Here is a 72,089-nt window from a genome sequence, read left to right on the forward strand (position 1 = left end):
CTTAAACAACTTGGGTTTCCAGAGCCTTTTATACTTAAAACTTTGAAAGGTTCATGTTCAAATTGAGAGGGATTCATTGCCTTTTTAACACCTACTTCTTTGGAAAATGGAAATACTATCGATGCAAGGCACCAAATAAAGGCACTCTTCCCATAATGCACATAATTCCTATCTGGGAATCCATTGACATGAAATTATTCTTCATAAAAAAAAACCACACAGCATTTTTAAACAAAACCAGTTTCCAATAAGTGTGATATAATATATTGAAATTCAATGAAACCGTGTAATTCAGAAACATAACTCACTCTTTTTGATCCCCTACCCCCAATGGCATAATATATATCTGAGTGTAAAAGAATAAGACAGTCAGCTGAACAGCAACAGATAATTTCAACTCCCTCTAACTGCTTCAGCAATGGATTATCCTTATGTTAAAAAAAGAAAAAGAAAAAACCCAACTCTAAAAATGAAGACGTGAGTGCTGATGAGCATGTTTTTCCTCTTTCAGGATTCTTTTTTTTTTTTTAAATTGCACAGAGTTTTAGGAAGCAAAGTGAAAAGTGGTTTTAAGTGACAAGTGCAGTGTTTCATTTTCTGTGGCAAATTGTACATTTGTTTTTTTTCCTCATCTAGTACAGTACAGGCTTTTAGGGAAGAAGTAAACAGATAAATGGAGGTGCAGTCCAAAGGGAATTGCAAGAGAAGCAATTTTATTTTGTCTGTATGGTTCCTTTAGCTCTGTGTTGTTTATTATTGTCTTGATGTTGTTAATTACTTGCACTTTCTTGGCTCTTATCTTCTAATTGATATCAAAACCTCTTTAGATTGTTTCTAAAAGCTTTTTAAAATGATAGATCAACAAAAGGGATTTATACACTTAGATTTCACAATGGTAACCTTTCATGATTCACTAATAAAAATTAAAGTAAATTTGTTATTTAATTATGAAATATGTAACCTCATTTTATCTTTCAGTGACATGAAACCATTGACGCTGACACTTCAATTGCGTCTGCTCATGGGTTGATGAGCTCTGAGAATTAAGCACAAGCAACTATTAAAGCATAAAAAGAACAGGAGGACTTGTGGCACCCTTAGAGACTAACACATTTATTTGAGCATAAGCTTTCGTGAGCTACAGCTCACTTCATCGGATGCATTCAAGCATAGGCATCTTCCCAGGTTCCCCATACCTAATTACTACAAGTTAAAAGTTTCCTCCTGAGAGGGACCACTTTCATTCTCTATCTGACAGGTAGAAATTAGTTGCCTAATGGAATGGAATAGTTCTGCAAATTGAAGGAATTAAGTGAGCTTTTGTTTAATTTAGACTCTTTCTAAATTTGATTTTAATTTGGATTCAAATGTGAAGAGGTTGATGGTATGAAGCAGCTTAGTTTGGCCCATTTCCAATAATTTTATATTGCCCTTTTCCAGATTTCATGTGTCTCTTATTTCCACTGGCCTTTACGTAGTAGTGAAAGCTATCATGCCTAAATCAAGGAACAATTATTGAACTAGCTGATTGCATCATTGTGGAATAAGGCTAAAAGTATTGCCTTTTCCCCTGCCAAGGAATAGTAGAGTCAAGAGATGTCAGAGATGGAACACAAATAACAGAACAGCTGACTTCTTTTCCTGGTTGTCTAAAGCTGTGAGACAGGAACTGAGTGTGTGGACATAGAATCATCTAGAATGTGCACATTTGATTGGGGCATGCAAATACTAGCATATACATGTGTGACTGCACATGTTCTAGGTGAACAATTCAGTGTCCACTCTGAAAATTCAAATTTTGAATCTCTCTTGCGCCTTCTGGGCAACTGTGATTTCTAGAAATCCCTTTGCAGACAGTTTAGTAGCCTGCTGGAAGAGCCCCTGAATGAAACGGGCTGTATATTCTTGTGCTACCCTTGGAAAGCAGGATTACCTTGAGAGAAAGGACAGAGAAGAAGGAGAAAAACAGGAAAAAAATAGTTCTAGTATTTTCAGACACATGATCTGATATGGACTTGGATCAAGTCTGATAGATGGTGTGTCCTTGAGACAGGGAAAAGAAAAATCTTTGACTTTCCAAACAAAGCAAACAAGAGAGGGTTTCTCCTGAATCTTTAAGAAAAAGAAAATCAGGAAATTGGAAGGCTGAGTCAGAGTTTGCTATCCAGCAATACCTTTTGTAATTCTGAGGACATCCTTTTAAGTAAGGAACTAAACTACAAATGAAGTGTAACTTTGATGACTTCTGAATCCAGAGAATGTGGAAATAGAACATTTTACCACAGAGGGTTCTAAAAGAAACAGTACAATTCATGGGGAGAAAGGGGGTGTGTGTGGTGGGGAGAGACAATCTCACATTATAAGGCTAAGACACTTGAGGTTAAGCAAAGAAAAGCTGTAAAGTGCCCTGAGGAGGTTTATACTCAAAAGAAAAACACATCCATGAAAGGAGAAAATGAGGTCAGGCAAAAAAAGATATTTGATCTCATGGTTCATGATTTAAGGCTCACTGACATAAAGGAACAGACACTAAAGGGACATTGCCATCAGAAGAAATGTTAATTCCAACTCAGACAAGAGAGACAAAATACTGCAACCTCTCCAGACAACACTCAAATCTGCTAATAAATTATTGTCAGGTCTGTGGCTCACTGTACAGCAACAAATGCAATATATAATCTACTGTGTCAACTGGGGAGGGCCCAAAACAGGTAGTCATCTGTCTTTTCCCTTTCACCCAGCATGAGAAAAATCCTTCACCTCATCTCAAATCTTAGAGAAATCTAAAAACTGGAGGGGAAAAATACAGCTTAAAATAATGATTTTGCTGGGGTATGGTAAAGGGAAAATAGGAGATCGCCTTTTGGGGTGGTAATGAATTATATATATTTCTTGTGGGAGTGGGGGAAGTTTTTAGGAATCAAACAGATTCAACTTCTGTTATAAGAAGGCTATTTATTTATTAATAATGGTCTCTGGTCACAGCAATAAAACCGCAACAGTGACACTTGAAGGCTTTATGAATTCTCCAGAAGACTGAGCTCAGATGACAGCTTTTCAATGTGCACTTTGCATAGAAGTTATTTCAATAGAACACTTGGAGTAATCAAAAAGAAAAAGAGACTTGCTGCTTCAGACCTTCTGCTCCTTCCACTGGGGAAGCACAGCGAGTCTGTCACAGATATTATGACATCAAAGTATTCTAGAGTAACTGAAATTCTTTTGAAAAATGAAGTGGTTTGGATGTGATTTCTTATATTTTTCAGCAGGGACATTGTGAATGAAATGCCATACAAGAGTAAAACTTTGGAGTTTGTAATACTCAAATCTCCCTCTTCCCTATATCTAGACACATGCATGTGTGTGTATGGAACACGGAATGAGAGAGTATGAAGTTTTTGTCAGCACGACAGCAAGTGCCCATGAAAACCTTTTGCCACTCCACACATTTTATTACACAAAACATACCAGTGGAACTTTTAGTATTTTTGTTTGTTTGTTTTTCATTCCTCCAACTGTAAAGCGATGTGTTAGTTACCATAAGTCTCATTGTACAACTCTCAAAAGGAACTATAAAAGACCTCTAAAAATGACGTAAAATACCTTGTCTATACAGAATGTCACACTTTTCAGTTCCAGTATCTTGGGATCCCACAGCAAGTGCAGTGTGGTCCACTGCAAAGGAAAGCTGGGAAGCTTCCCTTCCCAGTGATGTGAAGCTTCTGTGTCTAACCTTGCTGGGTCAAATACCGCTGCCACTGATCTACATCTGAATATTGCCTATCCTAGGCCTTCATATAGCAATGGAGTGAGTGGGTGGGACAGAAGAAGTGATTTGGAGAAGCAAGATGGAAATATTTTGGTGACAGGTTGACTTAAAACAGTGGTTTTCAACTTTTTAGGCTGTGTACTCCTTTCCAAATAATGTAGTCTACTGCATACTCCCATCTGAGATAGGGTCATACTATAACTATGAAAACAGAAAAATAGCCCTGTAAGACAATATGTTGTCTGCCATTGCAGGATTTTTCTTGCATATCCCCTGACGAGAACTCATGTACGTCTAGCTGTACACATATTCCAGTTTGAAAACCACTGACTTAAAAGAAAACAGCTGCTACTTGAAGCTGCTTAGAGATTTGAAATATTGGAGTAAGTTCCAGAACCAGGTTTATTAGTAGACCTGTGGGGGAACTTTTCATTTTGGTGAAGGTTTCATTATTTTGAAATTTTTTCTGTTTTGGAATTAAATGAAAACAACAACAAAAAGACATTTTCCATGAACCAAAATTCTGAACAAATTGCATGTCAGGTCAGTTGAAATGTTTAGTTTTGACAAAAATTAAAACATTGTCAGTTTTATATTGTCATGTTATATGTATTTTATAACAAAATACCATTGAAATGGAAAATCAGCATCCAATTCTGAAACAGTCAAAATGGATGCTTTTCTTTTTCTCAATTTTCCTTTTGAAATGAATTTTTATCAGAGGCAATACATTTCAGTGAAATGTTTCACTTTTCATAAATCAGCATTTTCTGATGGAAAAAAAATATTTCATCAGAAAATCTTCAACCAGCTCTATTTACACTCTAGTCTATTTGACAGAAGTGCTGAAAGGCGCCTGATCAACAAATGTACCACACGGCCAAAATTTTCAAATTTGGGTACCTAATGATAGGTTGCTAAATCCATACATAGATGCCTTAATTTTTTAAGTACCTAAGTATAATTTAAGGAGCCTAATTTTAAGCTTGAAATTTATTGCATATATACACATACATTTCTTTCTGCCTCTAGAAACAAGAACCAGAAACATTTAAAATATATAACTGATTTGCCATCTTAACTGTTCCTTTAGAAAAAGCCTTACATTTCTCCATGAATAATTATTATTTTGTGGATCCATATCATTCTCTAGTATACTGGATTTGTTTTGCTTTCCTTTTCTTCTCTTTTTATAAATGTATGATTTAATAGTTAGTGAAATACGATTTTTTTTAAAGCGTAAAGAAACTACACAATAACTTTTAACTAAAAGGATATCAGAGTACAGCCCAAAGGACCTAAAGTTATTGGTATGATTATTTCTGAGTTACTTCTTGTGTTTCCATCCCACCACCCATCAAGCTGCCTTGAGCTTGATGTTATTGAGCTAATAACTGTCATGAAATTATATTGTAATTTAACCACTGAAACACCTTCTCCTTTTTCTGTTTGCTTTTTCAAACAAACACATTCATCCAAAATATACACAAAGGAGAATTTAGGGCAAAGACTGCTTTATTGCAATATTGCAATGTCATGCAAATCCATAAAACACAGCACAGGAAAAATGTGTATAAAGCTATGCATTCTAATTATACTCAATCTATTATTAGAGTTCAGTGTTTTTTATATTAGTGATCCTGCTATTCTGGAACTATTCAAACACCTAAATAAAAATGTGATCAAGAAACAATTTTACTTCACCAGTCACATCATGGGAATGTCTCCGTTTCTTTTCTCCACAGGATCCTAACATGTTCAGTGGCTCTATATTTTCTGTTCTTCAAATGGTGGCATAACGGGGGGCGGGGAGGGGGGAGTCCAATATACACAGAGTGTCTGAGAGCAGCTGGTTAAAACCATTTCCCCTTCAGAGACTCTTCAGCGAGTGGCTGGCAGATCTGTTCTCCCTATTCTGAACAAGGGGTGTGCAAGACAGGCTTGCTTCTCACTAAATCCCTTTTGGGACAAGAAACCAGCCTATCCTGCCATCCTCTAGTAACGTGCATGGAATGACTCATGTTCCATCTGTTTCTGCTGCTCAACTTATCGTTTGTCTCTGGGTCTGAGATGCTCAGCATGCTTTGGGGCCAGAGGAAATTCCCATTCTCTGACATGAAAATGGGGATTTCCTAAGAGGCAATACCCTTCTCTAATGTGTTTCTGATCCAAAGTTAGAAGTCTAGCTGAGCAGCTGCAATAACAAAGGCAGGAGGGTACGACTCCTAACGTTTCAAGTCAGGGGTCAAGATACCTCATTCCAGAAGACACACTGTGGTAGAGGGGGACAGATTCAAGACAGGAAGAATAGACCTTCCAGCCAAGAATTAGAAAATGGCACGTGAAGTTGCTACTACAGATATCGGAAGAAAAAGACAGAAAGTGAACCCCACTGGCTACCTATCCTCAGAGCACTCATGGGTCAGTGGGCTGGGGAGCCTGTGTGATATAAAGGTCCTGTATTTTTTTGTCAGGAAAGAGATTTTAAGAACTTCTTGCGGGTAAACCCATGCACCTACACAGAGTCCTTCTGAAGTCAAAGGACACTGCTCAGTATAGGATGGAGAGCTAAACGTTTGAGTGCAAGACTGGGCATCATTGTTTTCATTGAGATACTGTAGTATGAAAGTTTGTGACTGATTGTAAAATCTCAGACTACACACTTGTTACCCTAACTGAGGAATATAATTGTAGGTCTCTCATCTCATGACAATATAAAGCAGAGAAATTTATTTTTTTAAGTGAGAATTTAAACGTCTCATTAAAATAATCTGCAAAACCCTTCACAACAAGAGTGAAATACTTGTGTGAAGAGTGAGACGTGTTTTTAAATTCCTCTAAAATGAGTGAGTTTCTTGTCATCTCTGCAGTTGTTCTGGAGGTCGGTGAATTACATAATTTGGGGGTGGGAGAGATTGTATAGTGCAAAGTAGGATTTTTTTTTAAAAAAAATACCTTTAAGACATTTATTGAAAGCATTATAAATTTTCAGTTATTTATACCTGATTGATAGGTTAGCACCTTAGATATCAGGTTTAAAACAACAATGGCCTTTAAAAAAAATCCCCTGACCCTATTCTCCTAATCAGTCTCACATATATAGCGTGATACCCATAATAGTCTTCTTCAAGATAATGCTATGCATCTCTCTCCTCATGTGCTCCTCCCATGGCAAAAGGCTTATTTGGGTCCCCTCCACATACAGATGTGCAACCAAAGACAAATAGTTAGCAGTGCTGAACAGACATCTACCAGAGAGCAAGCTGAATTCTATTAATAGAATCAAAGAAGATTAGGGTTGGAAGAGACCTCAGGAGGTCATCTAGTCCAACTCCCTGCTCAAAGCAGGACCAACCCCAGCTAAATCATCCCAGCCAGGGCTTTGTCAAGCCAGGCTTTAAAAACTTCTAAGGATGGAGATTCCACTACCTCCCTAGGTAACCCATTCAAGAGCTTCACCACCCTCCTAGTGAAATAGTGTTTCCTAATATCCAACCTAGACCTCGCCCACTGCAACTTGAGACCATTGCTCCTTATTCTGTCATCTGCCACCGAGAACAGCCTAGTTCCATCCTCTTTGGACCTCCCACCCCCCGCCCTTCAGGTAATTGAAGGCTGCCATCAAATCTCCCCGCACTTTTCTCTTCTGCAGACTAAATAAGCCCAGTTCCCTCAGCCTGTCCTCATAAATCATGTGCCTCAGCCCCCTAATTATTTTCGTTGCCCTCCACTAGACTCTCTCCAATTTGTCCACATTCTTTCTGTAGCGGGGCCCCCAAAACTGGACACAGTACTCCAGATGTGGCCTCACCAGTGCCGAATAGAGGACAATCATTTCCCTCGATCTGCTGGCAATATTCCTACTAATGCAGTCAAATATGCCGTTAGCCTTCTTGGCAACAAGGGCACACTGTTGACTCATATCCAGCTTCTCATCCACTGTAACCCATAGGTCCTTTTCTGCAGAATTGCTGCTTAGCCAGTCAGTCCCTAGCCTGTAGCAGTGCATGGGATTCTTCTGTCATAAGTGCAGGACTCTGCACTTGTCCTTGTTGAACCTCAGATTTCTTTTTGCCCAATCCTACAGTTTGTCTAGGTCCCTCTGGACCCTATCCCTACCTTCCAGCATATCTACCTCTCCCCCCAGCTTAGTGTCATCCATGTCTTCTGACTCACGTACTCCCAAAACAATTGTTACATACTCTATATTCCAGTGACAGAATCTATCATTGGTGAGTATGTAAGCCTGAAAGAGCCGAGCTCGACTCTCAGATCTCAGGCTGGGTTTGCATAGATGGCACTTACAAAACACTTTTTCTTCTTTTCTTTTTCTTAATTTACTTCCAAACAGAGAAATATTGATCTGGAAGCTGCTACAAACATTTTACCATTGCTTCTACCTAATGCCATTTTTATAGTTATTGAAGAATAAAAGAAGAGGAAAAAGATTTTTTTAAGGGGGGGAGGAGATATTTCTGATCTTTTGCTTGTTGATATCATCATATCCTTCCTTGTAACCTAAATCTTGTAGCCTTTTACGACCAGTTTTGATTTTCTGGGGGGGCGGGGGAGAAGCGGGGTGTAACCATTCACCTCCTGTTTCACTTTCTTAATCTATTTTAGGCAACTTTTAAAAATTAATATTTTATACTCCAGGATTTTTTTTTTCTTAAATGTCCATGTATTTAAGCAGTTCTTTAAAAATTATGTTTTGTTGCTGATGTTTTGGGACACTGTCCCAGTAACGTTTATGAACTCCACTGTAATTATTAGCTGAAGAGGTGTACTAGCTGTAAAAATAATTCTCATGAAAACTCAGAGAATAAACTTACAGAGCACACAAATGAAAAGTTTTAAGCTACTCAACCTCAACTGATTTTATTTTTCAAGTACTAAAAGTGATTAGTGAAAAATATTATGGAAAAATCATTTCTACATTTTTTTCATTGGTAGCACGTTCAGATTAAGAGTTCAAAAGCAAAATTAGTGAACTCCATGTTTTATACATCTTAAAATGGGTAAGGGTATTGCTAACAAAAATTAATTCCTATCTAGAGGCCTGATTTTGTAAACACTTATCCACATTAGTGCCATTGATTTAAATGTAACTACATACAGATAAGTGATTGCAGGGTTGGTCCTAGATCTAGACTAAGCTTGTCTACAAGAAGATATTGACTGGCTATTCCAGAATAACTGGAATAATATTCCACTACAGCTATTCTGGAATAACTGCCTGTATGGACACACTTTTATTCCAGAATAAAATCCATTTTGAAATAAATTACTCTGCTTTGGAAGTGGACTAATTATTATGGAATAGAACAATTTATTCGGGAATAGAATGTGCACACAGAGGAGTTATTCCAGAAAAGCATTGTGATGGGTGCCCAGAAGAGTAGGGGCACTGTTAATGCTTTGCAGACAATTTTGAAAAGCTCACTGTATTATTCACACAATGGATTCTCCTTTATACAGCTTAAGGAATCCAAACAGGAAGCAGTAACTATGCAAATAAATATATATATCAAATACTCAAACTAATCACTTCGCAAACACACTATAGGTTGAATTTGTTTGAAGAAAGTGTTCATCCAAAAGTTGCTAATAATCAACAAATTAAAAAAAATCATTACCTCTTTGTTGTGAATTTGCAAAGAGAAAAAAGATTAAATGTAATAAAAATGTATTGGTTATGAACAATTTGATCAACCCTCATCCTGACATTACTAGCTGAGTTCCTGCCCAGAGTAAAATTTTATGGCCAAGTTAAACATCTGAAAATAGGGGTTTATAAATGGTAGCATCATCAGAGCCTTCACTCTAGTAGTGTAAAGAGCTTTGCTAGAATACATTTTATGGATTTTAAGTGAAACATGTACTGTATCACATCCTACTATTATATTACCAGATGGCTGTCCATAGAGCTGTACAACTGCAAGCAGATCATGGAGGGTGGGGGAACAGAATTCTATGTCCAGCCAAAAACGCTTACTTGCTTACTTGATATTTGTATTTGTTTTGAATACAAACATACATTCTTCTCATATACAATAAACCTGATTCAGATCAAAATTCAATCATAATTAATGCTCAAAATTCTCCAATAATTATGCTGACGGCAGCACACGCACACAGTGATAAAGGAACTGTGGATTAAGCTGTGCATAAATTCACTAATAAGAGAAAAGGTCACGGACTGATATTACTGAAATTTGATTAGACTCAGGATCTATGTGCTAGAAATCAATGTTTTCTTGGCTTTGGCATTTCTGCTCTGGAGTTAGCCAATCTCTAGGGGCCCTGCATCTAATCGCCGGATGTACCAGTGTTACATCCTCTCCTGAGCACAAAGACAGCAAGAAATTAGAAAGGATTTACAGGTCAGAACAGATAGGCTTTGCAATTCCTACAGCTGAGTAGCTTGGGAAGCTGAAGAGGAAAAGCTGCAGCTGTGACAGTGAAGCTGAAGTAACTGTCATGTTGGTCAATGCCCACAGGAAAGGTAAGCCCAATGTTGGGGATTTTACAGCTTTTTCATAGCTTCCAAGAACAATCTAATCAAACAAGGATGAGTCCACAAACGGTTCTGCACATAAACATTGCTGCAAAGTGGTTACAAAAATGGGAGTTACAACAGTAATTTAATCCCAAATAAAAAATAAAAAAGGCCCCCAAAGCAGGATTTAAATATACGCTGCTTCTATAATATGAAACCTGACAGATAAGGGGAAATAATGAAAGTTTCCTAACTCTCTCTTGATCCATATGTTGTTCTCGGCTTGAACGTTAGGCTGAACTCCTGCTGCATGATTTGGTTTGCCTCTGCATGTTCACCAAGCAATTAAACTGACTGTCAAATGTAAAATATTGCAGTAGCAGTTTTTCATGAGGAGGAAGAAGAGAAACAGTGATTCCTGAAACTAATAAAAATATAGAGAATATAAATATAGGGCCTGATTCTTCTCCCTCACTGGCATAAAACAGGAGTAACTCCACTGACATCAGTAGAGTTACACAGGCGTAAATGAGAGGAGAATCAGGCCTGCACGGCCAAAATTAAAATGATCAGTAACAGAACAATAGCTAACAATAATCAAGATAGCATCTGCCCCAGCTCTGCTGGCTGTTAGAAAGGTGAATGATCTTATTGACTAAATCAAATGGAAGCCCCAGACCTAAAAGGCTTATGGGGGGGGGGTGGGGGAGGAGAGGGGAACACTCTTCTTCCCGTATAGGAAAAACAAAACAACACAAGAGCTAGATCTGCCAGTTTAATTGACATCAGCTATAATTCTACTCCACTTTGTGCAGTATTTTATGTTGTATTGTTTGGAGTCTGTGCTCTGGATTTGGAAAGGATACTATATGGTGCATGTAAATGTATCTAAGAAAGGGGGGAAAAACTGAAAAGTTATTACGGGGGAGAGAGAGTGCTGATAGGTAATGGACTGAAATTGGGTAAAGAGCTCAAATTCAACAAAGGGAGAGAACAGGCTCTCTCCAGATGTCTTGTTTTGTACTGGGTTTCTTTCACAGATATTCTGAACCCTGTCTAGAGCTCACTGGACCAAGCAGCTGCTCAATCTGGTGGATATGACTTTGTGGAACCCACTATGGAACTGGACTGGAAAAGTGCAAAGTGGAGTGGGACCTGGTGGTGTGATATTTGGTGGACTGGAGCAGACAGGGTAAAAGAGCTGCCTCCTGATGACCATGTGACCACCATTGAGTCCAAATGGATTTGAGAGTGAGATTGGAGGTGAATGGGGATTATTGGTGAAGCAGAGTTCTTGTCTTCAACAAGCTGGACAATTATTCACTGGGACCCTCAGATACTGCTTAGGCTTTGCTGGTTTCACTTCTTTATATGGTTATGTTTTTCCCAAATAAAAGATATTGGTGATTTTGTATTGATAAGGAGCCCTGGATGCTTTTGACTGGGGAAGAAATGCCTGTAAAGTTGACCGAAGGGGCTACAACCTGGGAGTGGATGAAGTTTTATAGGATGCCTGAGCCAAAACATTTATCAAAGGACCCATGGATAGCATTGAACCTTTTTATACTGCTGCTAATGCCACCAGGCAATAGGGTTCCACAAACCAAAGAGAATTAAGCACGAATATACCCCCAAATAACGAAAGCCCTCACCATGCTTCAGAGACCACTTTTTCCTCCATACCATATGTATAGCACCATGGAAACCATTTAATTTTCTCTGGATCTTCTTATCCAGACAATAGTGTACCTGTGGCCTCAATATTTCTAGTGATATGAGATACTCAGACCAGTTTGAGATGTGATTAAGATAGGGATGCTCATCCCCACTGTACTAGGGGAATTATGCACGGGAAGCTTTTATTTAAATAAAGCAGCTGTCTTTTCACATCAGGTGAGAGTTATCATTATCCCTACCTTATCAGAATGTTTAGATGGAGCTGCCACTTGACTGGAATGGCTGAACAGAATAAAACTTTTAAACTGTGCTGTGAGCCTTAAAATTATACTCTCCACAAGACTCAGATTTAAATGGAGACTTGTATCATGATATTCTAGATGGGCTCTCATTCCTGGAAACTGTCTCCCCCACTGGTCCATCACAGCCTAAATTTGTTCAGTCTCAAAGGTTGATGTAAGCCACCATGTGTCACACTGTAGTCAGTATGAGTGAGCCACTAGTCAATACAATAAAGGGAAAGAGTAGAAAAAGCATGAAAATATAGAAAAATAATTAAAATCATGTAAGATCCTGTGGGAAGAAAGATAATTCAAACCACAAAAACTCAAACAGTGTCACAGAAAGTATCCCTTTATAAATTCTTTCATGAAAGATAGAAAAACAGTTGCAATCCTTACTATTGTCTCCCAACTCTCCCAACCACCCAGAATAAGCTCCTTGAACTCAAGCAAATTCCACACTAAATAAATCTTTTGGGGGCCAGAGCAGATGTCTGCCTAGGCTAAATTCATGAAGTGAACTCATGGATGGAGAATACTTTCCTGTTCCTTAACTCAACCCCTAGAAGATGTTTTTAGAAAGGATAGAGTTATTTTGGTGAGGCAGTTTTTGTATTAATTTATATAGAATAATTGGACCAAAGATGTTAACATAACCCAGTCACTGTCCCACATGAAGCAGTGATAAACAAGGTTCGGGGTTTGGCATACAGAGACCTTAGCCTGCTTTTATACTTTTATTAAAGATAAAGCAAAGAAGGAAAAACAAACAGTTACAACATTTGAAATGTAAATCAGGCTTTCATTTTAACAGCATCTCTTGTTCGCTTTTCCTTTAGCTGGAGGGAGTTTTTGGAAGGAAAAACTCTTGCTTGACAGTCTCTTAGATGGCATCAAAGATGATAACTGTCCTTTTGGGGAAAAGAGAAAAAGTTAGTTAAGAAGAGCTGGAACTGTTGTTGTTAAAATCTGTTCCCATTTCATCCAGTGTGGTATTAGGGATTCAGCTGGAGCCGGTAGAGGTGGTGATGTCATCTGGCTCCCTTTCTCTGGCCCAATCTGGTCAGGACCTCTCTCAGGATCAGGATGGCAAAAGCCCAGGATCTCAGACAATGTTCCTTTTAATTTTTCCCATCCACGTGTGGAATGAATTTTGCTATGTGCACCAGTATGGAGGTGATGTGTGGCAAGGATGGGGTGGAGGGGTTCGTAGTGTGGGAAGGAGCTCAGGGCTGGAGCAGAGGGTTGTGTTGTGTGGGGGGTGAGGGCTCCAGCTGGGGGTGCAGGCTGCCCTGTGGCTGTGGCAGGGAGAGAGGACTCCCACCAAGCCCTCTCTCCCTGCAGCAGCACCTAAGCTGGGGGAGTGTCTCTCCCTGCCACAGAAGTCTGGGACTGGGGCCTGGGGAGAGGCGCCTCTCCCTGCCACTGCAGCTCCGGGACTAGGGCTGGGGGAGAGGAAAGGCATGTCTCTTTGCTGCACCACAGCCCCAGGGCAGTGGGAGTTAAGTGCTTGGTCCTTTGTGCCCTCCTGTGCAGCTGCACACTTTAGAGGAACTTATGTCTCAGAAGACCATAGGGATGGCAACCACGATGGTGAAGCTCACTCTAGTAGCCATTTTTTTCTCTGAAAGTCTCTTTCTTTAAGAGGGTAGGTGGAACAGCCCATCCCCTCATTATTTTGTCCGCCAATTAGGCCTAGTTTCTGAGACACCAATTTTGGTTCACTGATTTCTGGTGCTATACTTTTGTTGTTCACCAAGCATACTCTGAATACAATCCTGGAATGATATCTGTAGGCCTTTTGTTTGGACTGACTTAGTTTTTCGGTCTCCCTCTCATGACTTTTCCCATCAACATTTGTTGTGACATCTTTTAAACTTGTGCTCATTTATGTCAGTTGAGCTCACAACCAGGGTCAATTTGTATCACAGCATTTCATTTGATATTATTTATGAGTTGTTCGGAGATTTTCTTTATAAAAGACAAAAACAGTAATTAAATAGAACTCATTTGATAATAATCCGATCCAATAGCTGCCTGGAAGATATATTCTCTTTCACAGGTAGCTATCATCCCGCAAGGAACTTCATGAAACTGCAGCTCCCAGGCAAACATGATAAGTGGCATGAGGCCAGCCACAGAGAATGTTTTGAAACACTTCAGGTTTTCTGGTGTTTAATGTCAGAGCGTATTCCAGCCCAAGGAAACCAGGGAATGTAAAAACTTGGAGAATATGTCAGGATACAAGAGTAAGAAATGGCAGGTGTTACAATGATGGCTCTCTCATAATGCATTGGAAAGCAAAAGACCCTAGGCCCAGATCCTCCATTGTTGATGGGCTGCACTTGGCACAAGACAGTAGAGGCAAAGATTATGTCATGTCACAATGAGTCCTGCATCAAAACACACTTGTCTGACTTTTCATAATGTAATTCATCATTGCATATTTTGATGGGTATGAGAAACCTAACAAAATGTGCCCTCCACCTTCATTTTTTCCTAACATTTCTGCCTAAGTGAGAGTGTTGCAACCATGTACATCGGGATACCCAACTAAACTTTAATTTAAATAATACTGGGCCTGACCTTGGGACAAGAACCTACCAAACCTGAAAGTGTTAATGGGGAATTCTTAAACAATCAATAGATCAGGCAACAAATGTACATAAATATATAGGTGCTCTGATTCAGTTTATGCTCATTTTTATATATTTGAAAAAGTTAACGAGGGAGAAAAGTTGTATATGGGAATTATGGCATGTTAATTCTGGAGTGTCCCAGTAAACTTGGAGATTGATGAGGATAAAAAGATTTGCTTTATACAGTGTTCATGGTCCATGTCTTTCTTAGCATCATGCTGAGCAGCCACAGTAGATTAGCACTGTGAAAGCATAATGCTACATTAAGTTGTTGTCTTGACTTCAGAAAAGGCATGTGGAGGACTGTTATTATGACAGTCCTTTGGGTGTTCAACCAAGAGTTCCTATTACTGCGTGCCTGCCTTTTTCCTATATCACAAGCTACCAGCGTAACCTTACCACTGCAATTTCCTACGCCTCATCTTCTCAGCCCAGCAGCACTTACTAGCCAGAAACAAAACTCCCAAACATCATGAAAAAGATGAAATAATAAAACAGAATGTTAATGGATGGGCCTGCTAGTGTGAGCTTCACTCCAATGTGTTCTGTCAAATGAGAGGAGTTTGAAGAGCATTATTTTGCTAGTATACCAATGCTATAGTTGCTACAATTGTTGCTATGTCCAATGCCACTAGAATAATATCCAACAGATAGCTACGGTAATGACTCTGTAGTTAAGGTTTCTACTAGCTCCCCATTATGAGCCTAATTTCAATATGTCCTATCGCCAGCTGAAATTTTTCATGCAAGCGTGAGCCCCAGAGCTAGATGGCTTAGAAGGATGGAACTCTCCATTCCACCTAAGAGAAAAGCCAGCTCTGGCCAGCCTTATTTACATAAACTATAATATTGCTCATCCATAGTTCCACATACTGGGTTTTCTGGATTTAGCTGGAATTTGTCTCTGTTCTGATTGTTACTGTAATTGCACACATGATGCAGCACAGGAATTGTGCAGGATATGCCCTGAAGCAAGTAGGTTACCCTGAATTTACTGGGAGTGGACTCTGATTTGGGAACTGGATTCAGGCTCAAAAGGCAGAGGTTAGAGGATTCCATCCTAGAGCTTTATCCCAAAGAAAAAGGGCTCTTACCAAGAGCCCTGTTTTGCTCTAGATTCCTCACCTAGAAATTCTGAGTCCCTTGTGGGGGGATTCTGTGGAGACTGGATCTCAGGCTGAACTTGGAGAAGAGCTGGCAGAGCTAACTACACAGTAAGGCCTGATCAGACCAGTGACAGTGACACAAAGCAGTGTCCAGAGTGAGGCCTGACTGAACCAGCACCAGTGGTGCAGAACTTGTCACAGAGCTGGACCAGGAGGCAACTGTACATTGGCGTGGGAGTAGGTAGTACAGGACTGGTGGGAGAGAGCAACCATGAATGCGGTTTTAGAAGAGTGAGGATTGTTTTGTAATAGAATTCTGGATTTCACAAGCCAGAGAGTTAATACTTTTGAACTGTGCTGTTGGCCCCACTACTGCTACAATAAAATGAGCCAAACCCAATTAGTGCATGTAAATAATATAGGGTTATTGTGTTTCTTTTCTTTGTTTTTTTCCTCTTGCCCAAACAAAAAAATTATTTGCATTATTTCCACTTGTCCAAGGACCCCGGAGTGACTGGGGAAGAACCACCTGCAAAGGTACAATGGAGGTCCGATTTTAATTTCTCAGAGCCAAGTAGGAAAATGGCTGTGATAGGGGCATGAGCCACAGTTATAGCGATTCCAGAAAAGGACCTCTAGATAGAGTGAACCCAACTGCCACTGACCCCCGGTTTAAGGGCTACATGGGTTTTGTAGACAGGAGAATTCTCTTTCAAAGTTTGAGATTAAGAAAATAAAACCGTTTGGAGTTAAAAAAAAGGGATAAAAGAAACAAATACTGTAAAGATATTCCCTTTTCAGAAAGTCTTGTTTACTTTTTACATCATTAATTTTAATTTTTGGAACATCATCAACAAACAACCTGCTCAGGAAACACCAAATGTTATTTATTCAGCTGTCCACTGTGAAAAGTAGTGCCTTTTAGCAATTTTAGGGAGGTTGGTTGGTTTGTTTTAGACTTAGTGGATATGAAACATTGAATCTTTGGAAACTTTGTCAGCTCACCACCACTTGTTATCCTGCATAGAGACTAGCTACAATCCCAGTCTTTGCATTCCCTGAGTACTGGTGATGGTAGTAGAATTTCTAAGGGCAGGAGAGCAAAGATGAAGTTGGGTAGGGGTGCACACTGCACCTGGTCAAAGTACCGTATTGGTGTGTTCCCCCAGAGGAACTGTAGCTGAATAAGCAAGAATAGAATGGCTTTGAAAATTTCTGCTAATGCACACCAACTAATGTCCATTATAGTTTATGGTCCACAATTTAGTCCAATAGAGTTACGTAGGATTTAAACTATGTAACTAAGAACAGAATTTGGCTTCTGGCTTTAGAAATGCTACTTGGGTTGCTTGTTCCTGCTGTTCAGAATCAGGACAAAGAAGAAGCCTCCCTGCTGCTAGTAGGTTAGTAAATCTGGAGCACAGGCAGACAAGACTTTCAATTCTTTGATGGCCATTTGACATTGGGCTCACAGCTAAGAATAATAATTTTAGGGCAGGGAAACTCAAGTGACAGACTGCTGGATCATCTGGTAGACTGGAAGAGCTAGAGAGATTTAATTTCCTAAAGAATAATTTTCTGCAAGCTGTATAAACTTCCCATATTTAATGGACATGGTCAAGGTAAGGTATTTTCATCATTTTAAAAATATTTTTCCTCTCAGTTATTACTTGTAGTTGTGTGTAGGGATGTGTAGCTACACGTCTCACTGAAAAGCAGTCTGTGTCCACATTGCCGTACGTAGCTACACACAGCAATGAAAGTCTCTAGCATGAGGGAGGCAGAAGGGAAAGGCTCCAACAGCAGGAAGCTACTGCTCTCTCTCGGTTGTCGTCTCCCCTCCCACGCCAAGTCAGAACCTTTCCGGGGGGAAAGGCTCCAGCAGTAGGAAGGCAGTGGGACACTACACTGCTCAACGTAGCAGTGAAGACATGGGAGGCACCACTTGGGCATGTAGAGAGCTGTGTAGAGTATATACCAGGGCAGGGGCGGCAGGTTTGTAGAAATTTTGGTGGAGCCCAGAATGCTCAGAGCCCGCCCCCTCCAAACTCCGCCCCCCACCTGCCTAAGACTCTGAGAGGGAGTTTAGGTGTGGGGAGGAGGTTTGGGGTGCAGGCCCTGGGTTGGAGCAGGGGATTGGGGTGTAGGATGGTTGAGAGGCTGGGCTCTGGGAGGAAGTTTGGGTGCTGGGTGCAGGCTCTGGGCTAGGGCAGGGCCTGGGGATGCAGGAGGGGGTGAGGGGTGAAGGCTCTGGGACAGAGTTTGGGTGCAGGAGGGGTGTGTGGGAAGGGGTTGAGGGTGCAGGCTCTGGGAGGGAGTGTGGGGGCAGGAGAGGGTGTGTGGGAAGAGGTGAGGGTGCTGGGTCAATTAGAAGTGGAAAGTCAGAAGCAGCACTTGCCTGCTTCAATATATTATATTTTGTTGTACCTGTTGTGATTCATAGACTAGACTCATAGACTTTAAAGTTAGAAGGGACCATTATGATCATCTAGTCTGACCTCCTGCACAACGCAGGCCACAGAATCTCACCCACCCATTCTTGTAATAAACCCCTAACCTATGTCTGAGCCACTGAAGTCCTCAAATTATGGTTTAAAGACTTCAAGGTGTAGAGAATCCTCCAGCAAGTGACCCGTGCCCCACGCTGCAGAGGAAGGCGAAAAAACCCCAGGACCTCTGCCAATCTGCCCTGGGGGAAAATTCCTTCCTGACCCCAAATATGGCAATTAGCTAAACCCTGAGTATGTGGGCAAGATTCACCAGCCAGATACCCAGGAAAGAATTCTCTGTAGTAACTCAGATCCCACCCCATCTAACATCCCATCACAGGCCATTGGACATATATACTGCCAATGGTCAGAGACCAATTAATTGCCTAAATTAGGCTATCCCATCATACCATCTCCTCCATAAACTTATCAAGCTTAATCTTGAAGCCAGATAGGTCTTTTGCCCCCACTACTTCCCTTGGAAGGCTGTTCCAGAACTTCAGTCCTCTGATGGTTAGAAACCTCCATCTAATTTCAAGTCTAAACTTCCTGATGGCCAGTTTATATCCATTTATTCTTGTGTCCACATTGGTACTGAGCTTAAATAATTCCTCTCCCTCCCTGGTATTTATCCCTCTGATCTATTTAGAGAGAGCAATCATATCTCCCCTCAGCCTTCTTTTGATTAGGCTAAACAAGCCAAGCTCTTTGAGTCTCCTTTCATAAGAAAGTTTTTCCATTCCTCGAATCATCCTAGTAGTCATTCTCTGTACCTGTTCCAGTTTGAATTAATCTTTCTTAAACATGGGAGACCAGAACTGCACACAATATTCCAGATGAGGTCTTGCCAGTACCTTGTACAATGGTACTAACACCTCCTTATCTCTACTGGAAATGCCTCACCTGATGCATCCCAAAACCGCATTAACTTTTTTCACTGCCATATCACATTGGCGGCTCATAGTCATCCTGTGGTCAACCAATACTCCTAGGTCCTTCTCCTCCTCCGTTACTTCTAATTGATGCGTCCCCAGCTTATAACTAAAATTCTTGTTATTAATCCCTAAATGCATGACCTTGCACTTTTCACTATTAAATTTCATCCTATTACTATTACTCCAGTTTACAAGATCATCCAGATCTTCCTGTATGATATTCCATTCCTTCTCTGTATTGGCAATACCTCCCAGCTTTGTGTCATCCGCAAACTTTATTAGCACACTCCCACTTTTTGTGCCAAGGTCAGTAAAAAAAAGATTAAATAAGATTGGTCCCAAAACTGATCCTTGAGGAATTCCACTAGTAACCTCTCTCCAGCCTGACAGTTTACCTTTCAGTATGACCCGCTGTGGTCTCCCCTTTAAGCAGTTCCTTATCCACCTTTCAATTTTCATATTGATCCCCATCTTTTCCAATTTAACTAATAATTCCCCATGTGGAACCGTATCAAATGCCTTACTGAAATCAAGGTAAATTAGATCCACTGCGTTTCCTTTGTCTAATAAATCTGTTACCTTCTGAAAGGAGGAGATCAGGTTGGTTTGGCACAATCTACCTTCTTTAAAACCATGTTGTATTTTATCCCAATTGCCATTGACCACTGTTTTAGACTGTTCCTTCTGTTTTACTGGCTGGCTGAGAGTCACGTCTGACTGCGTAGTTGGGGGGCAGGGCCCCCTAGCTTCCCCAGGAGCCCCACCCAAGCAGGCTCACTGAGGGAAGCACACGGTGTGGCAGACAGCATCACACTGGCCCTCTAGGGCTCTATAACAATCACACACCTTTATCCCACCACGTAGATCCTTTAGAAATGTATAGGGGAAACTGAGGCACCCACAAAGTATTCAGAGAAAACATTAAGAACATTCCCACTTTGTAACACCTGTATACAACCAATTTATATACTTTAAAGGGTATAAAATAATCAAGTACTGTGCTAAACACGATCATACCCCAAACTGACCGCCAAATTTAAGTTGCGTGTTTTTCCCCAAAGGTGAGGGTTCTGGGGTGGGGCTAGGGATGAGCGGTTCACCGTACAAGAGGGGGCTCAGGCTCTAGGGTGAGGTAGGGCTGGGGATGAGGAGCCTGGGGTGCAGACAGGCTGCCCCAGGGCTAGGGTCAGAGAGGACTTTCCCCCCTCTCCTCTCCCCGCCGGCAGCAGCGAGCTCTGGGTGAGGGACCCCTCCGCTCCCCTGATGCCCCTCACCGTAGTCTCACTGGGGGTGGGGCTGCCCCTTGCCCAGTGTGGGGCAGGAGTGATGGCTGTGGGGTGGGAGGGGAAGGGCAGAGGGTCACAAAATTCCCCCAAGCCCCAGCTGCTCAGCTCCAGGAAGCCCCCCAGCTCCATCTCCCCTGCAGTGGGTGGGTGCTGGGGGGGGAGAGGGGACTGCCATCACATGTGGCTTCCTTCCTTCCCTGCTGCCCTTCACCGTAGCCTCACTGGGGGTGGGGGATGGGGCTGCCCCTTATGCAGCATGGGGCAGGAGTGGTGGCTGCGGGGAGAGGGGCCAGATTATAGGTCAAACACTCACCGAAGCCCCAGCAGCTGCTCAGGTGAGTGCGGTCCACTGCAGATGATCAGGTCTCCTCCTGGTGGGTGCTGGGGAAGGGGAGGGCTGCCAAGCACATGTGGTGTGTGCCTCCTCCCCCTCCTGAGTGCTCAGCCTGCTGCCCCCGTCTCTTGCTGCCACAGGCAGCAACAGCTGGAAGTGGAAACGCAGGCAGGCAAGGGAGAGCCGCCCGCTGCTTTCATTCCGGCAGGGACGCTCTGGGGCCGGGAGGACGCGCACGGGGGGCCCACTCCAGGCAGGGCCGGGGGAGAAACTCAGCTCCAAATATTGGTGGAGCAGGGCCCCCAGCTCTGAATGTTCCTGGTGCCAGGGCTCCAGGAGCCCATATAACTTGCTGCCTATGTACCAGGGTTCTGTGTTTCTATACTCTTCTCATCTAAGCAGTGCTTCACCATCTACATTGCTATTTATACCATTGCTAGCTGGGTGAGCAGTGCCTTACTCTGCATGCCAGCATAAGTGTAGACATGCCATAACAGTCTGGTTAAACCTGGAAGCTCAAATGACTTATTCCTGTATCTTCCTTCCCCCACCCCCTCTCTCCATACGCACACATGCTTTGGCATTGCTATTCTAAGTTTGCTGATGAGTCATTGGCTGCTGGTCCGCACTTTTAAAAATGATCATTATATCTGAAAGATTCCTCATTAAAATCTTTTTTCCCTACACATATAGAAAAGCCACATGAAGTTAACTGTAGCTCTCCTACAACGTTGTTGTAAGAGTCCAGCTGAGGAGAAACCAATTACCCAAGTAGACAGCTCTGACCAGAGAGAACACATGGCTAGGTTGGGAGCGTCCATTAACTTCTAAGCAGTTTAAATCGCAATTTGAAACTGTCCTCTCCTTGTGGAACTCCAAGGGAAACATGAGGTGTCCCCTTCTAGGGTGGATCCTTCTGCGGCCCAGCGACTCCTGCTGGCTCAGGCAAGTGCAGCCTGCACCTCCTGCCACCAGCAGGGTGCCTCAAACTCCAAACTTTGTTGAGAATTACATTAACTTTGCAAACTAGTAAGAGAATAAAACAGTTGGGTCAACATTTGAGCATTAATAATCCTTATTTCAAGCCTCAGCTCTGGGCAAAATATGATCTGTTCTGCAGGAAAGTAGGATGGCAGATGAAGCTGTGCATAGGCCTGTGACAGAGGGAAGGGAGTTAACAGGTAAGCCTGCACTCTGATCCCTCTGACACCCATTAGTTCCCCCAAGGTAAGCTGATTAGCTAATTACCTTTAATTTCCACACTCAGGCTGCAGGGCTGGGTGAGCTAATGAGCCAATTAGCCCATCAGCTCCAGACAGATAAGAGGCACAGGAAAGAAGTGCCAGGGGAGGGGAGGAATAGTGCTAGAAGGGCCCGGTGTCACAGAGGCCTCTACACCTGGCAGGTCCTGAGGAGAGGGCTGAAAGCATGAGACCGGGAATGTGTCAGTGGAGAGAACTCAAATAAATGGCACAAAGAATACAAAGCCAGTAGTTTCTGAGGTGTGAAAAAGGGAAAAACAGTGGGGATCCTGCTACAAGGCTACATTTGTGGTCTCTGGATCCTGGGATTGTCTGGAGGCTATTCCACTATCCAGTGTAAGTTGGGGCACCCTCAGGGCTGTGTAAAGTATGCCCAGATACCTATGGCACCTAGGGGGATGTTCTAACAGCTGCTGGAATTCTCCAACCATGCCCCATCTCCTGGGAACTCTCCTGCATAGCCTGGTACCCTCAATGGAGTGGTCTGAAGTAGATCTACTTTGCTAAGTCTATGCAGCTATGGATTCCTCCTTTTACCCAAAGGTAGTAGTCTTCAGACAGCTGGCTAAACTGGCTTTCTAGCTGCTTTGCGCCACTGAAGGGTACAAAGCAACAAAAGTGTACCCAAGAGAGTTCCTATTCCTAGATATTCTACATGTGAAAAATGTGAGCAAACACACCAAAAGAAACTGTTTCCTATGTATAATGACAGGTTTCAGAGTAGCAGCCATGTTACTCTGTATTCGCAAAAAGAAAAGGAGTACTTGTGGCACCTTAGAGACTAACGTTTATTTGAACATAAGCTTTCGTGAGCTACAGCTCACTTAATTGGATGCATTCAGTGGAAAATACAGCGGGGAGATTTATATACATAGAGAACATGAAACAATGGGTGCTACCATACACGCTGTAAGGAGAGTGGTCACTTAAGGTGAGCTATTACCATCAGGAGAGTGGGTGGGCGAGAGGGGGGGAACCTTTTTGTAGTGATAATCAAGGTGGGCCATTTGTCAACTGCTGGAAATGGCCCACCTTGATTATCACTACAAAAAGCTTCCCCCCCTCTCGCCCACCCACACTCCTGATGGTAATAGCTCACCTTAAGTGACCACTCTCCTTACAGCGTGTATGGTAGCACCCATTGTTTCATGTTCTCTATGTATATAAATCTTCCCCGCTGTATTTTCCACTGAATGCATCCAATTAAGTGAGCTGTAGCTCACGAAAGCTTATGTTCGAATACATTTGTTAGTCTCTAAGGTGCCACAAGTACTCCTTTTCAGTTTCCTGTGTGTTTACTTTGGCAGCCATCAGATGCCGGCTAGTGTGTTTAAAAAAAAAAAAAAGTGCATTGAGTGCTAAATAAATGTAAATAAACAGAACAAGTTTTTGATAAACAGGAATTAAAGCACCCACTTGCTTTTATAGTATTTGTCACTCATTCTAAATCTCTGCTTCCACCGACGTGTCCTCCTATTATGTATGTCATCCCCTTACTCTGGTTATAATGGCTACTGGATAAACTGGACAAAAGTTAGGTGGATGGATGGATTATAAATCAGGATGAACTGGATAAATTTTCTGCACAGTACAAGCCTTCTGCTATTTATATAGCAGATGGGGATTCTGCCTAGAGTATACTATTTAAGATCAGGAAGCATCCAGAGACTGAGTCTTAACTTCTGTACCGAGGATTGCTAGAACCTTATAACCCCATCTCTGTGACAATGGAAAAGATATAATGTATGTGCATAAGCTGAATCTTTCAATACAATTTTACAGTAAACTATAGCAAAAAACATTTGGTAACTTTCATTCCTGGTATACCTGCACTGAATGTAATGGTATTACACCAAGCATGAATTTGGCCTTTTGATTTTGTCCATATTAACTATTCAGAATTGGGCTTTGAATATATTTACATATCTGTTTTCTAACTAGACAGTCCTCCAATAGAAAGTCGTAGAAGAATAAGAAACTATTCCATATAAACTAGGCTTTGTTATAAAAGTAACATCTGTTGCAGTTTTAGGTTTGCTAACAAAAATTAATACAGTGAAGATTTGACAGGTATGGGTTTAATTAGACCGCTGTCATGCACTTGGCCATAACAGGAATGAATTATGGTGAACAACAATTAATACTGCAAAATGATGCTTGTTACAAGAGAACAGTGTCCTTCATTCCAGAATGTGGCGGTTTCGGGTTTTTTATACCAAGAATAGCACAAGAAGTCAGACATAAGATCTTTGTGTGTGCAAGTTGCAGAAGTGCCCCATTTTCTCCTCTTAAGACCACCCCTGGAGACTCTGCCTTGTTGTTGCAACACTGTTGGGAGGCACCAGATGGCACTATTACAGTAAACTGGCTTACTCAATGTACAAGGAAGTAGCTAGTGGGAAAATATTTGGTCAGTGGTGATGCAGTTTTTTAGATTTACTGGTGAGACACTCTACGATCTTTGATGCTCAATATATGACAATCATTTTCTTACATGCAGAGCTGCTCTCTATTGGTAATACCCACTTAAACAACTAAAATATTACATGTTGCCAAAACATTATAGTGGTGACCAGGCTTGTCCACATCTTTCTTATTAGACAGTCAACAGTCCTCCCAGGATGCTAAATCCACTGCAGGATTTGAAGACACCCGAATGGTGATATTGGGCGCCAGTTTCCATTTATTTAGTCTGTGACCTGCAGCACCAGAAAAAAAAACAACAAAAAAAAAAACTATGGGGTCTTGTTTGTGTCAGTTGACTTAAGGAATCACCTTTATATTCACTCTAACTGAGCCTTCTCTCCTCTTTATTGTGAGGCACTCTACAACCCAAAATACAGATATGACATAGCCTGACAATCACTCCTTAGGGACTCAGCCTACTAGTTCTACTGCACTCCCAAACACAGAAGTGATGTCTGAGCTTTAAGTAAAATTTTACTTCCCCTGACTGCTTCTAGGTCACCAGGTCAGCCACTCTGCGAGATTTGTTTTTTTAAAACAAGTTTGGGGCCATATCCTCATGTGGAGTAAAAGTGTAGCTCAATTAATGATAATGGAAAAACACTGATGGTAGCGTCATCATTAACTGTACATTTATTCAAGCTAAAGATCTGGCCTAAAGCCTTTTTTTTGTATTTGCAGAACAGCCAGCTACGATGTAAGATGTGTGACTTAAAAGGATTCCAGCCCAATTGTCAGTGAAGCATCTACAGCATCTCTGAGGCAAAGACTTAACATTCGAAACCTCTTCAATAAGCCAACCACAAAAAATGTTCAAAAGTCATTAATTGGGCCACAAAAAGTTTGGCTTATATCATGAGGTTGTTTAAAGTGTTTTTGTTTAAATGCCTTCTGCTTTTGGAGCTTTTTGGGTGCTCTCACTGTGTTGGTAAGCTTTTCTCATCAACCAAAAGACTTGTTTAAATGAAACGTTTTCAGGCAATCTCTGGATTTGAGCAGCTGGGTCTTTAACTAAGATACCAACCACCAGGAGTCTGGCAATGAAACAGTGAATTGGCAAAACTGTTTTGACTAATTGTCCCCAAGTTCGTTAGAAAATGCAAATGGAGATGTGGCATTTGAGAGGCTTTGATCTGACTCATTGGCACAGGTTTGAAAACCAACCCAGGAAAATTTTTATGGGCAGGGGTGTGATTGAAATCAATTCAATTCAATGTATTTTTTCCCCTCCATTATACAGGGAAAGGCTTTTTAATTTCCTGGTGCAAGCCAAAATGGAGCCAGGATCAGTGGAGGCTGCACATGAACTCATTGTCATTTTATAAGAGTCCATGAGTCAGGACCATGAAGTGGATGATTGAGAACCAGTGTGACACCTTCTACCATGCAAGCATGGCAGTCCTGAGGATCTGTCAGGGTGGTATGGAACTCCTCTGAATGATTATAAAGGGTTTACGCTATTTGGTTCCTTGTGTCTGCTGTTTAATTCTAAGACACAGTAATAGAGGACAGAGGGAAGATAACCCAGCTGTGATACAGTTTTTCCCTTTCAATAAGAAATACCAATCTCCCTTGTTTCAGTCAGTTTTCCCCAAAGATACTGCCATGGTTACAGCAATTGAAAAGATGCAATGCATTAGAATTGAGAAATTCTAAAACTGGATAATGCAATATGCACTTGAGGGCCTCTCATTTCTTTGTGCCTAGTCTTGCTTTGAACCTGAGATACAGTATCATAAGCTTTCTACTCTGGATTTCTCATTTGTGACACATTAGTCGTACCACTTTACATCTTCTATTAGCCACACACACGTATTTGTATTCTATGTACTGTAATCATGTCCTTCCACCGTCACAATCGATGCAGTAACTCAAGTTAGAGACCTACAGCACAATATTGCTACACTCCCATTGAGTCTCATTGAAATCCACTTACTCACACTACGTGACTCAGTATCTCACTCCGTCATTCCCCTCAGTTTCACTTATAGACACACTCACCTATTAGTTTGCATATATAAAAACAAACCTAACCAATGGCAGTATGTATGAACTGTTGTCTTAAGTCTAAAAACCTTTAAGAATGGAACAGCACAAGCAGTACCTAAGAGCACCAGCAGCTACACGTAACGAACTGTACGGAATGTGTTTGCATTTGGTTCAACCAAAAAGTGTTATGATTCACACAGATGAAAGTGTGTGTTGTCCTTAAGGATATTTGAAACAAACAGTTGCATGAAGGTATAGAGTTAGAAGGGACACTCATACTCCAGGTGCAAGTACATTGTGGAGCAGTTAGTTTCCCACCAAATGGTCGCTCCTCACTTCTAATCTCTTACTGCTTCCTGCTGGCAGTGCATTGTTAGTCACACAAGGGCAGAAACTGAGCCACTAGCTTCTTACATATGTCACTGATATAGATACATCTCTGCAAATGAGCCCAAGCAAAAGCATGTACAGTCTCCTATTGACATCTCTGAAATCCCAACTATGTTCATGACAGTCAAAAAACAAAAAAGCCCACTCCATTTCATGTGTAACTTCTACTACACCCACTCATTGTATAACATAGTGTCACTATGAGCACTTGAAACTACCACCTCCCCCCCAAACCAAAAAACAAATACTTAAAGCAGCACTCTTTCCCTTACTACCAAAAGCGGTCAGAGGTCCAGGTTGTCTATATTTGATACAGAGCGTTCCAGAAGACTTTGTCTGGCATATATCCTCATGGAAGTACAATTGCTTCCAATTGGATATTATTTTCCAATCCAATATATTGTCTTGAGGCGAAGTCAAAGAAGAAGAGAGAGTTACAAATCCAATCTTTTATTATTGGTCAGCAGCATTCCAACAGTCTGCTGCTTCTTCTAAAAATTGTTCTAGGAATGTTGGGGTTCCTATATAAGTGATGTTCACCTGCAAGTTACACTTTACAACATTACAATTGTCATCAGCACTGCCCACATCGCATCCTCCTTTTTTATTTTTAAGGGCAAATGAATTCTCTGCCTCAAACTTTGTGTGTGTCCAAACTAGACAACGCTTATAGTATTGTTCATATGGGCTGAGGCTAAATGCTACAATCAAAGAATCTCTTATGAGGTACTGCACACAGACACGCACACACACAGCCCACCCATTAACTTCAACTGGAGTTGTGGGTGCTCAGCACTTTGGAAGTGAGACTTAGTTCTTTACATATTGCTTTTCCGTAATTTCCCTTTTACCCTTCCTCCAGCATGTTCCATGATGTTTTACATAATGAGCCAAATTCATCCATCACATAACCCCGTTAAAGTTAGTGAACTTAAGCTTCTCTAATTTAGTTGCCAATCCTTAACAGGATCCAATAAATCAGACAGTTACATCTTGAATGATCCTTTGCAGTGCAAATGGGTCAGCATTAATGGGTTCTCAGAGTGTACAATTCTCATGTTAGGCACCATGGACAGAACACAACTTGTACCAGAGCTAGAACCAGTAAAAGGACTGGGAAGAGGCACCTTGTGCCTATTCCATTCTGCAACCTGCACCATTGCTGTAGTGACTCCAGGACCACTACGGGAGTGCAGAATCACTGGGGAGGAAGAATGCCAATGGCCACTCACTGCCCCAAAACAGCACTTCCGCTTCCTGCCTGAAAATGCCTCTTATGTTAGAGCACCCTGAGCGCAGGAGTCAGGCAGCGAGCTGAAAGATAAGGCTCTTGCTCAATACAGGAAACCTCTATTCCGGGGGAAGAGTCTGACACTTAGCCTACAGTACAGTTGGCACAAAAGGGACTGGAGGACAAGCATGAACACGATTTTTTTCTTACTTGTGGTACAATAAATAATATTAGATTATTAAAGCCTTAACAGACCTAGTCTGTTACCAGAAAAAGCATATTTGTCCAATAAGCTTATTCACTCTTATATTACTATAATCCCTGAATAATTCATTCACTCAATAGTATTCAGTCAGCTACAGAGTTTATTGAGCATTAAAAAAATAGTTGAGTAAATTAGTCAATGAAAAATTTTTGTTGAATACTCTTTGGCCAAACTCTACTCACAAATCATCTTACAATAAAGATCTGAACTCTATTAGGATAGATTTGTCAGACCAAATAGACAACATATTAAATATCTGGGGCTCTAAGTATACTTGTTTGTGACTTTAAAAATACTAGTTGTGCTTCTCCTAAAATATATTACCGAACAGAATTTATACCTATTATTAAAACACTATTTTACACTGAAAGAACAAGTCCATTGAGATTATCATTCCAATATAAGCAAACACATCCTTTCAAAGTCAGTTTCTAGCCACTTATTAGTTCAAAAAAACAAGAAAAAATAGTTTCCATTCTAAAACTGAACAAGGGCATCTCTCATGCAGGGTCATAATGACTCTCAGACCAGTTACTTTCACAAATTCCATGTAAATGCACAAAGGGTAGGTCTACACTGCAATTAGACACCCATGCCAGCTACCTCAAGCTTGCGGAGCTGTTTAATCGTAGTGTAGATGTTCCAGCTTGGGCTGCAGCCTAAGTTCTGAGACTCTCCTGTGATGGGTTCGGTCACAGAGACCCCCTTGGGACTGTCACCTGACATGTTGGAATTACCTCTGAGCCTATTTTCCACTGCCAGCTTGGGACTCCGGAACCCTGCCTTTTTGAGCCAGACATGCTCGCCTGCTGCAACACAGACCCAGGTCTGGTCCACACCCCCAAAGCTCCAGATTTTAACCAAAAACTGCTCAGCAAGTCACCTAACTCCAGCACCAAGACACCCAGTTCCCAATGGGATCCAACCCCCACATAAATCCATTTTACTCTGTATAAAGCTTATACAGGGTAAACTCATAAATTGTCTGGGCTCTAGAACACTGATAGAGAGAGAGATGCACAGCTGTTTGTCGTCCCCCCTCCCCCCCCCCCCCCCGCAAACCCCAGGTATTAATCACTCTGGGTTAATTAATAAATAAAAGTTATTTTATTCAGTATAAAAATAGGATTTAAGTGGTTTCAAGTAATAACAGACAGAACAAAGTAAGTTACCAAGAAAAAAACAACAAAACATGTAAGTCTAAGCCTACTATATTAAGAAACTGAATACAGGTAAATCTCACCCTCAGAGATGTTTCAATAAGCTTCTTTCACAGACTAGACTCCTCCTTAGTCTGGGCCCAATCCTTCCCCCGGTAAAATCCTTGCTAGTACCAGCTCAAATGGTAACTAGGGGATTTGTCATGACTGGCAGTCTCCTTTGTTCTGTTCCACCCCCATTTATATCTTTGGCACAAGGCAGGAATCCTTTGTCTCTCTTTGGGTTCCCACACTTCCTTCTAAATGGAAAAGCACCAGGTACAAAATGGATTTCAGTATCATGTAACATGTTCATATGTCCTGTGAGATTTCATTACCCACTGGCTGGCCCACAGGAGGACTTGCAGGTAAATAAACCATCTACAACCAATTGTCCTAGTTAATGGGAGACATCAAGATTCTAAACCACCATCAATGGCCCACACTTTGCATAATTACAATAGGACTTCAAAGTAATAGTTCATATTTCTAGCTTCAGATACAAGAATGATATATTCATACAAATAGGATGACCACACTCAGTAGATTATAAGCTTTGTAATGATACCTTACAAGAGACCTTTTGCATAAAGAATCTTTATCACTGCAATCAAACAGCCCCATAGCCCAAGCCCGGGGAGTCAGAGCCAGATGGCATGGACCAGCTGCAGGTTTTTAATTACAGTTTAGACATACCCATAGCCACGGCCTGCATTCGGGATGGAATGTGTGGACTGGCACAAAACTGAATGTTGGCACTGAATCCCCACAAAGGCAGCACCACGTAACTCCTTTCAAAGCTTACACCACCTGCTGTCTCCCACCCTCTGAGCCAGTTTGAGGTGGTTGAAGGGCTCAGGCCATGACTGTTCTCTCCTCTCACTGTACTAGAACTAGTAAATTTTCTTATCAGAAAAAGATTGATTAAGATTAAAATTCTGTGGGAAAGTGATTTCAACATTTTTCAATTTTCTAACAGGGAAATTCTAAACTTAAAAATTTTGATGTGTTCCAAAAGTTTTCTGTGCAAAACCAAGATTTTTCAATTGATTGTTTTTGAACTGGGTGTTTTTCCTGTGATTTTTTTTTTTTTTTTAGTACAGGAAAAATTAGTGGGTTTCAAACAGCTCTTCCTGGTACGCTCTGGATTTTTAGCATTGCTAATTTGTGCTAGAGCACTGTATCCTTGTGTGCCAGGTATGCAGGGCCTAACAGCATGCCTAGCCTCTGGCAAGATCCCTTGTGGCTTGATCCCTTCCTCATTAGTTCATCCACACAGGATAAGGAATGATCTAATCATATAGAAGAAACAAAATGAATAAAGATCAAGCCCTGAGAAAGTAAATTGAAGTATTGGGTTTTTAACAGTTATTTTCCTAAATGAACACCCCAAAAATCAAAGGTTTCTTGACTACAAATGTCCTCTTTTTACTACAGAGGAGTTTGATGGATGTTATTTCTCTATTTTGTGTTTTATATTTAGTAGGAGGCTTAATCTTGTTGGCTGTCAGGGGACGAGCTGTTAAGTTTGAATTTTATTTTGGTTTTTCTAACTGGTGTTCAGGACATTTGGACAGGTGGCTCTTTTTTATTATTATAAAAAATAAAAAAAATCATACATATTTTTAGCAACATCCGTGGGAACATTACATGTGCAGGATTTTGAAAGCCTAAAATGATTTACCTTGATATCCGTCCAAAAATGAGCCCCAGCCATTTTTAACGTTTTGTAGGCATGAATTATCAATTTTTTAGCTTCAGTATTATTATACTGTATATTTGCCCCAGTGTATCAACTGAGCTCTCAGGAATTATCTTTTAGTGAAGCAGAACATTGTACATCACTAACATTCATACAATATATAAAATAAAAAAACATGAAATACACGCTTCTTTTTGGTGCCACTGAGAACTCTAGCCACCATAAAAGGGGCAAGGAGAGGTGAGGTCATGGTGCCTTTCTCTCAACACACAAAACATCAGAGTTGGCTAGCTGTAGAAGTGAGCACACACTGCAGCACTTAAAGGAGCATAACGGCAGGCAGTGCTCTCTCACTATGCACTAGGCAGGTCTGAATAGTGTTACTGCTTACCTGAGGCACACTGCCTCCCACAGCTCCTACTTCAGAAGTGAAGCTCCACACCACCCCCAGCATAGGCCAGTGCCTTAAAGGCACAACTGAGTGTAGGAGGCACAAAGACTGAAGGGGGGGGGGACCCCCCCCCCCCCCCACAACTGAGCTGTTTCTTTGGTGTTGACTTGTTTAAAAATAAATGGCTTTAAAAGCCCTAGGGGAAAGTGCAGCTTCAAAGTCAGACAAGATATTTTCTAAAAAGCATACTGAACAAAAACACAGCTTCTTTGGCTAGATCGCCTCCCTACTTGCACTGGAAATGTTAAAGATCTGTTACATGACCCCAAAAAACCCCCCAAAAAACCTGTGTCAGCTCAGCTCTTGCACAGTTAAGAAATAAACTACAAGAGATAAAAATCTCCGGAGGGAAAAATAAACTGGATGAGAAGAAGGGGGAAAAAGAAATCAAGTCTCTTCTAAGAGAGAAAGGCCATACAAAGATTCTTTAGGACCTGGAAGCAGCCTAGTAACAGAGACGCTTAGGCCTGCTCTACACTAGGAGCTGAGGTTGAATTTAGCAGCGTTAAATCGATTTAACCCTGCACCCATCCACACAACGAAGTCCTTTTTTTCAACTTAAAAGGCTCTTAAAATCTATTTCCTTACTCCACCCCCAACAAGGGGACTAGCACTGAAATCGGCCTTGCCGGGTCGAATTTGGGGTAGTGTGGACACAATTTGACGGTATTGGCCTCTGGGAACTATCCCAGAGTGCTCCATTGTGACCGCTCTGGACAGCGCTCTCAACTCAGATGCACTAGCCAGGTAGACAGGAAAAGGCCCGCGAACTTTTGAATCTCATTTCCTGTTTGGCCAGCGTGGCAAGCTGCAGGTGAGTGCAGATCTCATCAGCAGAGGTGACCATGATGGAGTCCCAGAATCGCAAAAGAGCTTCAACGTGGACTGAACGGGAGGTATGGGATCTGATCACTGTATGGGGAGATGAATCCATGCTATCAGAATTCTGTTCCAGTTTTCAAAATACCAAAACATTTGTAAAAATCTCCGAGGGCTTGAAGGACAGAGGCCAGAACAGGGACCTGAAGCAGTGCTGCATGAAACTTAAGGAGCTGAGGCAAGCCTACCAGAAAACCAGAGAGGCAAATGGCCGCTCTGGGTCAGAGCCCCAAACATGCCACTTCTATGATGATCTGCATGCCATTTTAGGGGGTTCAGCCACCACTACCCCAACTGTGTGCTTTGACTCTGTCAATGGAGTGGGAGGCAATACGGAAGCAGGTTTTAAGGGACGAGGAAGATGAGGAGGAGGCTGAAGATAGCTCACAGCAAGCAAGCGGAGAAAGCGGTTTTCCCGACAGCCAGGAACTGTTTCTCACCCTGGACCTGGAGCCAGTACCCCCTGAACCCACCCAAGGCTGCCTCCTGGACCTACAAGGTGGAGAAGGGACCGCTGGTGCGTGTACCTTTTTAAATAGCATACATGGTTTAAAAGCAAGCATGTTTAATGATTAATTTGCCCTGGCATTCATGGCCAGTACAGCTACTGGAAAAGTCTGTTAACGTGTCTGGAGATGGAGCGGAAATCCTCCAGGGACATCTCTATAAAGCTCTCCCAGATGTACTCCCAAAGCCTTTGCAAAAGGTTTCTGGGGAGGGCAGCCTTATTCCGTCCACCACGGTAGGACACTTTACCAGGCCAGGCCAGTAGCACATAGTCTGGAATCACTGCAGAACAAAGCATTGCAGTGTATGTTTGCTGGCATTCAAACAACACCCGTTCTTTATCTCTCTGTGTTATCCTCAGGAGAGTAATATCATTCATGGTCACCTGGTTGAAATAGGGTGCTTTTCTTAAGGGGACATTCAGAAGTGCCTGTTCCTGCTGGGCTGTTTGCCTGTGGCTGAACAGAAATGTTCCCTGCTGTTAGCCACGTGGTGGGGTGAGGGATTAGCCACACGGTGGGGGGAGGCAAAATGCGACCTTGTAATGAAAGCACATGTGTTCTGTATGTAATGTTAACAGCAAGGTTTACCATGAAAGAGTGTAACCATTGTTCTATAAATTGTGTCTTTTTAAATACCACTGTCCCTTTTTTCCCCTCTACCAGCTGCATGTGTTTCAAGGATCACAGTATCTTCTCCTTCCCAGAGGCTAGCAAAGATTAGAAGGTGAAAAAAATGCAGTTGTGATGAAATGTTCTCTGAGCTCATGCTGTCCTCCCACACTGACAGAGCACAGATGAATGCGTGGAGGCAGATAATGTCAGAGTGCAGGAAAGCACAACATGAACGCGGGGAGAGGTGGCGGGCTGAAGATGATAGGTGGCAGCAGCATGATGACAGGAGGCAGGATTGAATGCTGAGGCTGCTGGAGGATCAAACTAATATGCTCCAGCGTATGGTTGAGCTGCAGGAAAGGCAGCTGGAGCACAGACTGGCATTCAATAAAAACTTTAAGTTTTAAAGTGCTGTGTGGCCTTGTCCTTCCCTCTTCCCCCACCCCTCCCAGGCTACCTTGGCAGTTATTCCCCTATTTGTGATAATTAATAAAGAATGCATGAACGTGAAGCAACAATGACGTTATTGCCTCTGCAAGCAGTGATCAAAGGGGACAGAGGAGGGTGGTTAGCTTACAGGGAAGTAGAGTGAACCAAGGGGCGGGGGGTGGGTTTCATCAAGGAGAAACAGAACTTTCACACCGTAGCCTGGCCAGTCATGAAACCGGTTTTCAAAGCTTCTCTGATGCGCAGCGCGCCCTCCTGTACCCTTCTAACCACCCTGGTGTCTGGCTGTGCGAAACCAGCAGCCAGGCGATTTGCCTCAACCTCCCACCCCATCATAAATGTCTCCCCCTTACTCTCACAGATATTGTGGAGCGCACAGCAAGCAGTAATAACAGTGGGAATATTGGTTTCGCTGAGGTCAAAGCGAGTCAGTAAACTGCACCAGTGCGCTTTTAAACATCCAAATGCACATTCTACCCGCATTCTGCACTTGCTCAGCCTATAGTTGAACAGCTCTTGACTACTGTCCAGGCTGCCTGTGTACGGCTTCATGAGCCATGGCATTAAGGGGTAGGCTGGGTCCCCAAGGATAACTATAGGCATTTCAACATCCTCAATGGTTATTTTCTGGGCTGGGAAGAAAGTCCCTTCCTGCAGCTTTTGAAACAGACTAGAGTTCCTGAAGATGCGAGCATCATGTACCTTTCCCAGCCATCACACGTTGATGTTGGTGCAACATCCCTTGTGATCCACCAGTGCTTGCAGCACTATTGAAAAGTACCCCTCGCGGTTTATGTACTCGCCGGCTTGGTGCTCCGGTGCCAAGATAGGGATATGGGTTTCGTCTACCACCCCACCACAGTTAGGGAATCCCATTGCAGCAAAGCCATCCACTATGACCTGCACATTTCCCAGGGTCACTACCCTTGATATCAGCAGATCTTTGATTGCGTGGGCTACTTGCATCACAGCAGCCCCCACAGTAGATTTGCCCACTCCAAATTGATTCCCAACTGACCAGTAGCTGTCTGGCGTTGCAAGCTCCCACAAGGCTATTGCCACTCGCTTCTCAACTGTGAGGGTTGCTCTCATCTTGGTATTCATGTGCTTCAGGGCAGGGGAAAGTAAGTCACAAAGTTCCATGAAAGTGTCCTTACGCATGCAAAAGTTTCGCAGCCCCTGGGAATCGTCCCAGACATGCAACCCTATGCAGTCCCACCAGTTTGTGCTTGTTTCCCAGGCCCAGAATCGGCGTTCCATGACACGAACCTGCCCCATTAGCACCATGATGCCCAGATGCCTCACGGATGGTTAATGTAACAACTAGAGCTGGGAGGAGTTTTTTGGACAAATAGTTTATTTGCTGAAAAAGGCAGTTTTGGGTTGACCAGAAATATTCATCAGATTGAACCCAAAATTTGTAACTAGTTTCTATCAAAATGAAAAAAACCCAAACAAACAGAAGAGTTGAAGTGAGCCATTTCAGCATTATCTACTGAAACATTTTGATTTTAGGGGTTAGAATCACAAGAGGATTTAGGCAAAAAAAACCCATCAGAAGTAGGAAGTGGTACCACTCATACTCAGCAGCTCAAGGGTTAGGGCATTCACCTGGGATGTGGGAGACTCAGGTCTGAATGCCCACTTGGGAGCAGGAACTGGAACCCAGGTCTTCCCCCTCCCAGGTGAGTGCCCTAACCACAGGGCTACTGGCTTTTCTGCGGTGGGTCTCATTTGTCCATAAATTTTTTTAAAAGGGCTCATATTTGTTGCAATGAAGAATACAAACAAATTTTGAAACCTGAAATTTGTGATAAAACATAATTGATGCTTTCCAGCAAGCACTACTCTTGAGCAGGCAATGCAATTGGAAAGGTCGTGTCAGAATTTCGATCACTACTTTGCGGCCATCCTGGTCTCTTTCAGAGCTAATGAAGTTGCATATTGTTCCTGCACTTGCCAGTGCAGGAACATTTCACTTTGGCATCCATACCCTCTCTGCCATCTTGTGCTTAAAAATGTGAATGAATGGATGTATGCAAAAGCTTCCATATTAGGAGAGCTTAAAAGTGCTAGAACTGTGTAGTTTAGAAAAAAAGATAGATAAGTAGTAAAGGCATAGAAAATGACTGGTTTACTTTCTCTACATCAGGTTACTCCTTTTTATGCTCCCCCCCCAATTCAAGAACAAGAGACACAAATTGAAAGACAACAAATTTTAAAACTAAAAAAGGAAATACAATTTTTACCATGTATACAACCATGTATAGTTAACCTGTAGAGTTTCCTGCAGTTACACTAGTTAGAATAAAGTTGAGAAACATAATCCCTCATGTTTCAGTACATAAACCACCTCCTAGCTTCCTGGGGTTATATTTTCTTTGTACACTCCATTGATTGCAGTGCAGAGGACAATGTGCACCATCCCTGCCCCCCCTACATCAAACATGCATAGTCTTCTGGGAACTGTTGCACCAGCCAGTGACCACAGCTGATGGCGTCACACCAAGAATCACATAATGAAATTCCTGGATCAGGCTCAATCCTGCAAATCCATGAATCGGTGGGATGGCCCCACGGGAGACATTAGGGAAGATCAGGATGTGCACCTCTTTGCACATCAATGGAGAGTTTGAGGGCATGGTGTGCTGGGGTGTTTGTCTCCATCCTGTCAACATGACTGAAGAGCATGCAACGTTACTTGTGAATATGACGAGTGATTGAAGGACGGACTGTAGGAGACTGTGACATCTGGCACAAAGTCAAATCACTTTATGCTCAGTATTTGATGCTGACAGCACATATGGAATGCCTCCAGCCATTCCAAGTCTGCCTGTAAGAGGGTCCAGGCCTCTAACCCATATATAATATAGGCAGTACATAGGTTTGATATATCCTTAACTTTGTCTCAGCCCAAAGACATTACCCTGGCCTCCTATCCCCCAAGCCAATCAAGTTCTGGTCCTTTTCATCACAAAGCAATCTCTGACTTGCAGAGGACCCTTAAGATTTGGGGAAAGCAGGGAGCTATCACTCTTTGTTGCAGAGTAAAGCTCTTATCAAGATTATGGCTCAAATTCTGTTCTCACCTACAGTTGGCATATACAGCTCTGATATCAGAGGGAAATGGACTGAATATACAGGTACAGAATTTGATCCTTTCTGGTCAGAAGTGGATCTTCCCAGGATTTGTGCTTATGAGGGGAAGGGCCCTTGGGTTAGAATACACTATTTTCAGATAGATGCCATGTGCCGTGAGAATGTTTGCCAAAACTTTGGGATAATATTAAGATTAATAAAAGTAAAACAGTGGCATAGGCCTTCTTAAAAACAGGTCTTTCTTAAAGCTCTTTATCATTCAGAGCTATCTTTCAAGACACAAAAATGAACATTGCTGTCTGACAACTCATCCTCTCTTACTGAGTGTCTAAAATACTGAAAAAAATAAAGAGGTTTCCAAGCAGAGTGGGTTTTGGATGAGCAGTTCCTGAAGTGGTTACTATTTCTGATCATTATAGCTCTCAGTTTTGCATAGTATCCAAACTGAGAAACTTTGCAGATCTTGTGTTTCTCCAAGATAGTTTCAAATTGCAGATCTCTGTGTTCAGACAATATTTTCACAAGCTGAAAAAGAATTTTGCAGGAGTGCTAATTTCCTTGAGAAAAGTGAATGTACACCTCAATGCTAACCTCTTTACCTTCTCATTGAACAGGCAACCAAATGCTGTTTTCCCCTCTACCCCTCCTTCTCCACACACACACTGCAGGCTCAGATTCTCTTGAACTTGGCTTTTATTATTCCTTCTGTACTATTTGCAAACCCTAGGATTGACATTCTAATTTATGGACCAAATGAGATTCTCAGTATAGTACAACCAAAAAAGTTTCAGGTTTGTGTTTTACCAGCCTCACAAAGCTTTCTTAATACTTAATTACTTTTCTGTTTCTTTCAATTCTCTGCACACAGCAAATAATTATTTAAACAAACCCTATTTTAATAAACCAAGTACCTTGTATTCATGTAATATTAAAATACCAATTAGATTCAGCATATACAGTAGAATGCAAAGACATAAATAAGGAGTGAATCTGAAACTACCCTTTAGGGAGAAAAATACTCTTCATAAAACTTAGAGTGGTCAGGACTCCAGAAGTATTGACATGATACAGTATGTCTCCCCATATGTGCCTGTATGAACTTTTGCCCAGGTGTGGGTCCTGGGTCAGACAAGTAAATCCAACTGTCAGCTAGGTCAAACACTTTTTAAGGCCATTCAGTCATCACACACTGAATATGGATATTATACACTATTTCTGACTAGTGTCAAATCAACTCTGCATTTATAATTCCCATCATCAATAGAGTATTTTTAGAATTATACTTGAATATATCTGGACTAAGTTTCTGACAGCAAATGACATGAGCTAGTCTAAGGTTTAGCACACAAATATTAAATCAAAGTGGAAGTCTCCAATTTTTCTTCTGTCATTGGAAGATGCATCTGCAGAATTTATTGCATTTAATCAATTCTACCAAGGGAGAGCAGAATAGCAACAGTTTACTGAAGTGGGAACACCACTGAACAATATATTCTCTCTGTGTGCCAGCAGCCATGACTAGCTACCACAATATGAATATCTTTCTAGTACTGAAGTTAGATTAGCCATTTCTATTTTAGCTATTTAAATCACTGAGCTCTAGGATGCAGCTCTACAGCAATATATGTTTATTGATCTTATTTGCAATCTCTCCATGGAGTCTCTGAAAAGATTATACCATACTGTTCCAAACCAGATGAGAAATATAATAATCATAATTCATTTTTTCCTGGTGAAGTAGTATGCAATCATCTATTTTACATTATTAATATTTTATTGTGCAAACTTTGTTTTAACCAAATTCAAATAGAGCAGATTTCTTTAACTGAAATCAAAACTTTCTTCCCTGATCTATAACTACATGACATTCTGTTGGTAGATTAATATTTTCCCATTGTGAAGAAAGAATAAGTACATAAGGTCAGTTGGTGTAAACTCAGTATGGCTCCATACAAATCAATGGTCCACTTACACCAAATGAGGTTCTGGTCCATTTTTTAGGCATGGTGTATACTAATGCCATTGAATATAAACTGGAGTTCGAGGAGCACAGACCAAAGAACCATACACACCCTTCTAACTTTAACCTCTAGTCTAGCTATAGTGTATTTAAATGTTTATCTGGTGTTTAGACTGCATTAGGTGTCAAACAGTGGTTAGGTTGGACAAGTTTAACCAGTAGATGGCAATACTGCTTATTGCAGTCTTTCCTACTTTATGTTTGGACTGAATTTGTGAGTAGTATTTTCTCTAGTAATGAGAGCAGATACCACCTCAGCCTTAGGAGCAAGCTCAAACTTTTAGCATTGTTCTGCAATGCAAACTTCTCATTATCCTATTATATGTACACCAAGGTGCTGCATCACAATATTGCATATCGTGATGCAATGTGATAATGTTCCATAGAAACCTTGTGTGACAGGGTCAGGCCAGATGGCTACAGGTAGAAGGTAGATGTATTAGCCCCAGATTAAGCAGGTACCTTTTCCCTGAGTAAGATAATGGGCTGTTCCAGAACAATCAGGAAGTTGCTGGAACCAATTAAGGCAGGCTAATTAGGACACCTGGAGCCAATTAAGAAGCTACCAGAATTAATTAGGATAGGCAGGCTAATCAGGGCACCTGGTTTTAAAAAGGACCTCACTTCAATTATTTAAGTGCATGAGGAGCTGGGAGAAAGAAGCTGAGAGTGAGCAGGCGTACTGCTGGAGGACTGAGAAGTACAAGCGTTACCAGACATCAGAAGGAAGGTCCTGTGGTGAGGATAAAGAAGGTGTTGGGAAGAGGCCATGGGGAAGTAGCCCAGGGATTTGTAGCTGTCACACAACTGTTACAAGAGACACTGTAGACAGTTGCAATCCACAGGGCCCTGGGCTGGAACCTGGAGTAGAGGGCAGCCCAGGTCATCCGCCCAACTCCCTATTGGATACAGGAGGAGTTGTCCTGGATTGTGGTCCCACCAGAGGGTAAGGTCCCTGGCCCGTCCCCCTACCCACTAGGTGGATCAGCAGAGACTGTGGGGATTGTTCTCCTTCCATTTCCCCCATGCTGGCCAGTGATGAGGTTAGCGGAGTGAATAGCAGGTTTGAGCCACTAGCAAAAATGGCCAAACTGAGGGCTGCCGTGAATCTGAAGTGAACAAATCTGCCAATAAGTGCAGGACCCACCAAGACAGAGGAGGAACTTTGTCATACTTTCATGTTGCAGGTCAATACCATGTTTTCATGACACTGTTTTGCTACACTGTGATGTTGTCCCACCCCAAAAGACTTCAAGACACTTCAGGTCATCTTGCTTGCACTACACAGAAATGGCAGTCACTGTGCTGAAACGGACATAACCCTGCACAACTCAGTCAGAGGCAACCCTAGTCTATGTGCTCCCTAAGTGGCAGTATCTTTGGTGTATTTATTACTAAAAGGATAATCCCACATAATTAAAAACGTGACACTGACCCAAACATCAGAGATCTGCAAAGGGTTGGGACTCAGACATCATTTTAATCTTCATATGTCAAACATTTCACATACATTTAAAGCACCAGTTCGCAGCCTGTCGGTTGTGACACTCAAGGGGTTTAAGCATTTATCTGTGGGTCATGAACCTACTGGCTTTCCCTGCCTCCAACTTTCTGCTCAAGTAGATTTGTTTTGACACTTGTAACCCAGTCCTCTAAGGCCAAAAGCACCCCAAGAGCCATTGTACCAATTGCTTTAAAGAAAACAGAGGGTCATGGTATTAAAAAAAAGTTGAGAATCTATGATTTAGGGATTCATTTTCATCAGTGCCACTTTATCTTTTCTGAAGGTCAGAAAAATAATAAAAAGCTTCTATGGTATTAGGCTATGAGCTAGCACTTATCTACTCTGGAGACAGTGATGGAGGGAGAGAGGGGAGATAAATCAACTCCAAAATGTTTTCTCTTCTGAATTTTATATTTAAACAGTGTTTGATCATTTGTGCTACTTTGCCTTTCACTGAACCTTTTTGTATGTGCAGTTCTTTCATTGTGTGGCAAGCAATGCACAGGAGTTTAGCAGATAGAAATGCAGTACATAGATTTTTCATGTAAATTACACGGAGATCAGCCTCAGGCAGGTTGTAAATCATTAGTGAATAGAGCATCTGATACTATAAGCAACAATTTGATGACCTCCTCATTTCGTATCTTTGTCATTGAATATATGTAGCACAGGGCCTTCAATAGGTGCCAGACATGCCAGAAAAGAATCATCTAAGGAAGTTTAAGTGGAGGTCAGTTATAACAGAACGTCCAAGACCTCATGAGAGCTTATAAAATACCAATTACAGTAGTTCACTATAATTAGCAATACCACAGTGCACAATGAACTGATTCATAGTTGCCAGACACAGTCTTGAAGTTCACGTGTTCTTGAATATGAATTTCCTACTAAACCAGTTCAGTAATGCTGTAATACCCTGGACCGCTCATTACTGGATACTTTTTCATTCTTCTCCTTCCCAAGCCCCTTTAGAATGAGCTAGAGGAAAAGGATGCGTCCAGACATTCTGACTAGGTCCTCAAACCAGGCTGTCTAAACTTTGCAGATTCTTTCTGCACAATATCTCTAAGATACAGTGTTTCCTATCCCTCCACACAGCTAAAACTCTCAGCTGGGGTCTTATCCCATGTCTTGATTACTGCAACATCTTTTTCTCTCTTCCATCAAACCCCTTCTCAAAATTCTCCTTTGCCATGGTGCTTACAAAAAGTTAACATCAGTTAGGCTGCTAGTATGCTGATACCACTGCCTATCATGCTGAACAACATTCTCATTTACTTGTACTCACGTCTGTCTGAACCCATCTGTTATCTCTTTCCTTATACTTAGACTCTAAGCACCTTGAGGCATGGACCACATTTTTGTTGTGTTTTTGCAGCTCCTATCATAATGGGGTCTTGATCCATGACTAGAGCTCCTATTAACAATAATAATAATTCTGGGTAAGAGCAAGCAGTCACCCAAATCAGACTTGTTAGCGGAGGGCAATGTGGAATCCATAATGACAAGGAAGTGGCATAGAGAGGGTAAAGAGGATCAAGCCTAGAGTTGGCTGGAAGAAGATGCTTTTGTGATCCTTTTTTCTTGATTTGTTTTCATTGAAATTTTGACATTTATTAAAAATATATTCAATTTAAAGAAATGCAACCAATTCTATCCAGGCCAGAGAGAGTGAGATGAGTGCTCTATGTATGGCAGAATTGTATCCTAATAACTTACATCTGTAAGCAGCTTTTATGTATATTTTTGTATTGGCTACAAGAAATATCAGGGAAAAGGGCAAGACATTTTCACAAGAAAAATATTATACGTTTAGCAAGCACTCCAACACTTAGTGTACCTCAAGCATTAAGTACTAAAAGACCTGCAGACAAAAGTTCAAGTTATCATCATCGTGATACTTTTCTAATGGGAAAAAAAAACCATCCTGTTTTCATAACATTATTTCAAACAGAACTATGTTAGTGTGCATTGGGAAGATTTTAGTTTATGCCAGCAGAGTCTACATGGACCAGTTATAGAGCAACAAGGTTAGAGCACTCTACAACTCATGCAACTTTGGTTCACACTGTGGCACCATGTCAACTAGCCCTCAGCCTGAGGTGTGTCTAATAGAACCTGAAAAATCTAACTGAAAGAGATAATGCATATATTAAATACTGTTCATTTTAACAATGCATCAATTATTAAAGATCTTCAGAATTCCTATGCCAACAGGATACTTATTATGTTATTCCCAGATGAATTTATTAAGGGGAGCTGCTGTTTCTCTGTGTTATACATTAACTAACAATGACTGGACATTTAAAATTATACTAATGGAATTTAAAAATCTAACATACATGTTTACTTGCAGAAATAGAATAATAAGAGATATTGTATATCCTGGGAATCTTCATTTAGAAGCCAAACGTTAACCATTTCATTTTTGGCCCCCTTTATCAGCCAAACCATTGTCATGCATGCTTAGAATTACAAGCTACAGGGGAATTACACTCAACCACCACATAAGTTTTAAAGCCTCCCCTTTATAAAGAGAATAGTATTATCCTACAATGAAAGGTCTGAAATGCTACTGTAGATAGTAGTGTTACAAGCAGTGTTGGGCCCTTAGTGAAGAATATTATAGTATTTTTCATAATAGCCAGTATAAAACACGTAGGTAGTAACTGAAGATGAGAAATCAAGAACTCAGAAGTTATTACTTAGTTATTGCACTGCCAGATCTTTTGAATGAAATGTCCTTTTTTTTTTTAAAGGGGCGAGTATGATTGGACAGTAGAACTTGTAATTTCTATGAGGTTCAATGCTTCCAGTATGCTATCATATTTAAACGAGGCCAATTGAAGCCCACAGGCAAACGGAAACACAGTGCTCTTAACTGAAGCCACTAAACCCTACCCTCTTTGAATGAGATGTTCTGAGTTGCCTGGAAAATGTGCCCCTAGGTCTATAATGCTGGAAACTTGGGTATTAGAAGACCAGAGCTTGTTGTACACTCAATTCTTCCTAGTGCTCCCTCAGCAGCTCCAGAGTCACTTACTCTACCCTGTGCCTAACAGGTATGATCTAACCCATAGTGATGCTTACATTCATTGTTCTCTATTTAGGTAATGAAACATAAGCAAAACATTCCAGAAAAACAAAATAACTAACCAACCACCTACCTTACTCCTCCTGTGCACGAGAGAAATTTTAAAGTAAGAGTTTTCAAAAATCTTGAAGACCAAGTGCTTAAAAATGTCTTCGTTAGGAATCAAGGAAATGTCCAAAATAAGCCACTTTTTGAGGTCAAACTTTTTGAGGTCTTCAAAGTATAAATATGACATAACATGAAAAAATTGAGCAACCAAAGAAATTTTCAGAAGGCACTCAGCATACAGTTTCTATGCAACATGAGAGGCCAAGAGGGACATTAAAATTCTTAGCCTGAATCACTGCCTTCAAACAAATCTTTTCAATGGGCCTGATCCTAAGACCATTGAATTCAATGGAAAGACTTATTTACTTTGATATTCTTCAGATTACAGTCAATTAGTGGGGGCAGGAAGGAAAACCGAGGTTCCTCATCATAACTATGACTTGCTCATCCTGAGCAAGACATTTGATTTCATGGGAGCACAGCCAAGGTACTTTTAATGGTAAAGTCATCCAGATCTCTCTTTAAATCAGAGTTCTAGGCTGTGGAGAAGTGTGTGAAGTGATGATATGCCAATATTTTAAAGAGGACACCAATACAATGTTCCCCCTAGGCCTGCAACAGAAACCTCATGTCCCAGAAACATACATCAGTTTGTTATTGCAGTACAAATATTGGGTCAATCCCACACAACTTTCAGTCAAACAGTAAAGAGAAACCAGCTCAGAGTGAATCTAGGTTTATCAATATAAAAAGGTAACAAACCAATCAAAGCAATTCATGGAAAGGAACAAGAGTGAGACACTATCTTCAAGAGCCAAGCTACATGGTTCCTTGTGATATTGAGGAGAATTAAACATCACTTGCCTTGTCTACACTATAGGGAAAAGTCGATCTAAGCTACACAATTTGAGTTACGTGAATAGCGTAACTCAAGTCAACGTAGCTTAGATCTACTTACCTCCGGGTCCACACTATGCAATGTCAATGGGAGATGCTCTCCCGTCAGCTCCCCTAACTCTTCTTGATCCAGTGGAGTACAGGAGTCAATGGGATAGCGATCTGCGGTCGATTTAGTAAGTCTTTGCTAGACTCACTAAATTGACCGCTGATGCATTGGTCGCCATGCATCAATCTCCCAGTAAGTGTAGACAAGCCCTTTGTCTCACCTGCACAGAGTGAATCTAGGTTTATCAATATAAAAAGGTAACAAACCAATCAAAGCAATTCATGGAAAGGAACAAGAGTGAGACACTATCTTCAAGAGCCAAGCTACATGGTTCCTTGTGATATTGAGGAGAATTAAACATCACACAGAGGCAGGAGATCTGATTTTCAGGTTTCTACATCTACTGTGCTACATCACAGTGGCATCCAGGCACAAGAGACAACTAGAGCACTAAGAAGAATTGAAGAACCCCTCCATCAGCTGGGTGATATTCACCTGGTTAGCTGATCAATACTCTGGTTAGAACAGGGTGGGGATCAGACATTAAGCACCAGTTAGGAAACCACCAAAATCAGTAGCATTCAATAGTCTGTTATCTTCTTTAAACTACTTTTTATACAGATTATAGTTTCACTAGACAAGAATTGTTCTCAGCTTTATCTCCAAACATTACCAGGATCCTTACAGATAGAATTAGTAACTATTGTATTCATTCCTTTATGTTAAAAAGTGAGGAAAATCCTTGCTGACAAAGTAAACGTTACTTTCTACAATTAATTTTATTTTTCTCCTAGAGTTCCCACATGTCCTCCACCTGCATCAGCCCATTTCATTATGTTGCCTCCTGCACTCTCTTTGGTGAGAAGAAACAGGTTCACATGAATGTACAGCCAGTCCGAAGTCTTAACTGCAGATCACGCACCTAATTAGCCATTCCCATGGGGAATATGTTCAGGCGAGTAGATGCACCAGTTAGCCAGCAATAAAATGATTTCCAAAGCGTTCTCAGCATCTCTGCTGCAGGAATCAATCAAAATATATTTCAGTAGAAAGTGTAATTGCTTTCAAGGATTAAAATTTTAATCATGAGTATTCAATTAACAGTTAATGTTCAGATTCACCGTTTAGATTTTTATGCAAATTCTTATACAAAGACATGAAGATAAAGGCAGTTCATAGGAAATGCAACTCTGTTTCAGCTCAGCAAGTCACTGATAATTTACGTTGTTGAATATTTTCCACCTATGATGACACATGGAATTGTGGAAATAGTTCACTTATGTCTCTTCTACTGAAAGTAATCTGCTTTGCATTAGCTGTGTGAGGCAACTCATAGAACTGGACTGGCTGCAACAGGCTGCCTGGTATGAAGTATAGAGTTTCTTTTTCTTTTTTTTTAAAGTTACATTAGAAAGATTAGATTTGATAACGTTTCAAATAAAAAAAATCCTGCTTTTACTCATGTAAATTTCTCCCATTGCTGTTGGTGAGTTCAATGGGAGCAGGATCATACCAATATAATGTATATATTTCTACTGTCTCTCCAGTCTCAAAGCAATGTGCGCCAGAACCTTAGCTGGTTTAAACTGGGATAACACCATTGGCTTCAATGGAGAAATGCTGGTTTACACCACTAACCAAGGATCTGCTCTATGCATAGATTCATACCTTTACCCACCACAGAAGTGTGTTAGTTATTTAACAGTGCACAATGAAGCCCCAGTCATCCTTCCATTGAAATCAATGGGAGTTATGTTATTAACTGCAGTAGCAGCAAGATCAGGCCCTAATTCTTCCCATTCTACAGAGTTACAGTTAAGAAGAAGGACATAAAATAATGAATAGTAATACAGTGCCAGAACTACCTTCCTCACTTTCTCAAAACTTCTTTGTCAGCTAAGAGTAAGGACTAAATTATGATTTCATTTGTACATTGATATATTTGCAGTTATTCCAGAATTACACTGCTGTAACTGAGATCAAAATACAGCCTTATGTCACGTGATATGACTGAGCTCATGAAAAGATCTACTTTTCCTTATGTAGTCTTTTTAATTAGCAAATGTTCCATGTATATTTGCATATTTTATATTTGACAATAGATTAAAAATCTACTAATAAAAATCACCCAGTAGGATGTATAAGTTTACCAGATTGTGTTTTCTAGCTTCCAGGCAGTTTTTTGATTTCCTGATTTATCTTTATATATAACATACTGTGTGTGCACGCACATATAAAAACATGCACACATTACACACACACACACACAAATATCATACAGTATGTTATCTAGACCTTGTAGTACAATATTTACATATTGGAAAAAAATAGAGAAATGGAAAAAAGAATTGGATTTCTGATCATAAAACTGCTGACAGTGACTAAAAAATGTCAGACAAAAAGTAATCTTTTGTAGAGCTATATACAAATGGAGTTTATTCAATGGAAGGACTCCCACTGATTTCAATGGACTTTAGAGCAGGTCCCTAAGCTCTAAACAATACTTTAATATGCTAGATTCTACATCCTAAATTATTTATTAGGGCCGTCAATTAATTGCAATTAACTCAAGCAAAACTAAACACAAATTAACTCAATTAAAAAAAATAATCTTGATTAATTGCAGTTTTAATTGCACTGTTAAACAATAGTACAATAACCATTTGAAATTGTAATAAATATTTTTAGATGTTTTTCTACATTTTCAAATATATTGATTTCAATTACAACACAGAATACAAAGTGTGCAGTGCTTACTTTATATTGTTATTTTTATTACAAATATTTGCACTGTAAAATAGTATTTTTCAATTCACCTCATACGAGTACTGTAATGCAGTCTCTTTAGTGAAAGTGAAATTTACAAATGTAGGATTTTTTTGGTTACATAACTGCACTCAAAAACAAAACATTGTAAAACTTTAGAATCATAGAATCATAGAATATCAGGGTTGGAAGGGACCCCAGAAGGTCATCTAGTCCAACCCCCTGCTCGAAGCAGGACCAAGTCCCAGTTAAATCATCCCAGCCAGGGCTTTGTCAAGCCTGACCTTAAAAACCTCTAAGGAAGGAGATTCTACCACCTCCCTAGGTAACGCATTCCAGTGTTTCACCACCCTCTTAGTGAAAAAGTTTTTCCTAATATCCAATCTAAACCTCCCCCACTGCAACTTGAATGCCTACAAGTCCTCTCAGTCCTACTTCTTGTAAACAAACTTGTTTTTCTTTGATTGGTTGAACATTTATGGGAGATACTGCTGCCCACTTCTTATTTACAGTGTCACCTGAAAATGAGAACAGGTGTTCTCATAGCACTGTCATAGCCAGCATTCCAAGGTATTTATGTGCCAGATATGCTAAACATTTGTATGCCCCTTCAATGTTTCGGCCACCATTCCAGAGGACATGCTTCCGTCTAATGCAGCAGTAAACCAGACTTACTGTGAAATTCTGTCAGAATTAAAGTTTTACCATTCAAGTGTTTCTACTACCTTGTTAAACTTGTATATGAGTGACAGACTGCTGGGTTTTCTGGGGGGAGGGGCGGTGATGGTGGTGGGGGGCAGACGAATTATGACACCAACATTTTAAAGATGTAGGGTCAAATTCTGTCCCCCTAGAACATATACCTGCCATCCAGTGAAGAAGTTCATGGGAACCGCACACACAAATGAGTGCAGCGTGGCTACCCGATGTCAGAAAAGACACACAAACAAATAATTTTCCACTCCTTTCATATGGATTTGGAAGTAGCCAATTGGTACAGAAAGTCCCACAAGTATTTTAGGAGCGTAAACAGTAAGGAAGGACATGAACTGCTCCTACTAGTATAGGTGGATATAACTAGAAGTAATGGGATGAAAATTTAACAAAGATAGATTCAGGCTGAATTGCATGAAATATTTCATAACAATGAGGTCTATTAGATTGTGGAATGGTCTCCCAAGGGAAATATTAGATGATCAATTGCTCAAGTAATTTAAAATGGATTGGGAAAAAGTACAAAAAAATATGCTCTAGGGAAATATCCTTTGCCAATAGGAGCACGGAATACATCATCATGTACCTCTCTTCTATCTCTAAATTTCCATGGACCTGATCCTTGAAAATTTCTAGGAGGTGCTAAGTGGTATCAAACCGCATTGACACCATGGATATGGAAGAACTCAGCACCTTGCAGGAGCAGGTTCTACAACTGCAGGAAAAAGGATGGAAAACTAGTTTTAAAGGATCTCTGCTACTTTGCTCATACTATTGATGTAGACAAATGTCAGTTTGATTAATGACAGGTACCTTGTTGAAACCTAGAAGTATATCTATTCCATGCAAGAATTGATGTCTTGTACATTTGTATATCTTGGCCGAATGACATTTTTTAAAAGAGAAATCTCTTTTCATTTTGTGTGTGCGTGAGAAACTCAGTCTACACAAAATCCACTGTACCAGGTTGAGTGCAAAGATATGAGAATATGGTTAAATACTTTAGTAAACTTACATTTGTGCATATTGAATTATACGTTATATGTAAGATGTTTGCAGTTGTGAGTGCTGCTCCTAACGAAGGCTTTGCATAAACTAGAATGTATGAAATTTCACTTCTCTTCCCCCCCACTTTTTTCTAGATATTTTTAGAAGACTGAAATTAAGGTTCTTGTATATTTTAGCCTTTAAGTTTGGCTGTTTTTAATCTGTATGCATAACAAAATCAGTCCAAGTGATTTCTTGGCACCACAACGGAGAGGAATTGAAGAAATTAGAATAAACTGAACATTGAACAGTGCAGTCTCATGTGCCTTTTGTATAATCAAATACTCCCCTGCCCCAAACATGACATTAAAATCAAGGGCAATCCATAAAAGCAGTGAAATTCAGGATTGAGGCTGAAAAATCTAGGATGGCCATGTTCTTAGGCCAAACCTACTGTGCTCACTTATTGTAGACAAAGTTAAATGTACTATTAATCATTAAATAAATAAATAAATAATATAATTACCATATTTCCTAGAAGACCCACTCAGGGACTAGAACCCTATTGTGCTAGGCACTGTACAACACACAAAACAAAGAAATGTCTCCTGCCCCAAAGAGCTTACAATGCAAGTATAAGGCAATAAACAATACACAGCTGCAAAGAGACCGATGGGAGAGTACAAGGAAACAATGAGACAATATTTTGAAATTGTCAGCATGATAGGCAGGGGTATCAGCACACGGGTGGCCTAACCATTTTCAGGTATTTTTGAAGGCATCTTGCCAAAGGAGAGTTAATGAAGACTTTGAAAGAGGATAATGAAGTACTGGCAATTGTTTACAAGAAGTTCCTGCCAAGCAGGGGAGACAGCATGAAGGTGCTGGTTTGAAAATTTAACAAATGGATGATGGAGATTGGGATTATTGGCCTAGCAGAGGCAGGAGTTCACATTTTGATACTGAATGAGATTATAGGTGGAGTGAGGATATGCTGTGAAGGGCCTTGAAGGTGAAGACAAGCAATTTAGATGTTTGATGCATAGAGAAGGGAAGCCAGTGGAGGGATTCAAAGAAAGGATGCACATGATCAAAGCAGTGGGATAGGAGAATGCTCTTTGCAGCAGTATTCTGAATGGATATGAGTGGGGCAAGGATGCATTTTTCAAAGCCAAAGAAAAGAACATTGCAGAAATGAAAACATGAGATGAGATCCTAGGTGACAGTTTTTGCTGAAAAGGTCCTACCTTAGAGGTGTTATACAGAAAGACTATACAAGATTTAGATATACTCTGGATGTGAGGACCTAGAGAGGGGTTTGAGTGAAAGAGGATGATGCCCAGCTACCAGGGAAAGTTTGAGAGTTCTTCATGCAAAAATGGAGAGGCTTCTTGTTAAGTCAAGGCCCACTCCTATAGCGCCTACTTAACATCAGTTATACTTACTCGGATGAGTGATCAAGTGACTTCAGAGTCCAAGTATGGGTTTTCTAGATCACCTTTCAGTCACAGGTGAAATTATGCACCATAATTCACAGCAGAAAGAGATGAAAATCTACCCTGCAATATTATGCTTTCCATATAATGCACACAACAGATGAAATTTTTACAAAGAAATGGATACTACCATTTTCGGTAGAACTCAAACTAGTGATGAAGAGGGGAAGAAACATATACATGAAAAAGAAAAAGTTGATATTGCACACTGCAGGATCTTTTGAATCTTATCCCAAATATTATTCTTTCCAGGTTCCTTATCAAGAAAGGATAATGTACCCTTAATTCTCACTCCAGTATCCCAGTTTTATTCTCCCAGTCACGCTAATTGTTCTTACATATAGTGAAATCCTGGGAAGAACTATCTCCAACAAGCAACCGTCTGTCTTAAGTAGAGCAGATAGAAAATAATTTGATCAATTTTGCATTAATTTTCCCCATACATTGTAATTTGGTATTTGCTCAGTCATAAGCTGGGCACATAATTTGTAGACATGCTTGCCAAATCATTTAAAAATAGTGTTTAAACACAATAAATCCTTCAACCAGATCATTTTACTTATTTACCCAGCTCTTTAAATCATCCTCAAGCTTCCCAGCATCTTATTAAGTTAGACATTTAAAGGTTAGCTCCACTAGACAACTAATTTTTGCTGGTCCACTGGGTGGTGACAACATAATCAGGCCTTCCTGTAGTTGATGTACTTAACTTTGGTTATGTTTGTGATGGGTTCAGTCACAGACCCCTTGAGGCGGTCACCTGATGTGCTGGAATTAACTCTGAGCCAGTTTTCCACTGCCAGCTTGGTACTCCAGAACCCTGCCTTGTTGAGTCAGACATGCTAGCCTGCTGCAACACAGACCCAGGTCTGAACCACACTCCCAAACCTGCAGGCTTTAACTGAAAACTACTTAGCAGGTTACCTATCTTCAGCACCCAGACACCCAGTTCCCAAAGGGATCCAAACCCCAAATAAATTCGTTTTAGTCTGTATAAAGCTTATACTGGGTAAACTCATGAATTGTCAGCCCTCTATAACACTGATAGAGAGATATGCACAGCTGTTTGCTCCCCCAGGTATTAATCACTTACTCTGGGTTTGTTAACAAACAAAAGTGATTTTATTAAGTATAAAAAGTAGGACAAAGTGGTTTCAAGTAATTACGGACAGAACAAAGTAACTTACCAAGCAAAATAAAACAAAACACACAAGTCTAAGCCTAATACATTTAAGAAACTGAATACAGTTAAATCTCAGCCTCAGAGATGTTCCAATAAGCTTCTTTCACAGACTAGACTCCTTCTCAGTCTGGGCCCAGTCCTTTCCCCTGTACAGGTATTGCTAGTTCCAGTTCAGATGGTAATTTGGGGATTTCTCATGACTGTCCTCTCCATTTGTTCTGTTCCACCCCCTTTTATAGCTTTGGCACAAGGCAGGAATCTTTTGTCTCTCTGGGTCCCCACCCCTCCTTCTAAATGGAAAAGCACCAGGTTTAAGATGATTCTAGTATCAAGTGACCTGGTCACATGTCCTGTGAGACCTCATTCTTCATTACCCATGTCACTACACAGGAAGGGTTGCAGGTGAACAGAGCCATTGATAGCCAATTGTCCTAGTTAATGGGAGCCATCAAGATTCTAAACCACCATTAGAATTAATGGCCCACTCTTTGCATAATTACAGTAGGACTTCAGAGTAATACTTCACATTTCTAGCTTCAGCTACAAGAATGATACATTCATACAAATAAGATGAACACACTGAATAGATTATAAGCTTTGTAATGATACCTTACAAGAGACCTTTTTCATAAAGCATATTCCAGTTACATTATATTCACATTCCAAGCATATTTTCATACAGCATATGGAGTGCAATGTCACAACATTGTATTATTTTCAATGGACAAATCTTGCCCCTACCATGACCCTAACAGAATACCAAGGCCAGAGGGCAAGGGGACCCTAGAATCTAGCAATGAATCTTGGCTGGTGTGACCAGCTGTGTGTACCCCAACTCACTGTTTTCAGAATCTGTATATAAAACGGTGCCATGTAAGGTGTCATATGCAAACCAGTAACATGAATGTCATTAATATTAATGTGCGTGGTATATGGGTGATTTGTGAATAATTATAAATGTGCTGGAAATATGGATTCCATTTAAAAAGGTGTCTGGCAAATAAGTTGAAGTCTCCCTGCCCTAGACAAAGGAAGGTAGTCCTGCCTTCTTCGATGTGTCTCCCACATAAATTGAGCAAGGAGTGACAATGCAAGTACATTTACATAAAAAGGTAAACAAAGCCATCAGACTAACAAGGGGCATAGTTGAGGCTATCTTGAATAGGGGAGGAGACTGCAAAAAATTAACATAGCATCAGCTCGCTGGTGGACACAGTGAACTGAACCCCCAGGAGGGCTTCCTGACTTTGAGGAGATAAGGAGAGAGAGAGAGAGAGAGCGAGCGCACGAGAGCCATTTTGTCATCCTTCACTTGACAAGGAGTCAAAGAAACCAAGTGCTTTGCACTCCATGCCTTGGGTCCTGGCGGAAGTAAGAGCCAGCCCAAGGAAATTTTGAACAAAAAAGACTCTAGTTTGTTAAGCTGAGTTTTAGTCTTAGAAGCACACTTAACTTTTGTTTGTAACCATTTCCATCCTTATTCCTTACACTTGGTGACATTTAAACCTGTCCTTTTTGTTAAGATGTGAGAGCCACATAAGGCTCGGACGTAGCTAAAGTGGTTCAATTCATTTGTAGAACTGGTGGCAGGATTTAGGGGGATACAGGGTTTTCTCTGACCAGTAGAGCGGTTTATGCTTGAGGTGGACTACTGGAGTAATGCAAGGGCCAATGTATCAGCAACCATGCTGGTCCACTAACTATTCATCCCATATGGTTAGAATTCATCAGCAGTGCTGACTGTTGCAATCCTTGTACTTGTCATCATGTACTTGCAATCCTTGCCATAACGTAGTGTACTGGCACTTTGTGCTCTGGAGAGGAGGCTTCCTTCATGCTATCCCCAATGGAGATCTCAAACAAACAGACTCCCCAAACTGCCTCTTGGCACAGATGCAAGTCATAACAGTTCCTCTGAACCTTCTTCTAGGACCTTCCAAGGTCTTTAAAGCAGAAGAGGAGAATGACTGTTGCATTCAATTCTTCCTCCCTCTTTTGCAGACACTTCCTCAGTTTGTCTCCCCGAATACTTTCTCGTCTTGCTTTTGATGGTAATCTCTGAGCTGACAACATTCTTAGGAAACCTCACTTGTTCTTAGTCCTCCATACACTTGCAGGAATTCAAAAAGAATATTTGATCCTTTTTGAATTTTGAAGTTATAATTCATATCTTTGTTGGCAATTAATAGACAATTAGTGCACTGATTTTGTAAGCAGTATCTGGTCAGTTGCTACATGAACAGTGAAACTGAGTCTGTATTATAGCAAAGTTGTGATTTCAAAACATGCAAACCTGATTCTTGTATTGTTAAAGAATGTATTGTGAGCATTGTCCTTTGCACTTGACATTTGGCAGAGCTCCTATAAAGTATATTTAATTTGCTGAAGTGCACTAATAGAGAATGACACCAGCTTTACCATGTAAAAATTGATTTTAATGTTTGCTCTGGTATATGGCTGAAGGCCATACTGCTAACTTCAGAGATTTTTTTATTGCTTATCCAGTGATACTACAATTTAATACTGTACCAGTAACTCAGCATTTTTATTATATTGTACACAGAGCATCTCTATTCCATAGATAAATATAAATATAAACAGACATAATGGATCTGGTTCCCTCAGTGTTGGTAATATTGTATAGTCAATTGCTTGACCACACTTAGGTTCATTATGAAATATATTTGAGAGACCAAATAACCAATATCAGCTAGGTTTATTGCTTAAAGTCAATGATAGTATAGTACAGGGAGAAAGGTTCAGTTCTATACCAGGTTCCGGGAAGCTGTCTTATGCAACATTGTTAATTTCATCTTAATTCATGTGTACTCCGAGTTGCACATTTCATCCAAAAGTATTTATAGGATGATTTTACAAGTTAAAAATTGTGTACACATCATAAAAGACAACTCATCTGTTTTTTCCCCAGTTCCTTAACTTGTTGTGTACCTTTCACAACCTTTGTTTTGGATAGTAGTATTCCAGGTACTGGTCCATGAAGGTACCTCTGCAGCTAGTCACAGAGCAGAACATTAATGTATTTTGCCTTTGACAAGTTTCTTGTTTTCTAATGCCAAAGCTGACTTTAGCTTTGTGAAGTGTTATGGGATGTTTAGCACAAGTGAACAGGATTATAAAAAGACATAAGCCAATTTAGGCCAGGTGACGGCTTGAAATATATCTCCACAATATGCTGTATTGATATTGTGTCCTTAATGGGGGTATCAGTAATACATATTGATAGTGTGAGACTATATTAGCCCACAATATATTGGTTGAAACAGAGAAACTATTATTTAGAAAGTAAACAAATGTATTTTGGTATAAAAAGAATAGTTACTACCTTATGGTAACTGGTTAATCCAGATAGGTTGTCAACATTGACTCCACTCTGGAGCACATGCACCCCAAGTGCATGAGAAAGAATTCTTTTTATCCATCAGTGTCCACGGGGGCTGTGCCTGCAACCTGGATATCTTCATGTCCTACCTCCCCAACCCAAGGCCGTAGCAGGCCCGACCAAGTCAGTTTCACCAATTCAGAAGCCAGGTGATTCAAGACTCCACAGTTGTGGGGAAGACGAGTGGGTCATGGAAGACAAAGAACATCACATCTCAAAGAACTACAGTTACCATTCTTTCTTTGTGGTGTGATTGTCCACATGGTTTCCACTTCTGGTGACTTGCAGCTTAGGAAGTCTGTGCTAGGAGTCCTGTTTAAATAGTTATTGTAGGACAGCTTTACCAAATTTGGCACCTGGTCTTGGAAAACTCAACTAAGGAATAGTGCTGGGGATCAATCAACACTTCTGTCCAGGTAGCTGACCTTCAAATTACTAAAATCGGTATGCTTCTCAGAGAAGCCACAGAGGCTGCCTGAGCCTTAATGGAGTGGGCTGTAACCTCGATGGGTACATCTAATCTAATAATTCACAACATGATTAAGTACAAATTAAGTACCCCTTTAGACAGTCTTTGGTCAGCTTGTTGGTCAGTCCTGAAGGCTCTTGTTTGGCCAAGGTTTAATATTAAAGAGCCCTAAATCACATCAAGGGTGTGTAGTTTGGCTTCTTCCAGTTGGAAGGGAATTTAGAAAAGAAACCTGGCAGTTGGATTATCTGGTTTAAATGAAAATCAGAGACAATCCTTGGAAAGAGTCACCTTTTCTTCTTGGAACAACGCATAAGGTGGATCAGCAATGAAGAACCAAATCTCCTCTGCTCTAACATTATTGCTACTAAAAAGGCCATTTTCCTAGGTAGCAAGTTGATATGGACAATGAAGAAATTCCTGAAAGGTTTTGAAATCTTCAGGATGAGGGGAAGCAAGGGGTATTACTGCCTCATCTGATGAAAAAGAGGAGATCACTGCTGGGAGTAGATACTAAGATGAATGCTCACCAAGATCCGGTAGTCTAGTTTGATAGCTTCGGCTCCTAGATTCCCCCTCAGACCAGAAAGTAGTCATATAAATGGTTACAAGGAGAGTGGGTCAGGCAATACCTACCTACCTACCTACCCCCCGCCCCCGCCTTCCAACACAAACAGCTCTGAAGGAGAGGCAGAAAATGAGTACTCCTCCACTAATGGCAGCATTACACTTAAAAGTCCTAGTGTAGCTTGAGTCTCCCTCCCCGCTGCTGCGAAGGTGACTGGTACCATGACTGTTCTAGTTACAAGGTACAAGGCATTATTGGTGGAGGAGTCACTGCAAGGTTACTCAGTACTAAAATCACTACAGTGCCAAGCAAGTCTGTGCCAGGAGTGGCTGCACCGCAAGGGTGGCAGCAGAGTCAGTACTGAGAGCTTGGTTGCTGGGCAAAGTGCAGTCTGCTGCCTGAAATCGTACAGTGATTGGGTCATACTGAGGTGTCAGAAGGACCCAATTTAGGCCATGAACTACCCTTCGCTGAGTAGCTTGAGAAGTGTTATGAATCCTTTACTAGGTCCCAGAGAGGGTGACAGAGGTGTATTTTCACTGTGGGAATGATATCCCTTCCTATTTCTTTCAGATGATTGGGTGGAGGAGGACTTAGCTGCTCTGATGGGTCCTTGCGAAGTGAGCCCAGGAGCTCAGAGTTGAGCTGTAGATCACAGGGGCACTGGCCAAGGAAGCCTTTCTATGCCTAGTAGGCCTTTTTCTCTCCAGTTTTGAGAAGGCTCTTGTTCAGTAGAGAGAGAGTTTAACTGAGAGAGAGTTTAGGATGGATCTCTCTCACCTCCATGGTCCTCCAGCAAAGAGCTATTTACTGAGTATTTATCAGTGATATTCCCCTCTGCAAGTTTTAAAAAAAGGCACCTCAAATACAGTTAATATTTGAAATAGCCGCATCAGAGAAGGTGCAAGTTTTGAGCTCCAGGGATTTCGTTTTATTAGTCCCTCATACAAGGATTTAGCCATTATGGTTGAAACTAAACCTAATAATTTTTTTAAATATAGGCAATTGGCATAAAAAATAAAAACATACACTATACTAATATCACTGACATACACACACACACACACACATAAATCAATGAAGTTGCCACAGGCCCTGAGGAGTGGACACAGAAGGGGTTCATCTCACAGCTCCAGGCAGTAAGAAAGTACTGAAGGGCAGTTGGACCCACTTTACCTTGTGTGTCTTCAGGAGGTAGGAAGCAGTCATGAGGGACTCTAGGGTACAAAGACAGTTCCAATGGCCTGGCCATAAATAATTCAGTCTCATATGTTCAGGGTGCACCAGACTGGAACAGATGTGGACAATCACTTGAAGAACCACCAACGTTAGCGGGAGAACAATTAGGTCCAGTGTGAGAGTGCATGACTGTCATAAATATAAAGGGAAGGGTAAACACCTTTAAATCCCTCCTGGCCAGAGGAAAAACCCTTTCACCTGTAAAGGGTTAAGAAGCTAAGACAACCTCACTGGCACTTGACCAAAATGACCAATGAGGAGACAAGATACTTTCAAAGCTGGAGGGGAGGAGGGGGAACCAAAGGGTACTCTCTGTCTGTGTGATGCTTTTGCCAGGACCAGAGCAGGAATGTAGGTCAGAACTCCTGTAAAGAGTTAGTAAGCAATCTAGTTAGATTCTGTTTTGTTTAAATGGCTGATAAAATAAGTTGTGCTGAATGGGATGTATATTCCTATTTTTGTGTCTTTTTGTAACTTAAGGTTTTGCCTAGAGGGATTCTCTATGTTTTGAATCTGATTACCCTGTAAGGTATTTACCATCCTGATTTTACAGAGGTGATTCTTTTACTTTTTCTTTAATTAAAATTTTTCTTTTAAGATCCTGATTGCTTTTTCATTGTTCTTAAGACCCAAGGGTTTGGGTCTGTGTTCACCTATGCAAATTGGTGAGGATTTTTATCAAGCCTTCCCCAAGAAAGGGGGTGTAGTGCTTGGGGGGTATTTTGCGGGGGGGAGACGTTTCCAAGTGGGCACTTCGCCTGTTCTTTGTGTAACACTTTGATGGTGGCAGCTTTTAACCTCAACTGGTAAGAATAAGCTTAGGGGGTCTTTCATGCAGGTCCCCACATCTGTACCCCAGAGTTCAGAGTGGGGAAGGAACCTTGACACCTGACATATGGGACCTAATTCTTCACTCCTATACTGGTGCATGGCAGAGTAATTCCATTGAAGTCAATGTAAAATAGGAGTAAGGGATAAGTTAATTGGTCCCTTTAAAAAATAATCTATTACAGTGACACATGAAAGCTAAAAAGAGTTACAATGTTTAGGGTGAGATTTCATATTTTATTTCCTTTTCCTAAAAAGTAAGTAAATTTCGAAAGGATTTTTTTAAAATGACAAAAAAAAAGAAAAAAAAAACTTTCCTTGACACTTAATTAAGGTGAACCTACATGTGTTCTTTTGACTGTCACCATTACCTTTGTGACGCTTTGTGGGATTTCTAGATACAATAGAAAAATGGAGCATTTATTCAGGAGTTCCAGTCACTAACCATTGGACATTTGTTAAAAATCAGGAGATGTAACTAGTGAGACTAATACATCCCAAAATAAATCAGTAAGGAAACTTGTTCATTGCATTTGACCTAACTAGCCACCCTACAGGGTGCCAGTGTAGATTCCTTGAGATACAGTTACAGGATCACTTCTTTGGCTATGAACAAACAGTTGACACGTTTAAACAGAAATTTTGAAAGGGCAATTTGCAGGTGCTTCGGGCATCTCTTCTGTTTCAAGTCTTTGAAAAAACTATTCCCCCTCCCCCCCCATCTTTTGCATCAGCAATTTAATAACTGTGAAACTTCCTTATTTCTCTTTTTTTCTTCTTTTTTTTTTGAAGGCACTAAAGGGTATTTTAGTAATGTGTTTATCTACAGCTAACCACCATAATTAGCTTCAGTTATGGAATGTCCTGAATACACGAACAACTATAAACTGCTCTTCTGAAGCATAGTTTGTGCTGCTGCTATTTTTTTTTAAGTATTTGCAGAAAACAGGATATGCATCATTTACAAGTTACATAAACCTTTAGTAATTATGGCCCAAGGTATTATCCAAAAGTTATTTAAGTAATTCCCAAAGATTGTTTCTCAGCGCACCAGGCATTAATCATCTGTTGTGTCTCTTATAAATGCAAAAGCAATTAAGCAGATCTGTGGTGAGAATAGGTTATTGCCATGTTTATATAGAAGCCTTTTTCATTGGTGCAGTTACCCATGACTAATTTATTTAATGTAGTGGATAATAAAAATACTGCATTATGCCAGAAATGCTTAGGGTTTTTTTAAAAAAAATTAAAAAGGTAAATTATACAGCAGTAAACTATTGTGGACAGTTTTATCACAATCTGAAAAACTGAGAGAGAGATTCTAATTTCATTTGCAATAGCACGAATCTGGGAGAGAATCTATTGGCATCAATAGAGTTACTCTAGATATACATAGGTTAGCAGAGCAGAACCTGGCCCAAAGGGTGGAGAAGAGAAAAAAAAATCTACTCAGCATGACAAGTTAATAAATTCCTTCAAATATTGATTATTCATATTATATTTGCAATTTCACAAACTCTGCACTGGATTTGCACACAAATTAGGCAGTTGCGTAACACACACTTAATAGGGTGTGCAATTACATATTCAGTCAGTAACATCTGAGGCTAAAACTTGCAGTTCTTATTCTGTCAATCCACTGAAGTTAAAGGAAATTTTACTTAACTGTTATGTATTGCATAGTCCCATTTGAATAGGACTAAATTTACTCAGCCTTTTAGTTTGTGTTACCACCATCCACATGGGGGAGTTACAGCAAGCCCAGAGTTCACTGTATATTTTTTCATGCCATATAAAAATTTCAGAAGTGATTCAATTTTTTAAAATGTTTGTCTTACTAAAGGAAAGTCTATGCTTTGTATTAGGGACAGCAGAACACTGACCCAAACTCTGGACTTCCACAACGAACTGGACTGTTTTCCTATATTTCTCTTTGCTGTCTCCTTTCACAATCAATCCCAAGCTGAACGTAAATTCATTTTTTGAGATGGTCATTCAAACAAGGTAAGAATTAACAAAAGTGGACATGTATTGCAAATAGGAAAATTCAAGTACCCCACAAATCTCATAATTAACACAGCACCCAGATTTAAAGAGGAAAGATGGTTTTGTGATTAAGGCACTGGGCTGGGATTCAGCAAATTTGGGTTCAGTTTCTAACTCAGATCTTAGGCAAGTCACACTCTCTCTTTATCCCAGATCCCCATTTGGGAAATGAGAATATTTCTTTTTCCTTCATGTGTATCTTGCCCATTTAGACTGTGAGCTCTCTGGGTCAGAGACTGTCTCATAATATTGTCTGTCCACAGACTAGAGCTGGAGGTATGATTTCAAGCCCAGGTAGACAGACCTGTGCTATCTCTGATTGAGCTAGTGTGCTAAAAGCAGCAGTGTAGCCATGGCACAGTGTAGTTGCTGTGACAGGCTAGCTGCCCCAAGTACATATCAAGCTTTTCAGATGGGACTGTACTCAGGGTGATGCTGCTATTTTTAGCAAGCTAAGTGGATCAGAGCTAGAGGGTGTATATATATGACCTGGAAATTACATCTCCAATTCCAGTGTAGACGTGCCCTATGTGGGCCATGCTGAGATTGGTCAATTAGGGCCAACGGCAAAGAATGGGGCAGATAATCCCCATTCTTTGCAGTTGGTCCTAATTCAGCAATCTCTGGTGGATGTGTCTAATCCTTTGGGACTGATAGAACTTTTAAATATGATGACAAGATTTTCAGTAATCCTCATCATATCGGACTTGGCTGTCTGAGTGGGAGCCCAGGATTGGATTGCTTTAAGGGAACTGTGTTTTTAGCTTCTGGGTAAGCAGTAAGGTATTGTAGAAGCTGTTTTGTTGCTCACTTGGTGAATCTAAGTATTAGAATAACCACCAGTTTGGAGGATTGTCTGCCCCATTATTTGCAGTTTGCCCAGAATGGCCCCCCTGGGTCCCTAGTCACACCTAAATCTTGGTTGAATCCACCAGGGCACACTACAGTAATGTAAATAATCATAAAGCTTCCTTGTACCAAATAACTTTAAATTAACATGAGTTTCTAATACTTCATTTCTAGACTGAGCAGCGATCTCCTTAAATGAAACAACCTTAATTGAGTCCACTTCTTATTTTAATCCCTTATTCAAAATTACTCAGTTTGTTAATTTTCCTGAAGATGATTAACTGAGTCTCCTAGCGTGGAAGTCTTGGGCTGTAAGAATCCATTGTTATCCATAGGCACTGCAACCTGCCTGTTACCAGTAAAGATAGTTTTCAATGAGATTTCCCTAAACTCTTCACCAGGCCATAGCCCCTCCCACCAACACCCCAGAATGCAACTGGAAGGCTGCATTTTCAAAAGATGGCTTGCAGTGCCCCTGTCAAGGTTCCTTCCCCACTCTGAACTCTAGGGTACAGATGTGGGGACCTGTATGAAAGACCCCCCCTAAGCTTATTCTTACCAGCTTAGGTTAAACGCTGCCACCACCAAAGTGTTACACAAAGAACAGGGGAAGTGCCCACTTGGAAACATCTCCCCCCCAAAATACCCCCCAAGCACTACACCCCCTTTCCTGGGGAAGGCTTGATAAAAATCCTCACTAATTTGCATAGGTGAACACAGACCCAAACCCTTGGATCTTAACAATGAAAAAAGCAATCAGGTTCTTAAAAGAAGAATTTTAATTAAAGTAAAAGAATCACCTCTGTAAAATCAGGATGGTAAATACCTTACAGGGTAATCAGATTCAGAACATAGAGAATCCCTCTAGGCAAAACCTTAAGTTGCAAAAAGACACAAAAACAGGAATAAACATCCCATTCAGCACAACTTATTTTATCAGCCTTTTAAACAAAACAGAATCTAACGCATATCTAACTAGATTGCTTACTAACTCTTTACAGGTTTCAGAGTAACAGCCGTGTTAGTCTGTATTCGCAAAAAGAAAAGGAGTACTTGTGGCACCTTAGAGACTAACCAATTTATTTGAGCACAAGCTTTCGTGAGCTACAGCTCACTTCGTCGGATGCATACTGTGGAAACTGCAGAAGACATATACACAGAGACCATGAAACAATACCTCCTCCCATCCCACTCTCCTGCTGGTAATAGCTTATCTAAAGTGATCACTCTCCTTACAATGTGTATGATAATCAAGTTGGGCCATTTCCAGCACAAATCCAGGTTTTCTCACCCTCCGCCCCCCCCCCCCACAAATTCACTCTCCTGCTGGTAATAGCCCATCCAAAGTGACCACTCTCTTTACAATGTGTATGATAATCATGATAATGCTGGAAATGGCCCACCTTGATTATCATACACATTGTAAAGACAGTGGTCACTTGAGCAAAGGAAGATGGAAATCAGAAGATCCTGGAAATGAATCACTGGGTAGGTAAGTGGTGTAGAGTGGACGGCTTTTGTGGAACATTGATCCACCTTCTGTAATGAGAGGGCAGAGGGGGCTGCGTAGTTAGATAGTTTAGATGGCCTCCACCACAGTAGAAAGGGGTCCAATTTTCTTGGTGACAGGTTGGCTAGAGTAATCAGGAGGAGGTTAAACTAAGACCAGGAGGGGAGGTTAAAGAGAGGGAAGATATGAGAACTTAGCACAAAAATCAAGACGTTGACAACAAAAAAAGGAACAGAAGAAATTCCTGAATTGCCTATACACTAAATCATGACATAACAGATGCACTATAGGACAATATCAATGAACCATCCTAAATTAACATTGGTTTTGCCAATATAATTCTAATTCATATTAAAAAGAAGTTAACTTTCCGCAAAATTACAAAATGCCAAGATTAAGATCTCTCATTCAACTTCAGTTCAGCCTCCTTGTGTGTATGGATTGTGATCAGGATCCTAGTTTTCTGTGATAAAAACAAACTTCTCTGATTAAAAATGTCTGTTTTTCCACAAGTAAAATTAAATGCTGAACTTTAGTATTGCTAGCCACAATATAGAAGTTGAACACAATATTTTATGGATATCTTTACAATTTAAGTATGAAGCCCACCAGTGCCATCAACCATTATAATAAAATAAAATGAATAGAATGATCCGGTCACAGTGCATTGTTTCTTTACTGTTGTTGATGGCCTTGCTGTTTCAGCCTCTTGTTTTCATTTCTTTTCATTCAGTTGATGTTTAGCACCTTCTATGGGTTCTACAATTGTCTGACTTAGAACATAATCTACAGCCTTGCTATAATACAGTACAGATGAGCACATTACAATCAACATGCAATTTGTCCTTGCCAAACTCAATGACACAGTTTTAGGGGCGATTTTTAAAGTTTTTGGCATCTTTTCATAACTAAATTACTCACATTTGGAGGCTAAAATGAAATTTGAGATGCATTAAAATACAAACCTCTATATGCCACAAGCAGTTTATTGGAGTACGTTTAGCTATGCAAATTTAAAGCACACACACACACAAAAGTCAACCGGAAGAGGGGGAGGTGAATGCATTAAATAAGCAACACTGGTACTTTCAGTAAAAATGTATATATATAGGTTTTTATTTTTTCACAAATGTAAAAACTAAAGATTCTCTGTAAAAATGCAAAAATTTCATTTTTCCCCATGACAATGAATTTCCAGGATCCTTAATTTGATATACCCTAGCTACACAATCATATACTGGTTTCCCACAGTACTCCGGGCTCAGTTAGTGTACAGAGCACACTGAATGTGTAGCTCTTCAATATTTCTTTTTATCCTCATTCAGTGTGTGGCCCCAGGACTTATTTCCTGTACACTATTGAAACCCTACTCCAAATACAGAATTATTATTTTTTCCCTAGGATTTTCTATGGTGCTTATTACTAGAATGTTTGAGTTCTTTACAAACATTAATGAATTTTTCTTCACAACACCCCAGTGAGGTGAGGCCGTAGTATCCCATTGTACAGATGTGGAACAGAGGCAGAGCAATTAAAGCCAAAATAGTCAAAAAAGTATCCATTACATTTGGTTGCTTACCATGTGGCTTAGGGACTAATTTCGGAGCGTTACCCTTAAATAAAAGCTCTCCAGATGATCAAAGCACAATTTCTAATAATTTCAGTTGCAGTTGTGAAAGGATAGCACTTTTGCAAATCAATCCCCAAATGTCTTAAATTGGGCAATTAGAAAATGAGTAAAAGTTAATGGTCACCTATGAAAAGTTTGGTTTCCATGACTTGCCTAGAATCACACAGGAACTCTGCGGGAGAGACAGAGAGAGAATTTGGTTCTCGGGTGGCATTCAGTTTCCTTAAAGATGAGATGATCTTTTCTGTTCCTGAAATCCCCTGCCTCGTTCACTACTTACCTTCCAAGTTTTGCAATAAATGAAACAGGATCCTAAGACAACAGCCTTATTAACTACATAGTTCTGCTTCCCTCCCTGAATGCTATCCATTCTCTGCACTGATTAAGACAGAGATCCCAAAGGGGGTAGTGGGTGAAGCATGTGATCATGTAATTAAAGACCATCGTAACACATATGACTAAGGGACCAAATTAAGGTTGCACAGGCAGTCTTCATTCTGGCACTTCCTAACTTTTGAGTGCTTGACTTTGAAAATCTTAATAAAAAATAAAAAACAAAAAAACCCAGGAAATTATATAAAAATCTAAAAAGCAGAGATTCCATTGTGTGGGATTGACCCCCCATCAGCAGGAATAGAACCTTTTGATCCAAAGCACTTTTGTGTTCACAGATTAACTCATCATAGTAGAAGGTTGTTTGTGTGTACCAACCACTAGAGGAGGAGGAGACACACCCTTTGCCACTGAGTTTCTCAGGTATTTGCTAAACAGCAAAACAATGTCAAAACTCAAGAACTGTGGGTTCAGTTCCAGGTTCTGGAAGGAAGTGTGTTTTAGTGGTTATAAATTATTCTGCCCTGTTCCTTCACTTAATACATAAAACACAATTTGTGGAATTTTTATGACCCATAAAACTTGAAGCCATCCACAGTGCAAAATTTGTGTATAGCTCCTTATGTGCCGCTCTTAATGGTGGTAATATTTTTTAATGTTCAAAGTTTTTACCTTACATCCTTTTCATAAATGGTGGAACTATTTTTATGGAACCTTTCCAAAATAATTCAACATGAAGCAGATGCCCAAGATGGAAATTTTCAGATTGAACAGTTAGAGTTTGGCAAAGTTGTAAGTAACTGAAAAGAGGGTTTTAAAATAAAAAAAGTGTTAAAAACATTAACTAAAAGGCAGAGCTGGCATCTCTGCCTATAATGCATATAAGCTAAAGTCAAGTGTGTTCCTTCCGGTTCCAATCACCTCTGGGATCACAGTCCCACCATTCATTAATAAGTGGTTCTCGATCTTGAAATCAGACTAAGTATAAACACATCTCAAATATTTACCACACATCAGAAAGTCTGCAGTAAGCAGAAGCTTAAAAGACAAAAAAGTGTAGGAGTGTAAGGGGAATTAGTATGTTTTTCATTAAAATGCTTGTCAGTACAGTCACTCTTAGATTTGACATTACACATTGTTCAGTGTTTAAATCAAGAGACTCAAGCTTTTTGACAAAAAAAAAAAAGTTTGATTTTATAGATTTGCACCTAGAAAGCTTGACACAAAATATGACCTGATTCTGAAAACCGCTACTTAAAGTGCAGTAGTTGCGCATTGACTTCAATATCATCGTTTTTACAAAAAACTAATTTCCCCTTGCTAAATACTCACACCTTCTTGTCAACTGTTTGAAAGAGGCCACCTTGTTTACATTAGCCTCTAACACTACAAAAGTTATTTCCACTCCTTGTCAACTGTTGAGAATTGCCTATTTCCAACTTAAATTGAATTGGCTTGTTAGTACTGACCCCTCACTTGGTAAGGCAATTCTCATCTTTTCATATGCTGTGTATTTATACCCCCTACTGTATGTTCTACTCCATGAAGTGGGCTGTAGCCCATGAAAGCTTATGCCCAAATAAATTTGTTAGTCTCTACAGTGCCACAAGGACTCCTCATTGTTTTGACTTCAATATGACTACTTGCATGACTAACAGCTTGAACAAGTGAAGGCTTGCAGGATTTGACCAGAAGATTCTTATTAATATGACTTATGCTGATAGTAATAATTATGGTAGCACCATGCAGATATTGGAGCCCCATGGTAGTCGAGTCCTTATACTAAAGGAGTCACAAGCTAACTAGACAAAACAGAGTGGGAGATACAGAGGTAGAGCTATGCAGAGAAAGTCAAATACATTTCAGAGGACTTAGAAATATCTTAATCTTTGTTTCGTTCCAGTTAGGACCTTAAAATCTCCAACTGTGATGCAGTCTTCCTGGCGAGGATCTGAACCAGTGAGCTGACAGGTAACCAGCCCCGGTTTTGAAATTTGCCTGGTAGACATTGGAACCCTGCCTGGTTTCTTCCGGAACTTTGTTGAAGTTGAAACATCTCCATAAAATTATTAGATTTTGACAAAAAGCAAGCCTGTAATTTTACCAACCAGCTCTAGAGAGAGGCAAAATGACTAGCTCAAGGTGTCACAGCAGGTGAGTGGCAGAGCAGGGAATAGAACCAAGGTTTCCTGGCTCCCAATCCAATGCCCTAACAGCACTGTTTTTTTGTCCCCCAGTCTCAAAATCAGTGACAAATGAATGATATTTTAAAGATACATAATCTTAATACTGGAGTCTTAAAATTCCACTTACTCTGTAGGATGAATCTTTTAAAGATCAGGTTCCTGCAATTCACTACATGTCCTGCAGAAAATGAGAACTGTAATAATCTAGTATTTCTGATTAGTAAAATCATTTTTGCATCAAACTGAAACCAGCTTGTGGCAAGATTCCACGGTAACTGCTTTAAAGTTTAAACATTTTTTTCTAGCCCTAATTAACTCTGTTTTGTGGCATCAGTTGCATATTTTAATATAAATTTGTTTATGCATTTTATTTTTATTTGTAATTTCTAACAGTTTAAGTCCACATAATTAGTAATGGTAATACTTCTACCTAAAATTAGCATTTTACAGCAGTAGAAGAGCTGATGTGTTTATTATACTTAATTGCATTCTGTAAGCTTAGATAATTTTGTGGGAAATAATACCAATTAATTTGATTTTCTCTGTAGTTATTGAATTTACCAAAAATAATAAAAGGTAACCCCCCACCAAAAAAAACAACAACAACAACAACAAAACCCAGGAGAGCTGTGGGAGTTTGCAGACAACAGACTACAAGCTTCTAGGAAACAGTTTGCAGCTGTAAAAAAAAAGAAAAGAAAAGAAAAGAAAAGAAAAGAAAAGAAAAGAAAAGAAAAGAAAAGAAAAGAAAAGTCTGCTCAACTTTGATCTCCACTTTGGCTCATATGGGAAAAAACTAGAGAGACTTTATTTAAATTCCTCTGGTACCATGAAGGTAGGAGGAGAAAAAGCTTAAAAAAAATCACTGTTATTCTTCATGCAGTTCCCTCAGGAAATAGAAAAAAAATTAAGGCTGAGCTATTTAAATAGTCATTAATCATCACACTGCAGCACTTCCAAAGCCTCTCCCATTCAAGGCCAAACTGGAAAGAGTGAGGTCAGTGGAATAGACCAAAAAATAATAGCACCATGATAACACCGATAATGAGGCATGTCACAAACTTGACTTTGTTCTGAAGATCATCAGCGATGAAAAGAAGAACACAAAAGAAATTAAAACTTAGGCTATGGGAAGTCAGGGAGAAAAGACATAACCACAGCAATTTCAAACAATGTTTCAGGTTGGTCCCCATTTAACCTAATGGGATTAGTCTCCTAAGTGAGAATCTGTTCCATGAGAAAAAGTTATTCTGTTTGAGCTGTGCACAAGCCTGAAAAACCAATCAATTCAAAAGGTAAGGAAGTGGCACAGAGTAGCTGTAAAACGATGGTAGTTAGACATCAGAGGATTGTGCCTCCAGTGGCAGAATCCTCATCAATTTTCCCTTCTCTTCACTTCCAACTGCTCCAGCTACATCCCCTCAGAGGTCTTATGGTCATCCCTTCCTATCATTTGTCCCATTAGGCTGCTAATAACTAGTACTATATAATAGTGTAATTTAGAGCAGCCTTCAAGTTGCTCTAATGTATGCCAGGACTGGCACACAGCCACCCCACAAAAGAGGACTGCAAAAACCACTTTTTCACCCCATTTTTAGCTTCACTTTGTGCTCTCCAGCTGTAGAAGAGATTTTGGGGTTTTGACTCTAGAACAGGAAATGGTGATCACAAACAGCCATTTCAATTCCAAATGGATTTGTTTTGAGCATGTTTGGATCCCATGTTATTCTTTACTGAGGGATGCATAGCCTTGGTTCCTTTCCCTGCTAGTCTTCACAAGAGGGCCAGCACACTGCAGGGAAGAATCTGCTCCATTCTATCAGATGGAGTAGACCACATGTGCAAGAGGCAGCATCTGCTGAGATTACAAACAAAGTACAATCTCTGGTTAAATTCAGGGATGGTGCCTCTTTTCATTGCCCTGTGCGCAGGGTTGGGCTTTAAAACCTGCAATCCAGTTTAGTGTGAAGGAATCTTGTAGCTGCATTTCTGATATGCATGTTTAACATAATATCGGATGGATTCTTTTTTCTCCATAGACACACACTTTGTTAACAATGGCATGGCTTTGATATTTATCAGAACTCCCCACAACAAGTTAAACAGAACCACAGACTTGCCCCTCCATTGTTCCACCCCCCCACAGACAACTCTTTGACCTCAGGAACAGGAAGCCCACAGAGTTCCGGTCACTGGTGCACAGGGGATGCACCTTTTTGCAATAGGCTCTCCTTGTAACAGAATCGCATTGGACTGCAGTATGGCTCCTAAGGTCAAGGGTCTCCATTCCTGCAGAGTGGAAGTGAGAAGTGCTGGTGCATTCAGTGTTATCTTTGGCTACTTATTCTCCAGAATAACCGCCACAATCTCAGGCTAGTAAATGTTGCCCAGTAGTTATGCAAAATGGGAGTTGCCACATTTTTGAGCGAAGGGCTGGTTTATTTTAAAATAAGAAAGAGGAGATTGATTGTAACACATTGTATTTTAAAGAAGATACTTAAATTTTACACATTGTTTACACATGTGATATTAAAATGGTCTTCTGCAGGATAAGCTGAAAACACAGGAATAGACCATGAAGGACCTCTATATAAAATAATTCAAATATTTGAGCACACTACAAATCTTTTTAAAAAAAATAGTACATATGATAGCCTTGTAGGACAAAGAAATAAAGTCAGTTAGATCAGAGCGTGTTCTCAAATAGAACGGAGTCATTCTGGCTTTATACTAGTGTAACTTAAGTCAGAATTAGGCTCCTGTCTCTATGCAAGTGGAACAGAAAAGGGAAAGCCTACCACCAGACAAGTCATTTTCTCAACCCAGTTTAATGAACTATCAGATGAAAGGGAAACACGACTGTTAACTTGGGCCAGTAGGCAGCCATAGCTATCACTGTTAGAATTTGAAAGCTCTCATCTTTAGATTAGATAGAAACCCCCACCCCCGCACAAAATCTCTCTCAAATTTGCATTTTCTTACCAGTCTTGTGATACCTATAGCTGTTTTTTTACTGGTGGTTGTCACACATTCATCCCTTACTACTAACATTTGTCGATAGAAATACATTAGCCTACATCTTTATTTGTGCTTTCTTTAAAATGTGAGTCTTATTAGGACTCCCCCCCGATCCTTTTTAAGGATTTCACTTTTTGTTAATACTGAAAAAAAAGTTATGCTTGTGTTACAAAGGTTTAAATAAACTTAAAAACAAGGTGGGTGAGGTAATACCTTTTATAGGACCATCTTCTGAGCTTGTCTCCTTCTCCAAACAGAAGGTGCTCCAGTAAAAGATATTACCTTGCCCACCTTGTCTCTAATATTCTGGGACCAAACACAGCTACACCACCACTTTTAGCACACATGTATTCAATGGTATGCCTACACTGCAATAAAAGACCCGTGACATGGCCGCATTTGGCCTAGGTCAGCTAACTCAGGCTCACGGAGATCAAGATGCAGGGCTGTAAAACTTCTGTGTAGATGCTGGAAATCAGGCTGGAGTCCAAGCTCTGGGGCCACATGAGAGGGAAAGCCCAAGCCCTGGGAATCCAAGTCAGCTGACCTGGGCCAACCACTGCCATGTACAAATCTTTTATTACATAGTACGTGTACTGTAAGTGACAATTTGTATGTCCAATTAAGCAGTCAGATATACCTATGAGTGTTTCCAATTCCTGCACTTTCCTACCAATGTACAAGTTAAGGGTGACCATATCCAGCTGCAAGAAACACCACAACATATTGGAACAGACAGACATATTTTTTCTTCTAGTTTTAATAATATCTTCTAGGTCTGTGGTTCTCAAATCTTTCTTGTATTGGGCATCCCACTCCCCCAGAAACTCCCATCCCCTCCCAACTGGGACCCTCTTCTCCTTTTAGCAAAAGGGAAAGGGCAGGATAGTTCTGACAGCCTAAGGCAGCGGTGGCAACCTGCGGCCCATGAGCCGCATGCAGCTCATCTGGGTAATCTGACTGAGGGCAGCAAGACATTTTGCTGATGTTGACAGTCTGCAGGCATGGCCTCCCCAGCTCCCAGTGGCTGCGGATCGCCATTCCTGGCCAATGGGAGCTGCAGGAAGAGATGGGATGCAGCGATGTTCTGGCTACTGCTTCCCGCAGCGCCCATTGGCTGGGAACGGCAAACCGTGGCCACTGGAAGCTGAGGGGGGCCGTGCCTGCGGATGGTCAATGTCAGCAAAATGTCTCGTGACCCGCAATCAGATTACCCTGATGGGTAGCGGGTTGCCCACCACTGTCCTAAGGGCTGGATTTAGGGGCCGATGACCACCTGGGGTACCAGGCTTGGGATGCTGTTTTTGTTGTTAGCGACAAAAGGGAAAATAGAATGTTTGACGTAAAATGTTTCATGTATTCCATACGTGGATTCATTTTTCCCTAACATTGATGTTCTGGATCTTTGTAGAATCTCAGGGAACTTTCCAAACTTTGAGAATTACATTTTCCTTGAACTCCTAGGGGGTTGTCAACCATGCCTGTGTGGGTATATAAGGGGCAGGATATCAGTCAGTCAGTCATAAGAACAAAGTGAAGTGAGAGCCCAGCTGTGGTATTGTGAATCTTGTTTTATTGTGCAATTGTGAAAGTGTACTTGTGTTTTAAGACTTTAGGAGTGTAAGTAGTGATTAATAAAGGTCATATTTAATGAGATGTCAGAGATATCTATTGAACCCCTATCTATGCAATATAAAAATACCATTACTTCTTTTGTCATGTTTACATGTAATGTTTGA

The 72,089-nt window shown here is 40.6% G+C and overlaps 2 long non-coding RNA genes across 2 annotated transcripts; both read left to right on the forward strand.

Annotated features, from left to right (window-relative positions):
- The first annotated feature begins 22,380 nt into the window (after positions 1–22,380).
- Positions 22,381–26,314, forward strand: LOC122464245. Its single transcript, XR_006288188.1, has 3 exons — positions 22,381–22,613; positions 25,425–25,893; positions 25,984–26,314. It is a non-coding gene; the product is annotated as an uncharacterized LOC122464245 (long non-coding RNA).
- A 3,659-nt stretch (positions 26,315–29,973) lies between these two features.
- LOC122464246 lies at positions 29,974–52,654 on the forward strand. Its single transcript, XR_006288189.1, has 3 exons — positions 29,974–30,127; positions 40,482–40,487; positions 52,632–52,654. It is a non-coding gene; the product is annotated as an uncharacterized LOC122464246 (long non-coding RNA).
- The last annotated feature ends 19,435 nt before the right edge of the window (positions 52,655–72,089 follow it).

Source organism: Chelonia mydas, chromosome 2 (assembly GCF_015237465.2).
Source record: "Chelonia mydas isolate rCheMyd1 chromosome 2, rCheMyd1.pri.v2, whole genome shotgun sequence".
NCBI lineage: Eukaryota > Metazoa > Chordata > Testudines > Cheloniidae > Chelonia > Chelonia mydas.